Source organism: Zalophus californianus, chromosome 8 (genome assembly GCF_009762305.2).
Source record: "Zalophus californianus isolate mZalCal1 chromosome 8, mZalCal1.pri.v2, whole genome shotgun sequence".
Classification (NCBI taxonomy): domain Eukaryota; kingdom Metazoa; phylum Chordata; class Mammalia; order Carnivora; family Otariidae; genus Zalophus; species Zalophus californianus.
Window position 1 is genome coordinate 23,659,505 of NC_045602.1, and position 60,948 is coordinate 23,720,452.

The 60,948-nt window shown below is 37.8% G+C and overlaps 1 protein-coding gene and 1 long non-coding RNA gene across 3 annotated transcripts in view; one reads left to right on the forward strand and one right to left on the reverse strand.

Annotated features, from left to right (window-relative positions):
- LOC113937140 overlaps window positions 1-3,980 on the reverse strand; it is a 22,939-nt gene extending 18,959 nt beyond the window's left edge. The window contains exons 1-2 of the long non-coding RNA XR_003524513.1: window positions 3,863-3,980; window positions 1,856-1,922 (exon numbers count right to left, since the gene is read on the reverse strand). This is a non-coding gene — a long non-coding RNA (uncharacterized LOC113937140). The remainder of the gene's footprint in view (window positions 1-1,855; window positions 1,923-3,862) is intronic.
- Window positions 3,981-19,130: 15,150 nt separating this feature from the next.
- On the forward strand, window positions 19,131-59,234 carry PPP1CB (protein phosphatase 1 catalytic subunit beta). 2 transcript variants are annotated; one of them, XM_027622078.2, is made up of 9 exons: window positions 19,131-19,247; window positions 19,464-19,603; window positions 40,331-40,462; window positions 42,427-42,657; window positions 44,514-44,618; window positions 46,031-46,102; window positions 51,073-51,224; window positions 54,007-54,141; window positions 57,366-59,234. In XM_027622078.2, exons 2-9 carry the CDS (start codon window positions 19,552-19,554, stop codon window positions 57,468-57,470), a joined length of 984 nt encoding a protein of 327 aa, XP_027477879.1. In that variant the 5' UTR covers window positions 19,131-19,247; window positions 19,464-19,551; the 3' UTR covers window positions 57,471-59,234. The 2 variants fall into 2 exon arrangements, with proteins under 2 accessions (XP_027477879.1, XP_027477881.1); XM_027622080.2 differs by lacking the exon at window positions 19,131-19,247 and adding an exon at window positions 19,298-19,312.
- The last annotated feature ends 1,714 nt before the right edge of the window (window positions 59,235-60,948 follow it).

Consider the following 60,948-nt stretch of genomic DNA (forward strand, 5'->3'; position numbering starts at 1 on the left):
GGCTGAAGTTATGGGTGTTTTCCAGAGTCTTCAGTTACACATGGGTTACCTATCAGTTTACCCCTTCAGTCAACTTATAATCTGTGTGACAGTGTGTGTGTGTGTATGTGTGTGTGTGTGTGTGTGTGTGTGTGTGTGTGTGTGTGTGTCTTACTGATTGAACTCTTAGAAGGCAACCTCATTTCCTATTTCTATGGGAAGATACTTTACTATTACCCCATTGATTGTCAACAAGCTATCTTTGAGCTCTTTGGAAAGAAAGCCTTTTAGTATAACAGTTTTTATTTTACTTTGATGCTAATTCAAGCACCTGATCTCATATTGCAATAACTACTGAGACAGCGCTAATGATGACAAATATCTAGCAAAGACTCTCAGTGTAACTCATGTTTTTTTAACCTCTGTTAAATAGTCTTATGCAATAAATTCAACACATCTTTAAGATCTCTGGTTTGTTTCCAAAAGAGGTGGATAAAAATATTTTACTCTTAAGCAAAGAAGTAGCTAATTGGATGCCTCTGACAACTGGAATCAGCCTCAGATCAGAAATGGCTTTCCCCACTCTCTTCCTTTTTTTTCCTCCCCAAACATCTCTCCTGTGTTAAGCATAGTTTTGGGCACTATAGATACAAGAGTGAAAATATGATCTAATAGAAGATTCTTTTTTAAAAAAAAGATTTTACTTATTTATTTGAGAGAGAGGGAGAGAGAGTAGGGAAAGAAGCAGATGGAGAGGGGCAAGCAGACTCTGCACTGAGCCCAGAGCCTGATGCGGGGCTCGATCCGGTAACCCTGAGATCATGAGCCAAAATCAAGAGTAGGATGCTTAACCGACTGAACCACCCAGGTGCCCCCTAATAGAAGATTCTAGACTCAGTGGGGTTTACATTATAGTTGAGGGAGACAGACTATTAAAAAAACCAAACAAATAAACGAAAAATATTAGCAACTGTTAAGTGCCATACAGAGAATAAGACTGAATAAGGCAATAGTGACTGCTTTAGACAGGCGTCAGTGAAGGCCTCTCTGAAGGGCAACATTTAAGCTAGACCTGAAACACAGAGGAGCCAATCATAGCAAGATGTGGGTAAAGAACATTACAGGTAGAAGAGGCCCCGGGACAAAGGGGTGGAGCAGGTTTGGTGAGTGCAGGAAAAGAAGGGTAATGTAGCTGGAGTGTGGCCAGCAAGGAGGAGGGCGGCAATATGTCTTATCCAGAGCATAGGATGTGGAATGTATGGAGAGGCAAATACCTTGATATTTCCTCATGGAGAGGGACCATGGAAACTATAACTGCTTTACACTGCCTCATGTTTTTGCTCTAAGGAAAAATGGATGTATAATAGGGGTTAGTTCAGTCTCCACAGCATTGTCTCTGGCCAAGCCCATTTGTGTGTCTTTTCCAGATTGACCAGGTGATACTTGTTCCAAATCAGACAAATGCCATTTGAGAAGAGCAAAAGGGCAAAGGATGTAGAAAATTCATCATCACGCCCTTCAACATCTCAGTGGTCAGATGTTTAAAAGCCAAGGATAGAAGGATACGTGAATGTTTTTTGATGAATTGCAAGATGAAAGCCACGTGAATGACTTTCTGTGAATCATTTTATTAAACCTGATAAACTTACCCTTTTGGAGAGATGTGGGTATCAACATTCTCAGTCTCAAAATGTATCTTCCAGCTCAGTGATGTGTGTGTGCTAAGGAAAGGATAAATCAGGCCTCAAAATGTATGTTGGCTCTGAGGTTTGCAGGCTCCTAAACTCATTGTTCTCAGTTCATTCTGGAGAGAATTGATTCACATTAACCAGAGTTATAATAGATTGATTAATAAATCACAGCGCCATTTATTTACCTGTGAGAGCTATAACTACCAGCTGAAATTCATGTCTCATGGCACACACTCTTCCTGGCAGGAAAATCTGTTAAGAAATCAAATTAAAGTCAGAAGGTTAAATGTTAAATATGGAACCTGAACAAATCAAGTTGGTTGTGTCAAAGGGCTATTTTCATTAACCAATGTCAGCCTGATACAGCCTTTTTTTTTTTTCACTATGAGGACATACAGTCCCAGCTGGGCAAATGATCTACTCTTCAGCTGGACAGGGAAGGCTAGTGCTGGAGAAACACTGTAAAAGTCTGACTCCCAGCCTCTCATTTCTCTAAGTCTGGGCCACTGTTTTCCAAAGGGTGGTCAAAAGGCCACCTACAGTAAATTTGCCTTGGGTGTTCATTAGAAATGCATTTTTCTAGGCCCCATCCCACACTTCTGAATCAAAATCTCTGGTCTTGGTCTGGGAACATCAATTTTAACTAGTTTTCTGGGGAACTGTAAGCACACTGATGTTTTGAAAACACTGCTAGCTGCTAAGCTATATAATTCAGGCAAGTTAGTTACTTAACTTCTCCAAGCCTCAGTTTACTTGTCTGTAAAATAGAGATGATAATAGGTCTTATCTTCTAGGGTTATTGCTGGGATCAAGTGAGTCAAGACGTGCAAAGCTCTTAGAACAGTGTCTGGCACCTGGTAAGCCCTCAAATGCATGCTTGCTATTATTATTCCCACCAACGTTATTGTTCCCATCTTCACTGTCATTATTCAGCCCACTACATTCCTGTTTGATCACAGATTTAAATTTTTTTTATCAAGCAAAGCCAAGTTTACTGGCTACTGTAATAAGGAAAAGTGTGCTCTTGACAGAGTCTTAGTAGCCTCTCTTGGATTGTTTTTCTTTTTTATTTTTTTTTTAAGATTTTATTTATTTATTTGAGAGAGAGAAACACAGCGAGAGAGGGAACACAAGCAGGGGGAGAGGGAGAAGCTGGCGTCCCACAGAGCGGGGAGCCCGATGCGGGACTCGATCCCAGGACCCTGGGATCATGACCCGAGCCGAAGGCAGATGCCTACAGACTGAGCCACCCAGGCGCCCCTCGGATTGTTCTTCATAGATGAGATTTCAGGGTGTCTGCTTCCTAAGGATGAGAAAGATAGTATCCTAAGCCATTTCAAATCATGCAGCAGGATGGATTTATTTTGGGGAAGGCTTCTAATGGCATCTACAATGTTTGACTTAAAGCTTCTATGTGATCTCAGAGTTTGACACATCCTAGCCCTGTCTTGAAAGTTCAATTGTGAAAAAAAAAAAAGAAAAGAAAAAAGAAGGAAGGAAGTTTGCTTCTTACTTCAGGTCGGGGCTAAAATTTCTCTGTCTACTGACAACAGCAACATACGAACTTGTTTAAAGTCATCTCCCTAAATGTTGTTACTTGTTATGAATTACCCTCATATTTACACTCTCCTTTAACAAATGAACAAAATGTAGAAATAGAGTCCTCCTGAGTCATATGGGCCAGGTGATAGTGATTCTAATTAAACAAGGTGGAATCGTGGAGACACCATGCTGGCTCACTTGGAAGCACAGTACAACATACCATTTCTGCAACTTGTCAGAGTTTGTAAATGGAACTTAGAACAGCAACATTCCTATCAACTCTCTCTTCATCTGAATACTTTAGAGCGGTTATAAACATTAATTAAGCCTCAAAACATCCCTGTGACACGGATAATTACTAGTCGTTCCTGCATTTGAGATGGGCACATTAAAGGAAGAGGTTAAATGAAGTCAGTTCTTCAGGTTAAGCTGATTCAGCAGCAAAACCACTCAGGGAGCTTTTCTCATCATTGCAATCTAAATAGTTCTGCAACTAATTTCCTCAAACTCAAGCATAACATTTAAAACTGAGTTGTAGGAAAATGAACACAGGTTTGCCCAAACAAAAATTAGAAGTCTAACCTGGTGAAGAGCAAAGGATTAGCTACTGGGTTAGCTACTCCGACTTCCTTTATGTCCAATCTACTTACAGCGCTGGACCTCTCCCCTTCTAATCAGTATGGATTCTTGTTCCTGCCTCTCATTTCCACTTCGCAGTAAGCTGGGAGCCTACGCTCTTGGTCTGCAGTGGAAGAAACAGCCAGTTACTGATGGCAGGTATGACCTAAACAGCCTGCTGAGAGCCACGCCTACCAGACCTACAAGGCTCCGCCTGGCCCCACCCCATTTCACTGGCCTGCTGAGTCTGATAAAGGTAGCCCAGCTCCCAGGTCACAGGCTGGAAAGGCCCTGTGCTATTTTTAGCTGGGTCCAGGGCTCAAGGCACTAAATCTGGAGAGGTAGCTGAGATTGAGTTCCAGCTTTTAAAAATAACTTCTTTTTTCTATTGTCACAATTCATCATGTCTTCATTTTCGATTTTTTTGGAAAATATAGCTGAGAAAAAGGTGATAACATTTAGAACACATAGCAAAAAGAAGAAAGTTAAAATGACCTGTAATACTCTTTATTGAAGTGTAATATATAGAGAGAATGAGGTGTACTAATCTTATATATACATACTGATACACTTTTATTTAAGTATATTCTTGTTTAACCACCACTTCGACATCATAAAGGACACTCCAGCACTCCAGAAAATTCTTACTTGCCACTTCCTGGTCAGTATCCCTGTACCCTGTAGGTAAATTCTATATTGACTTGTACTACTTTTAATTAGTTTTATCTGTTTTTGAATTTCATATAAAAGGAATCATAAACACTTTTCATGTCTTCCTTTTTTCACTCATGATGTCTGTGAGGTTCATCCATATTGTTACGTGTAGTAGTGCATTGACTTTTGTTTGTTTTTGCTGTTTAAAATTCCACAAAGTTAATACTAACTTGTTCCCAAATTTTGATTATTAAAAATAAGGCTGACATGAGCATTTTGTCCGTGTATTTTAGTGATCCTGTGCACTCACTTCTGTTGGGTATACACCTAGGAGTGGAATTGCTAAGTCATAGGGTAGTCAGATCTGGCTTTTGTAGATGGGCCAGTTTTCCAAACTGGCTGTACCATTTTATAGTCCCCATCAGCAATGTGTGAGAGTTCCAATATATACCCTCCCCAGCCCTTGATATTCTTAGTCTTTTCAATTTTAGCCATTCTGAAGAGTACGAGTTGATATCTTATTGTGGTTTTCATTTGCATTTCTCTGGTGACTAATGATGTTAAACACTTTTTCAGACATTAGGGGACATCTTCTTCCATGAAATGCCTGTCCAAGTCTTTTGCCCATTTTTAAATTGGCTTGTTTGTCTTTTTCTTATTGGTTTATAGAATTCAAGTTCTTTTTTGGATACATATATATTTATATATTATATACACGCATACATATATATCTATATATATCTTCTCTCAGTCTGTGACTTACCCTTTCACAAAACTTTTTAATTTTAATGAAGTCCAACTTAATTGATCTTTCCTTTGTTTTTTGTATCCTGTTTAAGGAGTCTTTGCCCTAAGGTCATGAAAATAGTCTCCTATGCTTTCTTCAGAAGCTTTATTGTCTTACCATTTAGGTCTCGATCCATCTCCAGCTAACCATTTGTGTATGGTGTGAAGTAGAGGTCAAAGCTCATTTTTTTCATTGAAATACCTAATTGCTCCATAATCATTTATTGAAAAGACCATTTTCCTCCGCCACATATGTGTGTCTGTTCCTGGGCTCTATATTCTCTTCTACTAGTTTGTCCATTTTCACTCCAATATCACAGTATCTTAATTACTATAATTTTATGTTACATCTTTTAATCTGATAGTAAAACCCACCAGATTTGTTCTTCTCTTCAAGATTTTCTTGTCTATCTTTAATTCTTTGCATTTCCATATACATTTTAGGGGCTTGTCAACCGTGACCACCATGATGCCCCCCACCAAGAAAAAGGTAGTTGAGATATTTATTAGGAGTCCACTGAATCTACAGGTTAATTTGGAGAAGATCGATATCTTTTTTTTTTAAGATTTTATTTATTTATTTGACAGAGAGAGACATAGCGAGAGAGGGAACACAAGCAGGGGGAGTGGGAGAGGGAGAAGCAGGCTTCCCGTGGAGCAGGGAGCCCGATGTGGGGCTTGATATCAGGACCCTGGGATCATGACCTGAGCCGAAGGCAGCTGCTTAATGACTGAGCCACCCAGGCACCCCAGAAGATCGATATCTTAACACAGAATTTTCCAATTCATGAACATGATATATAACTTCATTTATTTAACTTCTTTAATTATTGTTCACTTTCTAAAAACTTAACAATGGATTAGGTATATCTAAGACTGTCACTAAATATTCTTTTACAATATGATTTGTAATGCTCCATAGTATTCTACTCTATGAAAGCACCATAGTTAAACTCTTAACCATTAGGCATTAAGTTATTTCTAATTTTTTACCGTATGAAAAACCCTGTGATAATCATCATTGTAGACATCAGAGCAAATGGACCACTGTTTAGAAGGACTTTTGAGAAGAGTCAAAGGTTCTCTCCTTCTCTCTCTTTTGCTTTTTTCCTTACCACTTGCAGATAGCCATCAACATGTGCGTGCATGCATGCACGCACGCACGCACACACACACACAGTACAATACATAATTGACAGAAGGTGTTAAACAAATGTTTCTTCTCATGCTCTGAGTAGTTTAAACATTACATACATGTTTCTCATGGCTCAAGCAAATCCCATTCTACAGAGGAGTATCTGGGATTTTATTTAAAACTAGAAAACATTCTACTCACCCCAGCTACTGGAGAAAATTTGGTTTCAGCTACTAAAAAAATGACAACTTTGTGGCATTAAGTAAATCAGATTCTTGGGCCCTCAGAACCCTCATCCATAAAAAGAATAAGAACGATGACAGTAAAGTTCCTCCAAGCCCTAACATTCTACTGTTTTACTTAAAGGATGCCATTGCTAGAGACAAACTAGATGAAGTTGAACAAACAAAATACATCAAATCATAAAATATATATTTAAAGGAAAACACAGAATGAAGAAAAATACCTATGCTAAATATAAATGATCTGCCCATCCAAAATATATTGATAGTAATTGATACAAATATATAGATTCAAATATGTATGACCAGTATCTAATTATATTCCATAAATAACCTAGGGGAGTGAATCAAAAATTTGCACATTTGATTACAATTGTAGTAAATCATCATCTGGAAAAATGAAGAGGCTCATTAAAAGTGCAAATTAAAATGACATTAATGTACTACTACCCACCTATTAAACTAGCAAAAATAAATAGAAATGATAAAAACCCAGTGAGGTCAAATTGTGGAGAAACGTATTATTTAATGGCTGCATAATATTCTGTACAGAAAAATAAAACCATTGTTTCACTAGTTTCTTATTTCAGTTGTCACTGAACAAGTCTTGCCAAAGAACACTCTGTAAATACATATAAGAGCTGTAAAACTGTTCCTTTCATTAACTGATAATTCCACTTTGGGAAATATACTACAGGGAAATAATGGAAATGAAAATTAAAAGTTCACAAAAATATTAATAACTGCATTTTTTATTAACAAAGATTTGGACATAGCCCAAATGTTGCAGTCGAGAAACAGCTAAGTAAAGGGGGGAACAAAATCTTTCAAAGAAGATTTGCTTAGGTCTTCGTTCAACAAATATTTGAATGACTATTAAGAGGAGATAGAAGATTTTTGAAAAAGAGAATGACATCTAGTTTCATCCTTCATGGAACTCAAACTCAGGGAGATAGATGTAATAATTATAGGCAATGTGTCTTGAGGGCTTACTAAGTAGGAGGTACTATTTAAGTGCTTTAGATGTATTAACTCTTATAATTCACAACAGCCTGTGAGGTGGGTATTATCATTATCCCTGGAGCGCAATGATGAAATAACTTGCTCAAGTATTCCAGTATAGAAAAATATCATCATCTTTTAAATTAATCCCTACTCATTAGGCCCAGCTGATAAGTAACAGGGCTGGGAATGAAATGGAGATTGGGTGGCTGCAGAGCATGAACTCTGACCCCTGCACAAAATACCATTGTCCTTTTATGCAGAAATAATGGAGAGATAAGTAGCAGTAGGTGCAAATTACCACAAGAGCACTGAGAATGAACTTGTGCACTTGGCAGGGGTGGAGGGTGGAGGGCAGGCCAAAGGCAGGGGCAACTCAGGGAGGACAGAATATGGCAAAGTGGGCAGAGGCAAGTGGATTGTGCAAGGTGCTGCTCAGTGGTTAGCTTTCACCTTGAAGATGATGTGCAGTGCCTGAAAGATGTGAGAGTGTGGGTGGGAGGGTGAGACCAGGGAGGTTTCTGCAGCTGCCCAAGTGAAAAGAAAGGCAGATTTGCACAGGGGCAGTATCAGTGAGGATGAAGAAGAGGGACCAAATGATGACAGGCTGAGCCCCGCAAATACACAGAAATGTGTTTATGGAATAAATGGGCTGGGGAGAGGGGAAGAGGGCAAAGAGCACAAAATGGCTTATAAAATACTGATCACTTCTGAAAGTGGGTAGGCATACATACTCAACTCCAAGGGTGCAAACAAGGTGAGAGAATGAACCCAGATTCAGGGCTCGCCATGTCCTGAATTAGGTTCTTTATGAGTGTGAGCTCATTCAGTGCTCCCAATTAGTTCTGCTAGGGAGGCATCATTATTCCTATTTTGCTGGTGGGGACACTGAGGTCCTCAGAACTTAGATAAGATGCCTGAGGGGTGAGCTTGTCTGTGGCGGAGCTGGGGTGTGAGCCCTGGTCTGTATGATCCCAAGTTCCTGCTCTTGTTACTCTATCATGGAACCTTCCTCATTCTGGAAGAAAAGAGTATAACACGTTCTTTTCTTCCATGAAGTTTTGGATCTGGACAACTGAGGGAGAAATTCAAACCTGGAAAACTAGCATGGGAAAGAGTAGCTAGGAATCATCTTTGATCCACCACTCTCCTTCATCCCCCTGTAAATCCTGCACCACCAGCTTCTGCTAATCCCAACTCCAAGGTAACTCCAGATGCTTCCTCTTCCTCATTCCCAGTGCTGTCACTGTAGGGTAGCTAGGGTCAGCCCAATCCTGCCCAGGCTGGTCTTATGATAGCAGGCTAATTTACTTGAATGGCATTATATCCTGCTCGTTCTCTGATCAAACATTTTGAGAAGGAACTCTTCAAGATTTCTGAATGAAGTTGCTTCCTAAATGCTCCTCCTGTTTCTGCTCTTGTATCCCCACCTTCTGAGTGATTAGGTCATGCCTCTGCTCTCAACCCTCCAGTGGCTCCCAATACATTCAGAATATAATCTTAGGTCCTTAACATGGCTTACTCTATCCGGCCCTTCTCTGCATCTGACACTTCTTCTCAATCCCTCTGCCAAAATTGCTGTTCTTCATCTGTGCCAAGCACGTCTCCACCACAGGGTCCTGACATGGAGCATCCTTCTGCTAGAAATAATCACCCCTCTACAACCCACCCTGAGATGTGTACATGGTTCTCTCTCTCATCCTGTTCAGATCGCTTCTCATTTGTCACATCTAGAGAGATCCTCCCTGACTGCCTTATCTAAAGTACACTCTTCTTTATCCCCAGTCTCTTCCCCTGCTTTGTTGTTCATCCTGAGCCTTACCACCATGTGCACACACCGTCCATCTCCTAGGGAACCAACCATCCCGGTTTGCCCAGGGGATTCCTGGGCCAAGGGACTTTCAGTGCTAAAATCCCGGAAGTCCCACGCAAACTGGGATGGATTGGTCACCCTATACCACCCCTACCAAAATATAAACTTGGTGAGGAAAAGACTATTTTGTTCTCTGTTATATAGCTAACACATAACAGTGCCTGGCACTGAGTAGATACTCAATAGATATTTATTGAACAAGTGAATACATTAATCATTTCCTTTTACAAACAGCTTCAGGTTTAAACTCTCTGGCCCAGCATTCCAGTTCCTTCTCGCTGGGCCATCTTACTAAGATTTTACCCCACGCTGTGTCCTACCACCACCTTGGTATACCTCTCTGCCCCACTCCCTCCACTTTCACAAACTTCACCAGAAATGATCCCTTTGCCTGAAGAGACCTCCCCTGGTTCTTCTGAGTCAGTCTCTTTGATCTTTTTTTTCCCAGAGATCTACACAAATGAAAAGTGGACGAGGTATGCATGGGTTCCTATCAGAATTCCCCAGGGCATTGTTTCAAAATATGTACCCCTCTGCTCCCAATGCTGAGAATGAAATAGGACTTCCTTGGTGGGAAGTGGGGAATCAAACCGTAGTGGTGTTTTGAAAAAGCTTCCCAGATGATCCTGATAATAAGCACATAGCCACTTCATTTGAAAGACACTGAAGTTAACCCCATAATACTTCATACCCTATTCATGTCCTTCAGTTGCATCACTTCTATAAAGGCCTTGCCTGACTTCATTGCCCTCTCCCTCTTCGAAATTCTAAAAGGCTTAGGATCTGGACCACACTCCTGAGCCCTAGGCCTGCAGGCCTGGCATGAGAATATGGACACATAAGGGTTGTTTATGGGAGCACTCTCAGGTGTGTGGGGCAGGCACTCCAACCTTCCCCTGGCTCTGGCTGAGAATGACCCCTCCTTCCTTCTCATCCACGAAGACAACCACCCATTGTGAAATCACCCAGCTTCTGCTCACTCCTAGCCTGCCATGAGCTAACTCACCCTGCCATCAGAGCAGATGGCAGCCACTGGACCCAGCTCACCCCTCCACTCACGTCTTCCCACTTCCTGTCACAACAGTGTCCCAGAGCTGGTCCCTAACTAGCCCAACCTCTAAGTCCCACTGTCTGGTTGTTCAAAGCCTCTGAGCCTTCATCCCCACATCTATAAAGGAAAATACTTATTTCAGAGGATTTTCAGGGGGACTAAATATGATAATGCCAGTAAAAATTCCCAGCACATGGTACACTTAGGAACTGCCAGCCAGAAGTCTTCTTTCTGACAAAGGAGCCATGCCTGTCACCTGGGCATTGGGACCCTGGCTCTCCCAGCCAGGCTGGGTTCTGTCTTAACAGAAGCATCACTATTAGAAGTATCCTAATGTTACCAGAATTTAGGATTTAGGTTTACTCAATCACATTCTCTAGACTGGAGTATTAGGGATCAGAGCAACATTTTTTTTTTTTTTTTTAGCAACTAGAAAGTCATTCTTTGAGCTGGTGGCACTGTTTAAAACACATCTGGGCAAAACAGAAAACTGTTGTGCTGATTGTTGGCCAGGCTGCCCTGGAAGACCAGGGGATGAACACTTAAATGAGAATGGGCATGAAGGTGCAGGGTTCTAGGTGATTCCTGCACAGAAAAGAAGGGATGAAATGAGTAGGTCCCTGCACAATGCCATTGCTTTCAAGTAAAAATGGGGGGGGGAGTAGAGAGAAAGAGAGAGAGAAGGGAGCTGGGGAAAGGGAGAAAGGAAGGGAGGGAGGGAGAGGTAGATAGCTATCTGGGCTAAGAATCATAAGTTTCAGATTCAAGTTTTAGTTTCATTATTACGACAATGCAATTTAACCTTCCCAGATCTCAACTTCCTCACCTACCAAGTGAGTGAGATCAAAAGTAATATTCTTTTTTAAAAAGTTCCCAGCACATATGTTCACTCCCTTTTTCCCTTACAGTCCCTGTCCTTCGGTTTGGAACCAACTCCTTCCTGACAACCAAACCCCTAGACACTATGAACTGTCCTCAGTCCACTCCCCTTATGGGATCAGAGGTATCTCAGGCTCCTTCACTACCCACACTGCCAGTCTCACATTTAGGGCCCAGATCAGCCTGTGAATTACAACTAAAACTGTCTTTATGCCTATTGCACAGGGTAGTGGGAAACACTGATAGATGTTTTCTGCCATCCCAAATTAGAATCCTCAATGGCTTTTCCCCATAAACTTTTATAATCGGTGGTTAGAGTCTGTATTACCATGAATACTTTCCTACAGTTACATTAAAGATTAAATTGATTTTGCAGACCGATCCAGGAATTTAACCACCATTTGTACCACAGTCTCTGTGGGAAAATATATTCTGTGTTCCAAACAATTGACCTTTTGGAGTTGATCCAGTTCCTAATTTGGGGATGGCCTGTACTGTATTATGTTACATTTTCAGTTTCACTTGTGTTTCTTAGAATCAAAGACTTGTTAGAGCTGGAAGAAACATTGTTGGTCATTTATTAATGAACTAATTTTGTAGGTAATAAAGCCAAGATTCAGAAAGAGAAAGATTTGTCTTGGGTTATTCAGCTACTTTGGTCTCCCACCTCTGAGCCAATGCTTTTCCCACTATCCAAATCATTTTGTGGTCATTTCCCCACATAGTAAACTACTTCATAGTTGGGGGGATCATGTCTTCAGCAGAGAATCAAATATACTAAATGTTTCATAAATACTTAATTGGTTCATTATTCACTTTGCTTTAGAGTTCCACTCAGTATAAGATTTGCTTAAATAACAAGTACCATTAGAACATTTTGATTAAGAATTTACAGTATTTATAAGAGACCAGATTTGGTTTCAATCAAGATTTGAATAATAATTCATAAACATTTTATTTAACCAGTATTTCCTACATAACAGGACCTATCAGTGTTGGATTAATAAATATTTTTTATAGCTCACAGACATATTTGGGTTTAGTTTTAAGAGATACATGCCATTAATTTTAACATGGTTCTAGGGGAGAGCTACTCACTTTATAATACATTAGAAAACTTAAAAATGCTTTGTTTTATTTACCAAAACCAAATGAAACAGACTTGTGAAACCATTCAGAAGTAAACCTTCTCCAACTGAAAAGGTGACTCATACATAATTTGGATTTGCTGTATGAGGAGAGCGGCCATCATTAGAAACAAAACATTTAAGTTGTTTCACTTGAAACAAACTTTCATGTTTTGTATATTTTTCTTCATCTACAAGCACATTTAGTTATTTCCTGGGATCTTGAATGAGCAGGACGGGAGAGCACCTAAAGAGAAACAATTTCATACCTGCAGATGACATGGTTTTATTGTAACAAAATAGGAGTGACCTAAATAGACAGCTGGCCCTGTAATCTAAACAAGAGAAAAATAAGGACCACAGATAAACTCTTCAAAAATTAAATAGTCTTCCTTTGTGGTAGCTGCCCATTCAACTCTCTGTCTTATAGTTAACGGTTCTATATAGCCAGTTAACTCCTTCAATTACTAGGCATTTATTTTCAATCATTTTATCATGAATGTTGTACCGGAAACTTAGCTTAAGAGACAATGCTAAACTGAGAGTTTGTATGTGTGTTTTGGGGGTCTGAATTAGGAGGGTGGCAGTTATTGGCCAAGGACAGGGCAAGAGGCGCTTGGTTATATCTGGCTTTATAATTTGAGGGGCTAAAATGACTGAGGACAGGGACGCCTGGGTGGCTCAGTCGGTTAAGCGTCTGCCTTCGGCTCAGGTCATGATCCCAGGGTCCTGGGATCAAGTCCTCACATCAGGCTCCTTGCTGAGCAGGGAGCCTGCTTCTCCCTCTACCTGCCTCTGTCTCTCTCTCTCTGATAAATAAATAAAATCTTTAAAATAAATAAATAAATTAAATAAATAAATAAATAAATAAATAAAATGACTGAGGACATGCCTTATGACTTGGCTGATAAATTTGGTACTTGGTTATTCTCTCATATGTGTATTGAAATGAAACCAAAACTGGGGCGCCTGGGTGGCTCAGTCATTAAGCGTCTGCCTTTGGCTCAGGTCATGATCCCAGGGTCCTGGGATCAAGCCCCGCATCGGGCTCTCTGCTCAGCAGGAAGCCTGCTTCTCCCTCTCCCACTCACCCTGCTTGTGCGCTCTCTCTCTGTCAAATAAATAAATAAAATCTTAAAAAAAAAAAAAAAAGAAATGAAACCAAAACTAAATCTTAAGAAAAAATTTCAGCCCTGACCTGGTGTACCACCTCAGCCTGGCTCTGTATTGCGAGGGTGGCTCCTCTCTGATGCATGTGTCCTTGTACGTTTCTCAATATCCTTGAATTGAGCTGACTACCAAAGCCTATAATATTTGATAGACAGAATGGTTGCCCTCAAGCTACATCTAGTAAAATTTAGAACTTGCTGCCACTTTAGACTTATTAAAGACTTGATTAAGAGGAATCATATTTATGGAAGGACAGCCCAATGAATGTCAATTCATTCATTTATAAAGCTGTTTTGGATTAGTCAGTGCAGCAAAGAGCTGTACATCTCTATCATAGCCTCCACATTTTGCTACCAAAACCTACTTACTTTTACATCGTATTGGCTATTAGCCAATTTTGAAAGGCATATAAAACATTCTTATGAAAGTCTGTGCTGTGTTTACTAAAAGAAATAATGAGGCTGCTGTTCACCATGTTCTTCTTTGAGGACAATCCTTCAGGAACATCTCTCTGGTCTCAACATAGTGATGGTTGGGGTCCTCTGAGCACTGGTCTGCCTTTGTCTAATGGGCACTGATGGGTCCCAGGCATTTTCTGTTAGTAAGCACATATAAGATCATGATGTTGTTAATACCCCAAATTATGATTCCCCAATCCCTTGATATCACGAAGTCTAATATCCCTCCACAGACATTCCTGTAATTACCCAAGGATATTGGCATGTGTAACCCAAATGTCTCCCTAAGCCCAGTGGTGTACTGGCAAATGTTTAACAGCAAGCTATGTGGCAGAAATAGCTATAGATTCACAGCATTTGCTAATTTCCTTGGTGTAAATATTCCTACCATGGCCAATGTGATGTCACTGAACACGGAGTTGGAAAAGAGATATACAGTAGCGTATCATTGTTTAGTATTTCCCCCATATAGATACAATAAATTCAAACAACCACTAGAGAATACATAATAGTAAAATGTAGCAAAATAGGACATTATGAGTTTTGAGTAATCATTACCTTTGTTTTTAGTATAATTTATTTGTAAGTCCATAAAATTTAATTTTTAAATAATGGCTCTGTTTAACTGGCTTGCAGAATTTCTGGAAGTTTAACAATTGACTCTCATGAGCCAGTGTAAGCAGGCTCCAGCACACCGCTATCTAAAGCCCCACTAGGTTGGGAGTCCCAGCTCACAGTTTGCCCTTTGGTCTGTGAGATTAACAATCCTGATCTAACAAGGAGCAGGACCTTACCGTGATCCCTTTTCTGAGTCTTGCCACATGTTCAAAAAGACTGAGAGGCAGTTTCCTATAGGCAATCAGAACCACCAACTGTCAGTCCCGTGCTCTCAAGTCTTCTGATTTCTGGGTGTGGGTGCTCTACAGGGCTGCTGCCCACCACAGTGCCTGGTCCAACCAATGTCTGCTACACCATTGGCAGCCTTCTCATGTCTCTGCTTCCACGTTGCTGGCTTCCCTAACTGATGATCTCCATTCTGCCAACAGGATACTGCTCACATTCAGGCCAAGAGTCTCCTTAGTGTCAATATCTGCCAAGTGGGGTTTCTCTCTACTTGGTACCCACCTCCTCTTGAACCTCATGGTGGCTCCAACTGCCTCTGTGGCTACTGCCTGTAGCATTGTCTCCTCCAGCCTCCAGATCTCCACCTCTTACCTCTTCCTCTGTCCTCAATCTCTTCTTCACATTTTTTAAAGATTTATTTATTTGAAAGAGAGAGAGAGAGAGAGAAAATGGAGGGAGGGCAGAGAGAGAGAGAGAGAGAAAGAATCTCAAGCAGACTCCCCACTGAGCGCAGAGTCCTACATGGGGCTCTATTCCATGACCCCAAAATCATGACCTGAGCCGAAATCAAGAGTCAGGCGCTTAACCACCCACCTAGAAGCCACTCTTATCCACATTTTAAAATCCAAACAAACTAAATAAGTCAATCAGAGAAAGACAATTATCATATAATCTCACTGATATGTGGAATTTGAGAAACAAGGCAGAGGATCATAGGGGAAGAGAAGAAACAATGAAGCAAGACGAAACCAGAGAGGGAGACAAACCATAAGAGACTTTTAATCTCAGGAAACAAACTGAGGGTTGCTGGAGTGGAGGGGGGTGAGAGGGATGGGGTGGCTGGGTGATGGACATTGGGGAGGGTATGTGTTGTGGTGAGTGCTGTGTATTGTGTAAGACTGATGAATCACAGACCTGTACCCCTGACACGAACAATACATATGTTAATAATAATTTTAAAAAATCTATGTTAAAAAAAAGAAAATGCAAACAGGAAAAAAATCCAAATAAACTTTGAAAACTGAGTTCCGCATAAATGTGGGACCAAACCTCATTTAACAAAGTAGGATAAAATGGAAGTGAGGCATGATCCCAATTTTATTTTTCCAATTTTATAAAATAGGATTATATTCAGGTATAAGACAGGAAAGTGGTTATCTATAGCTTGTGAAATTATAGGTGATTTTTACATTTCATCTTTGTCTTCCAAATTTCCTTCAATAAATACGTTTTATTTGGGGGTAGGGGAGCTACTTTAATGGCAAATCTGACCTAGACTGATATGAGACATAATGTAGTTTTATTTATCTTACACGATGTGAATATTCATATGATTTTCTTTTAAAAAAATAATGTTTCAGATTATAGTGAGCTGCCCCAGAAGCTGCTGGGGTGTTAAGTAATATATAGTATATGCACCAGTTAAACTTCAAAATCCGAGGAATTCTGAATCTGAATTCTTATATAATTCTTTTGGAAGGAGATCCCACAGAAAAGTTGGCTGGGCCTCTAGGGATATAGCTTTTCATTTTTATACTCGCCCTTTCCTTCCCAGGATTCCAAAGCACTAGAAAACCTGGAGAAGGGGATGTCTGCAGGCAGTACTCAGGACCACTCTTCAATCCCTTCTGACTCCCACAACTCTGCTGAGACTGGCCTCTCTTTGCCCCACTTGTGGTGATTTCTCTTCAGATGCTTACTTTCTCCTTGCGCAATACAGTTTCCTTTGGGTGTCCTTGTCCATTAAATCTGTGTGTATTTAAACCCTAATTGTGGACAGGTTCAAAGTTCTTTTTCATGGGGTCCATGGGCGCCATGAAAATTGGAAGATAAGCAATCACTTATTTAATTGTTCCCAAGCATCCTGTTACTCTTTAAGAGGTTCATGGAAGAGATCTGGGAAAGTGGCATCCAACTCCACAGCTGGTGTATTCAAGTCCCAGTTCCAGCTCAGCTAGAATACTTACTCCACTTGCAACTGATCTTTTCTCTGGTTGCTAAAAAGCTTAGAATTATATCTGTGGCCTATCCCTAGCAAACCAACAGTACCTTACACCATGCACTTTGCATACAAAACTGCTGGCTTTATTTTATCTTTCCTACTTTGTTTTCTTTTGTCCTATTTTTCTCTGTACTTATTTTTAATTTATTCTACCGCATGTATTTTCATAAGCTAGCCTAAATCCCTTCTTTTGGAATAAAACAGGGAATAAAAAAATGTTCTTTAGTAGAACAAGAATGTGATGAACAATTTCTTCACCCCCAAAAGCCCCCAAATGAACTGGCAATAAGAGTCTGTGAAAACTACTCCAGACAGGATCACCATTATAGTTGTCACCTGTTCCATGCTCACCATTAATGTACAAGCTAAATCCCAAATGGAGAAAAAGTTAGAAGAAAAAAAAAGGCATTAGGAAATCCTAGCTCTGGGGGTGCCCGGGTGGCTCAGTGGTTGGGCATCTGCCTTCGGCTCGGGTCATGGTGCCAGAGTCCTGGGATCAAGCCCGCATCGGGCTCTCTGCTCCGCAGGAAGCCTGCTTTTTTTTTCCCTCTCCCACCCCCAGCCCCCCCACCCCCACTTGTGTTCCCTCTTGCTGTCTCTCTCTCTGCGAAATAAATAAATAAAATCTTAAAAAAAAAAAAAAGGAAATCCTAACTCTGTAAGTCATCCGGGCCATTATAAAGCACTTGATTGGACAATGCTTCCTCTCTGGCCCTCCAAAAAAACAAACAAAAAACAAAAACAAACCAAAAAAACCCCTATGGTTTCTACTTTCCAAGTTTGTGAGATAGCACATGCATATTTAAGCATCTCAGTTTACATATACTGAGAGGGAGTATATCACAATTGTTAAGAGTGCAAACTCTGGCACTAGATGCGTGGGTCTGAATCCCAGATCTGTTAGTTACTTGTGTAATTTGGGGCTACGTATCTAATCATTCTGTACCTCAATTAATCCCGTCTACAGAGTACAGAGAATGGTACTTACCTCATAGGGTTGGTTTAAGGATTAAATAGGATAATGTAGAACACTTAAAACAGTGCCAGAGCACATGCAGGAATCTCAATGTTACCTAGTATTCGTGATGTGTGAGTGGGGAAAAGCACTGCCTTGAGCTTGGGAATGCACCTTGTCGGAGTTTCTGGACAAACACCTGAGGAATGAGTGAAGACCTTTGATTTGACCACCTTCTTAGAACAGGCCAAAAACTCTGACTCCCCTAGATCGTTCGTGTGGCTACTCTTCCTCCTGCCTTTCTAGAGACAGAATTATGTGGTGGAAAGAACAGCTGGGCAACCAACCTTTCTGAACCTCCATGTTTCTTTGTCCTCCTCTTCCGTGTGCCAGATAATTGGTGGGTCTACCTTGTTGAAGCTTACAGTCTCGTGTAGGAGATAAATGCATAAACAATTACAAGGCAGGATGATTAAACAATATAATGGAGGTATGAACAAAAAAGCACTGGGGGAAAATAGTATGCGCAGAGTGGACGGAGATGTAAGATGTGTGGAAGCAGGATACAGAAGGTAGAGAGCAGTACCCACGTAAAATATTATTGCTGACCGTTCCAGAGCCCACTTTAACGTATTTCATCCAGACACTTGGGCAACTAGCTTTGTGGAACAATAGGGTATAAAACCCTTATTTGCAATGTCAAACTTTTCCAGCATAGTAACCCCTTCTGGCTTCCCAAACACGTAAACTTGGGTTTCCAACATGGGTAATGTAGTCCACGTTTCCCGGTTAACGGAAACATGAAGAATTGCTTGCAAAACTAGGGAAGGAAGCCAAGAAAAGAAAAGCGAGGTGGGAAGGGCCCAACAACGCTGCCTGCGGAGAGCCCCGACCCGGGCAGCTGGGCAGCGGGAAGGTCAACGCTGCCTACGCGCGCTCCGCCTAATGGGAACTTCCCCAGCCCAGCGAATCCCGCCAGCCATGGGGCGCCTGCGCCACCGCGGCGATTCGGCGCAGTGGAAGCGGCGCGAGAGGGCAACGCACCTGCGCGAAGGCAGCGACGGCGGGAGCGGCGGGAGAACCGAGCCCAGTGCGATTGCGCGGAAGGCCAGGGCCGTGGCGGGGCGGGGCGGCCGCGGAGGCGTGCGCCGTGCGCCTGCGCGAAGGGCTGCGTGGCGCGGTGGCGGGGAAGGGCGGTGTGCAGTGAGTGGCGCTGCGGGTGGGGCCGTCGGCGGCGCTGGTGAGCTTTGCGGAGTTGGGCGGTGCCGAGGAGGAGGAGGTGGCGGCTGGGTCTGACGCGGCCCGGTTCGTGGGGGCCCCACTTGTTTATTTATTTATTTATCGTGTGTGCCTCCCAGTGTACGCGCGCTCCACTACTTGGTGGGGAGGGGGTGGGGGGAGGGCCCGGGGAAAAGGGGGAGTTGGAACCGGGGTCGAAACGCCGCGTGACTTGTAGGTGAGGGAGCGCCGAGCGGTCGCCGCAGCCTCCGCCGCCGTGAAGCCCTTGTTCCCGCTGCCGGGAAGGAGCGTCTGGTGCCGACAAGATGGCGGACGGGGAGCTGAACGTGGACAGTCTCATCACCCGACTGCTGGAGGGTGAGTGCGGGGCCCGGCCGGCCGCGGGGAGGGGGCGCCCCCTTCAGCCCTTCTTCCCCCTCCGCCGCCGAAACCCGAGGGGACCCCTGTTCCCGCCCCGCGGCGGCCGCGGTGGAGGGAGCGAAGAGGCTGCTTGGCCGGGGGGAGCGGCCTCCGGGAACACGGTCGGTGGGAGGCAATGCGAGAGGTGCCGTCCTCGGCGGGCAGGGTCCCCGTGGACCGTCACGGCGTCGCGCCGGCCGGGGGCTGCGAGGAGCCCAAGGGTGCTGGGTGACCCTTCTCAAGGAGGGTGCGAGGATGCGAGCTTCTGTGCATTGTATGTCCGTGGAACGTGTATTTCTTCTCTGTTCTCTTTGTGCATTGCCCTTGGCTGCCTCCGATTCTTGTTCCGGGAGTGAATTTTATAAAAACCTTCCCGTTGAGACAGTTGTTGGATCTCTTCCGCATTTTTACATGATGCTATGGGACGAACTCTGTTTAAGGAGAGGTTAACATTAGCCGGAGTTAACCTCCAATTTATTGGAAATAAATTTGGAAAAAAAGAGTAAAACACAAGTCTTTGATCGAGCTGAAGATGCACTCAAGAAAAATATGTAGACGCGTTTGCTGACGGGATTAGCTTTCGGGTTGGAGTTTAACAGGTTTGAGCAGGATTTAATTTCTGCACAAACTTAGAAAAAGGTCTGTTGTGAAGCCTCTCTTGTGTTTAAAAGGCATATACAAGTCTGCGGCTTTTGAAGTTTCCGGGTCCTTCTGTTTTTATTGAACAGTATTAGGTTGGGTTGGGGGACTGAGGGAAAGGGAAGAGAGAGAGGGGCCAGGATGATATTCAAAGTTAATCGTAGTCTTCGGCCAGTGAATCCCTTTACCCTAAAATTTGCGTCACCACTAATTGCTTTGTGAATGTGTAGAAAAGAAAATAAGCCTTTAAGAAAATTTAGTCTTCTCTGGTTGGAAACCTCGGAGTGCATATGCACTAACTTAGTTGCTTTCAGATTACCTGAAGGTAACTGTTTACAACAATGAAGTGCAGTATATACTTATATTTGGAAAATAATCAAAGAAGATTGTATGGGGGGGGGTGGTGGGCTAGTTCCTTTTTTCAGTCCATGTGTCGTTATCTTATCAGTTCTGTGTGTCCCCGTTGTGTAACAAACTACAGTTTATTTGCTCCAGATGTGAAAGCCTCCCAGCAGTCTTAAGACTGAATAAGAAGCAAAGTTTTACCAGAAACTCTTACTTACCTTTTCCTTTACTAATATCAAGTTATTCCTGGGAGGCCCCCTGGTGCCTGTAGTCAGTGTTCACTGCTTAAGACTTGGTGGACTTTAACAAATGTGAACATCTTGCTGGGTCTATGAGACATTCATTTTGGAAAAAAATTGTATTTTGTAATTGTGCATTGTTTCAAGAGGGAAATAAAACTACTTAAAAATGTTAATGTCTCATTAACTTTGGGGGGAAATCCAGGCTTGGTTTATAAATTTAAGTATTTTAAAAACCTGATGTTTGTATCTCAACTTCTTCCCTTCTATTTTTCATACAGTTAACATATATGAATACTTTATAGGCATAAAACAGTAGATTTACGTGTTTTTAAATGTTTGATCTTGAATCTTTTAAGTTAGATGCACTTTTTTTTAATGACAGAAACTTACTAGTGGGTTGTTAAGTTTATTGGAAGGAAGATATGGAGGGAAAAAGATAGGCTGAGTGATTCCATTAGTTTTGTGAATTCAGATTAAATGTTTGGTTCTGGCTTTGGATATAATGTCTCTCCCCCCACCCTTTTTTGGGGGGGGTGAGAAACCTAGTTCAGACATTTTCCCCTTTTAGATTAGCAAGCATTTATTGACCTGCTTTATGCTAGTCACCAGGAATCCAAAAAGAAAACAAAAGGAACTGCCAGTCTAAAGTGATTTCTGGGCTTTTCCAGCCTCCTCTTGGTTCATATATTCAGCACACTCCCATCAGTAGAGTTTCATTACTTGCTTCTTAATCCCAGGAAGTATATTTAGTTTGACAGTACCTCCTTGGGTCTACAGGTTCCTTTTATTTTCCCCTTCCAAAATCTGGAGCTATTCAAAGACATCCAGAACAGACTTGGATTTTCTAAAAAGTAATTGTTTTTAGTCTTTAAATAAAAATTGTTTTGTCTGCCTTGGTTTTCAGTGATGTTACTTGCTCATTAAATTTAACTCGGATTCAAATGATGGTATTTTGTAAAGCTGCCTAGCAGAATAGCTACAGTTAGATTTTTTTTTAAGTATTAAATGAACATAAAAGTTAAAATTTGGTCAGAATGTCTCCACATTAGGGGAAAACATCAGCAGGACTTCATCTCATTTTAAAATGTTGATTGTAATTCCAAAACATGCTCTTGACTTTTTTTTATTATATCAAGTTGCCAGTCAGCTGTAACACTTTTAGTAACTGTATTTTATGAGTTGCTTTGTGTTTTTTCTTTTTTGAGTGGGCATGTGGTTGGTGATAATTTCAAAGTGCCTTTAGAACATTTAAAAAATTTTGTTATTTAATGCAAAACACTGTACTGATACATTGTGTGAATAGCGCATGTTCCTCCAGTATATTGGGTTAAGTTTTACTTGGAACTAAAAGCCAAAGACGCCTGCCACGCTATCCCCTGTAGTGACCCTGTTACCACATTCTTGTGGCTTATAATAGTGCTCTTGACTGATTGTATAAATTAAATCTAGTTCCTATGGGTGTTCTGGAAAACCCAGTGAAAGCTTTCTACTTTGATCGCTAGTTCCAAAAGGAGTTAGGATGGCAGTGGGAGTATAGCATTATCACCTTGCAAACTTTATTCAAATTATAAATGTGTTTATTTTGGGAGGAGATGAAATGGAATGAAGATTGATGTGTTTGGGAAGAGGATAGGATGAGAAACTGCTTCCCACTAGCTCTGTTCCCAACCAGACTTGATCCAGGCGTTTAAAAACTCAGCTTTACCAGTTGATAATTAACACATGCCTGTTATATATATATCATGTATTTTAGTATGTATATTTTATGTGTATATATACTGTGTGTGTATTGTGTCTGAATTTGTGGAACTGTGATCATTTCCTTTCTTGTGGATCATGTACTCCAAAAATTCAGTTAGGCTGAGACAGACTAAGCAAATAGGAAGCTTTCTCATATGTCCTTTTGAAGGTTAAAAAAAGGAATGGATTTGAAAAATGAAATAGGTTAATAAAACCACATTAAAGCTCTCTTTAAATAAAAGTTCTATTGAGATATATGTAATTCATCTATTGAAGTGTATAATTAAATGGTTTTTAGTATATTCACAGTTGTGTGGCCATCACCACAATCAATTTTAGAACATTTTCACCACCACCACCCTCAAACAATCCTGTTGCCATTAGCCAACACTCCTTTTTTCCTTTCAGCCCTCTCCCAGCACTAGGCAACCACTATTGTTTCTGTGTCTCTATGGATTCTGCCTGTTCTAGACATTTCATATAAATGAAAACATGTAATATGTGATCTCTTGTGATTGGCTTCTTCTGATGTTTTAAAAACTCATCCATATTGTGTCATGTCTCAGTATTTCATTCCTTTTGTGGATGAATGATATTCCACTGTATGAATATACCACATTTTATTTATTCATCACTTGGTGGATATTAGAGTTGTTTCCCCTTTTTGACTATTGTGAATAATACCGCTGTAAGCATTCATGTACAAGTTTTTGTGTGGGCACTTCTCTGGGTATACAGCTAGGAATGGAATTGTTGGGTCATACAGTGAGTCTGTATGTTTACCTTTTGAGGACCTGCCAGACTGTTCAAAGACTTTTTTCCCCCCAATTTAAATTGTTTAATTATGACCCAAAAGTCTAAAGTCTAGGCGGTTTAAAGGAAGTGCTAGTCTAGCTGCTCCTGGCAACCTCAGCTTCCACAGTTAAGGTGTTGTGTATAGATCCAAGGCCAGGTCTGTTAGAAAAGAGCAGGTTGGGGAGTAGGGAAGATCATCTGAGGGATGCTTTCTCTCTTCTCTTGCCTCTTCCTGGATGAGAAGGTAGAGGACATATAAAGGTGGTACATTTTTTAACTGATTCAGAAATTAGGTTTGCTTTCCTGTTAATTCATTCCAGTAAGTGAGAGAAAAGTGTGAAGTAGTCCAGAAGTGTTTCTGTTTTGTTATATGAATACAGAGCTGGAGCTTTTTTGGTAAATATTTAAATCCGAGATTAGAATTCATTGGGATTTAGAAATCTGTTTACATCTGAATCCAGAGACAAGGTTATATATTAAGATTTAGGATTAATGGGGAAGATGGCAAATTGTATTTAGTAGGCTTTTTTCTCTCTGTTATCTTATTTTCCATGTTTACTGTTTAACGGTGTTCATTCCGGGGGCATGTGTTCTCAGTTTTACCAGAGGTAAAATAATATTGGTATATATGTCGAGATACCTAGAAATAATAACTGAAATCATTAAGTATTTCTGAAACAAAGGTTATCCTGGAAGACTTGGGATATAGGGATGCAAAGAGAAGAAATGGTCTGTAAATGCAGTAGGTTTAGCAGTGGTGTGGTGGTGGGTGATGGGAATTCCCAGTTGAATTTTCTAGAATTTAATTTTGAGTGGATACAAATTTATACCCTCACACAGCAGGCACTGCCCTTCTAGCAGCTGTAAATAGCCATTTCAAGGCTTATTTTTCCTGGAAAAATAGAGGATCAGTGAATACAGGAAGGAGAAAGCGATCTCTTTCCTTGTACAACCTCTACCTTTCTCCAGGATTGAATTGGATTACCTTTGAAGTCTTGGTTATTAGTAGGTGGAATGCAATTTTTTTACACCTCATTCTCTGAAATACACCATACGACAGAGACTTTCCATCTGTTAGATAAAATTAAAAATGCTTTAGTGGAAATAGTCTTTATTCTTCAATTAGAGGTAGAAGACTAAAAATGCAGAAACTCATTCTGAAGTTAAGCAAGTATAAATAACCAGTAGCCAGTCTTTTCCTAGTAATGGAGGAATTCAGTCCCTGGTCTAGGTGGGTACTTTTGTAATGCAGTAGAAAAATTAGTAAAAGGACAGTGACAGTTGTCCTTTATTCTGCCTCTATTCACATGTGTAGCAGAGTGATTTATGAGGGTATATATATGTTTCCTGAAAATCCCTGGCCTCAGGGCTCTTTCTGCCTTCCCACATTTACCTGCATCTGTGCAAGGACAAGTAAGAGGTCTTTATGTAATAGTGGAAACGTTGCCTTTGGATCCTGATATGTGCCAACACTGTGTAATTTAGAGGTTTTGACACGGTTTATTTCACTGTAAAGGAATTTCTTTTTTTTTTTTTAAAGATTTTATTTATTTGACAGAGAGCACAAGTAGACAGAGCAGCAGGTGGAAGCAGGCTCTCCGCTGAATGCAGATCCTGTTGCGGGGCTTGATCCCAGGACCCTGGGATCATGACCTGAGCCGAGGGCAGACACTTAACCGACAGAGCCACCCAGGCGCCCCTCACTGTAAAGGAATTTCATCCCCAGAATGTTTCCATGAGAATATCCTGAAGTTCCCCTCTCATCAGTCAGAGGTTGACCAAAGCATTTTCTTGCTTTGAGTATTTGTCTAACACCACTTTAACTTTTCCCCTAGTTTTACCTCCTATTGATTGAGAAAAATCAAAAGTTAATTTTCATAATAAAATAAGTTTAAGGACGTCTATTATATAGCTTCCTTTAATGTTATATTTCACGGTTATAATGACTTTTATTTCAGTTAGTAAATTGAGAAGGAAACTTCATAGGTATTAGTAGGTTTCAACTATGTTATTTGAATATTTATCAAATAATTGAGCCAAAGTAATCAGAGAAAATGACCAGGCTTCTGAGTGAGAGGAAGATCTAAATAATATAGTGACAGTAAGGAATGTATTTTATGAATATAAGCCTTAACTGCAGTAGCTAATCCTGAATGATAATCAGATGTTTACTGTTAGGTATTTGCTCAAGATACATCAGTATTGATACAGTGGGAGGCCATATTTATACTGGTTTAGGGTACAGGTTCTGCATGTATTTTAATTTCAGCCCTGGCCTAGTTTCTTCTGCATATTGGGGATGATACTAAGTATCTGCTTCATCATGTATCTGTAGAGATTGAACAGATAAAACACTTTGAACAATTCTTGATACATAATAAAAGAAAATGTTAGCTGCTTTTACTGTTTAGTATAAACCTGAACTGAGAAAATAGAGGACTTTTTATGCTGCTGAGCCCTGAACACTCCCCATAGTAATTTTTGAGAAGGTCATTCCTTGTGAGGATCTTAACATATATTGGGTCCTCTACATTGTGTTAATTGCATACAACCACTTTCCTCATATATGTGTATGTATGTGTAAAACATTTCTTTCCTATTTCCATCATCCAGTTTGTAATCTGGTTTGGCATACTAGTGTTGGTGTTGAGGGACAGAGAGATTTCTAGGCAGAACATGGGGAAAGGTAATTTAAGGAGATTTGTTGTATGCCTTCTTTTGGCTAGGGACTAGAGCATTGGGTTTCAAACTTTTTGAGTCCTGGGACCACTTTATACTACTAAAAAGAATGGTGTGCCTGGGTGGCTCAGTCGGTTAAGCATCTGCCTTTGGGTCAGGTCATGATCCCAGGGTCCCCACATGGGACTCCCTGCTCCGCGGGAAGCCTGCTTCTCCCTCTTCCACTCCCCACTGCTTGTGTTCCCTCTCTCGCTGTGTCTCTCTGTCAATAAACAAATAAAATCGTCAATAAATAAATAAAATCTTTAATAGATAAAAAAATAAGAATGGAGGACAAGAGCTTTTATTTATATGTGAGTTGTTAGTACTGTATTAAAAATAAAAATTTTGAAATATCTATTGTTAATTCATTTGAAAATAACCCATATCATGTTAACATAAATAATGCTTTCTAAAACAACAAAAATAGTGATAAGTAAATCTCTCTAACGTCTGGTTTTATGGAAGTTAATCATACAGATATGTAGTTGGAAAATGAAGGAGTATTTTAAGTCTTTTTAGATCATTGTGGGTATTCTTTAATGTTATACCAAAAATCAACAAGTGGTAGTTTCTTAAAGCTTAGTTGTAATGTGGAATCTGAAATATCAGTGAGGTTTTTTTTGTTACTTTACATGAAAATCCATTGATCTTGCACTTTAAATGTATCTTACACATTCTCTGTAACATGCACTGGTCATTTGGAAAACATGAGCTAAACCAACTTATGCCGATGTTCAAATGTTGACACATCTTACACAATATTAAAAAATCATATTTGTTAATTCTACAACAAGGTATCAGAACATGTCAAATTCATGGTGTTAGATACAAGGTTTCCAGAATTTTAATTTTCACTTGAAACCTTGGGTTTTATCATTAGCACAAATGCTGTCACTTGTTTTCCTTGAAATGGCAGACTCACTTTGTTCATTTTCAAGAGTATCTGTTAAATATCTAAGTGTAAATAGTTTGTCAGTTGTGCTTTACAATAAAAAAGATGTTCTGTAAAAAGTGTGGCTAGATCGGCTTGGAACTAAAACAGTCACAGTGCTTTTCTTGAAGACAGCCATTGCACTTCGGTATGCAGCAGAAATGCTTCATGGATACTTTCCATTTCATCATACAAAATATGAAAAAGACATACTCAGTGGTGGAGATTTAATGAAATTGATCGTTTTTACTACTCGAGGGCATTCTTAAGTGAAACTGGACTTTTTTGTGTTTCTCTGTAAGTGCACGGCAGCGAACACCATCAGTGACTACCAGTACGGTTTGGCACCACTGCTTTGGTTTGTGCTGAGGTGCTAGCAGTTTTGCCCACCATTGCTTTTGTACCATGCAGATGTCAACAGAGTGGAAAAGGGGATCACACGTTGGTCCCATAGAGCTAGGACACACTTCCTCTGTTCCTGAAACATCTGGCTCTCACCTATATCTGTTACTTTTCTTCTTTTTTTCATTATTTGTTTACCAGTGTATCTGGAATCACTTTTTAACTTAAAGTTATTCACAGGCCCATTGAGAATTCATGAAAGCCATAGGCCTTCTCAGAAAAATATGTTCATGTATATACACAGTATTACGGTTTGAGGTATTGAACAGAGCTCCTGAAGGCCACATTAATTATTCCTATCAGCAGACTTAAGATAAATTGAAATTATGACAGCTGCCTAATTCGTTCACTTAAAACCCAAATTCCACATTTTAGCCACTTGTAAAAATTTTACCTTTTTTGTGTGTGGCTTAAAGGGAGACTTACGTGATAAATATGGAGAAATTGCCATTTCATCCTACAGGGGAAAAAAATTAGGAAACTTAGTCTGGATTTAAGTTAACTTTGCTACTGATTTATATATAAACGAGTGAATGGGGGGCAGAATAGAGTAAGTGTGAATTAAAATATTAAAGGTTCATGAAGATTACTAAGATTTCATGGGGCAAATATGATAGTAGTGGGGTTGCTTTTTTCTTGGCATCCTTTCTATTTTAGAGAAGGCAGTTAGTAAGAACTTGCTGGAGAAAATAGATGGTTATTGAAACAAAATTTAGTATACACAATACGCATAAAAACCTATATTTCACATACCATTTGTAACTTAAAAGACAAACCTACATTGAAAAGGTTTTTACTTGAATATGAAATTTGAAATATAACAAGTGAGTACAATTTGTTTAATGATAGGAGGAGGGGATTTCTTTTGGGAGAAGATAACATTTTGTTTAATTGAGGTTCGATTGCAAGTGTTCATCTGTTAATGTTGATCTGTAATGAGATCTCCTGTATTTCATCTTGGAAGGTATCTTTTAACACAGATCGGTACTGCCAAATACTGATAACAATCCACAAGCATATGATTTTAGTTAATGATTTTAGTCATTTGGAAAGCATTTATAGAATTCTATTACTCCTCTCTTGATATTTGCCTTTTAGCGTGTCATCACATTGCTCACAAATCAATTCCAGTAGAGGGCTAGGTGGAAGCTCCTCAGCTACACAGTTAAGTAGATTTTGATATATTTTGCACTAGCATTGCGATCTAAAGAATGTCGTGGAACTGTGGTTTGAGCTTAGAAAATATATCCAATGCAAATCTGTGAGGAAATGAAGATCTTGTTTTAACTTTTGACAGCCTTGGGAGTGTATAAAGCAGCTTTGACATTTGCTTGCCATTCAGGCAACATTAGTTATCAGAATGACTTACCACAGTATACCTTTCGTATGTAAGTATTTTTTGCCTTACAATTTTAGATTGAAACATTAAGAAACACTATCAGGTTTGCAGCAAAATCTTAATTCATAAAACTCCCCATAGTAGTGATAGTGATTATTGTCATTCAGAAAAATTTGCCCTGAGCTCAAAAAAAATCACAATAAAACTATCACTAGGGGCGCCTGGGTGGCTCAGTCGTTGGGTGTCTGCCTTTGGCTTGGGTCGTGGTCCCGGGGTCCTGGAATCAGGCCCCGCATCGGGCTCCCTCCTCGGCAGGGGGCCTGCTTCTCCCTCTCCCCCTGCTTGTGTTCCCTCTCTCCCTGTGTCTCTCTCTGTCAAATAAATAAAATAAAAAATAAAAACTATCACTACTAGGCCATCATACTGCTGTGTGGTAGGGCAATTCAAGATATTCAGCTTTTATTTCTGACAAATATCCATGGAACTGACAATGATTAAGTTCATGAACACTAATGACATTCACTAGTGATACCACTGGTTCAACAATACATCATAGATTAAAATATCTTTCTGTTGGGGCATGTGGGTGGCTCATTAAATTAAGTCGATTTTGGCTGAGGTAATGATCTCAGGGTCATGAGACCCCAGCCCTGCGCTGGACTAGGAGCCTGCTTAAGATTCTCTCTCGGCCCTCTGCCCCTCCCCACCCCCAAAAAACAAATAAAAAATAAAATGTCTTTCTGCTGAGCAGTTGCTTCATAGACTATAAACACCTTAAAATTTCATAAACTTTATAAAATTGTCCAACTGGGTTTTTTGTTGTGTTCCATGTGTATTTTTGCCACCATTACTTTTTGTTTTTTTCTCAGCTTCTTGAAAATATTTTTTTAACTTTTTTTTTTAAGATTTTATTTATTTGTTAGCAGGAGAGAGCACAAGCGGGGGGCGGAGGGGGCGGAGGGGAGTGGCAGACAGGGGGAGAAGCAGGTTCTCCACTGAGCAAGGAGCCTGATGTAGGACTCGATCCCAGGACCCTGGAATCATGACCTGAGCCGAAGGCAGACACTTAACTGAATTTTCGCCTGTAGTTCCACATAGACAATTCATAGAGGCTAACCTTTCCAGTCACTTAATTCAGTATTGGCTCCCAAATAAGCAACAGCTGAGTACTGGTAATATCTGTGAACTCACCAAGAGCCAAGGAAAACCACTCAAAATCATTTGTTTGGTTTTTTTTTTTGACTGATTATTGATGTTGCTTTCATTGTCCTCAACACTTCAAGAACTGTTTTTACAGAAAGGTTAATAGTTTTAAACAAGCGTATTGTCTCCGGACATACTTCTTTGGCTTTTCCAATCAAACATGATTTCATTAATTCACCATTAGTAAAATGGCTTTTCTCTCTTGCTAAAAACATGAGCCAGTTAGAAACTTAACTTTGGTTGCAGTCTCATTTTTATTTTTGTGAAGAAATTCTGTGATGAGATTCCATTTAAAATTTTTTAATTTTTCTGACTTGCTTTCTGGTGAAATGGGAATGTGATGAGTGCTTAGTCTGGTAATGTGAATATATATATATATATTTTTTTTAAGCACAGCTGTAATGTTATAAATACAATGCCTAGCCATCTAATTCAATAACAAAATAATCCACACTCCACTGTGTTTAAAAGTGTAACATTTGCATTCTGTTTTTCTGCTTTGACATGATGAGTATGTACTGTAGTAAAAGTAAAATGTTGCAGTACAGCAACAAGCATGACACTCAAGACACTGTTGAGTTATAACTGTATCTGCAATTTGTAGTACCATAAGAAGCAGTGTGAAGTGGGGGCGTGCCCCCTGTCTCCCTTGCAACCAATGTACTCTGCCACTGTATGGTGAAAGTGCCCGTAGATAGTACGTAACGAGGGTGGGAGGAAGAAAAAAAAATAACAAGAGTAGTTGTGTTCCAGTAAAACACTATATATGGACACTGAAATGTTATATAGTTTTAATGTGTCTTTTTTTCCCCCATTTAAAAAAAAATAACAATTCACAAAACCAGGCATTGGGCCAGATTTGATCCTCAGATCTTCATGTTTTCTCCCTTTCCTGATGTAGACATGATTGTGCAGAAAGATTACTTATCAAGAGGAGGAGGCTTTGATGCTCCCACCAAAATTGTGTGACTGATTCATTCAGGACTGGTAAAATACGGGGTTAGGGCCTATAGTGGTGTCTAGGCCTTTGCAAGGTATTCTTCAAATTTCTTTATATGTAATCATCTGAATCTAATGTGTGGCCAATAATCATATTTTATGTCCTTTTCTATATTTACTTGAGCAACCAACACAGGAAATGTTTGAGGGTTTTGATCTTTGAGAAAAGGGAAGCACCAGTAAGCTCACCACTCTGGCTTTTTTCCTGGAGGTATAGGGGAATAGATCCCAAACAAAAAGTGGCAGTTTTACTGGACCAGAGGAGAGATGGACATCTGAGGCCATTAAAGCAGTTGAAACTTAAATCCAGAAGAGGAGAGAACCACATAGACTCTAACCCCAAAATCTGTAGTCAGGTCCGCCTAAAGTCACTGACTTTTAAGGACACACGTGCAAGAGAAGATTCAAAGAAACCCAGAAGAAAACAGTGCCTGGAAAGCTAAAATTCTGAGCAGAGATTCCAGCATCACCCTAGTGCCAGAGAGGCAAAAGTTGAAGACTGCTAAGTTAGAGGGGCTGTATTACACTCTTGAGTTTTCCATTTTTACTCCATCATGGCCACTCCCTAAGATTGAGAGCAAAACTGAAGTAGACCACAGCTCTCAAGAAAATGTAAGTCGTCACTCTACCTACTACTGCTAAAAGGAAGGATGTCATCTAGAACTTACACAATTTTCATTCATGATCCGATAACTTCATTTAGCAAAATGCTACAGGACAATGTAGGCTTAACTGACCAAAAATCAAGAGGAAAAAAGGGAACAAATCCATAGATAATTCAGATATTAAAATTATCACAGAGAGACTGTAACTGATTTAATATGTTCAAGATAAGAACTGATGGAAGGGCACCTGGGTGGCTCAGATGGTTAAGCGTCTGCCTTCGGCTCAGGTCATGATCCCAGGGTCCTGGGATCGAGTCCCGCATCGGGCCCCCTGCTCCTTGGGAGCCTGCTTCTCCCTCTGCCTCTCTCTCTCTCTGTCTCTCATGAATAAATAAATAAAATCTTTAAAAAAAAAAAAAAGAACTGATGGAAAATTTTATCAGAGACCTGAAAACTTTACAACTAAAAAAATAAATTAAAAATGAGAATTTGAGAGTTGAGCTTAGCTAGCACATTAGAAACAGAAAGAGAAGTAAGCTAGAAAAAAAAGTTCTTTAGAAATTACACAGTGCTGAGAAAAATATGGAGGGGAAATAAAGCAGGAGACAGTCAAAAGGCTTAACATACATAATGGGAATCCCAGAAGGAAAGGAGATAGGGGATGGAGGTAGTGTTGACCAAGGATTTTCCAAAACTGAGGAAGATACCAAAACACAGATTAAAGTTCAGTGGATTCCAGGTAGGAAAAATACAAATAAGACCATATTGAGACCCATCATAGACTTAACCGCTAAAAATCAAGAAAAAGAAAATCTTAAAAGCTGCCAGAGGAAATAAGTCATTACCTTCAGGAGAACAGTGATGGTTGATATATCACCTGAACTGTAGATACCAGAAAACAATAGAAAAGCCTCTTAGTCTGCTGAAAGAGAGAATGCTAACCTAGAATTCTAAATCCAGTGAGCATGTCCTTCAGAAATGAAGGCAAAATAAAGACACAAAAGCTGAGAAAACTTAACTGATTTAGACTGGTACTAGAAAATATGAAAGTTCATGTTGAAAGAAAATGATCCCAGAACAGAACTGCAGAAATAAATGAACAACAGTAAGGATAAATATGTGTAAATATAAGCTAATACTATTTAAAATAATAATTATGGCTTGTAGGGTTTCAAATATGTGGAAGCAATATAGGACAACTGTAGAACAAAAAGCTAGAAAGTGATAGTCAAAAATACATTTGTTATCTCTAGAGTAACTGCCAAAAGAAAAAGAATATGTTACTAAAAAGCTAATAGAGGAGAAAATGGAATAAAGATAATTGATTATTCCAAAGAAATGCAAGAAAAGAGAAAGGAATGAAGAACATGTGATAACAAAGCAAATGACAGGATGGTAGAACTTAATTAACTTTGTCCGTAATTACAGTAAATAAGAAAGGAGTAAACAGTCAAGACAAAGCTCAGAAGACCTAACGCTACTATTTACAAGGGACATACTTTAAATTTAAGGGCACAGATGAGTACAAGAATGGGGAAAATACATCATACACATATTAACCAAAAGAAGGCTGGTTGGCTATATATGTAAGAAATAGGTAAGGCAAGAAGTATCACTAAAGATAAAGAAGGGTATTGATTAATGTTAAAAGGATGAATTCAACAGGAAGATGTAACAAATCTTAAATTTTTTAGATATTTAATATTATAGATCTAAAACAGAAAAGGAAAAGTTGAAAAAAACAAAAGGTTAAAATAGACAAAACCACAACCATGTAGATTAATTAATGCACCTTAGTAACAGAAGAAAAAAATCAGCAAGGATCTAGAAGATTTAAACATCACAGTAAACTTGACCTAATTGATACACACAGGACACTTTACCCAACAACTACAGGATGTACACACTTTTCAAATATGTATGGAACATATACTAAAATAGGCCATATGATGTATCATAAAGCAAATCTCAGTAAATTTGAAAGAAATGAGGTCTCGGATTCTCTGATTTCAGTAATGATAATCTAGAAACCAGTAGCAGATAACTGGAAGATTCTCAAATATTTAGAAATAAGCAGTGTATTTTTATATATCTTACTGGCTAACGAAGAAATAGCAGTAAAAATTATAAAATATGTTGACCTGAATAATAATAAAATACATGTCAGGTTTGTGTAATTGCAGCAAAAAGCAATGCTTAGAGGGATATGCATAGCTTTAAATATATATAGGGGGGAGTCTGAACATTAAACTTCTATTTCAGGACAGTGGAAGAATAAGCAAATTATAACCCTCAAAAAAGTAGAAGGAAAGATATAAGATAGAATAAAGATAACAGAAATCAAATAAAAAGCAAATGTATAATTTTTTAAAATAAAGTAGTTGAAAAGATTAATAAAATGAAAAACCCCCTAGAAATACTAATAATGTACAAAATAGAAAACAAATGACCAATATCAAAAAAGATACAGGCGACATGACTAGTAATGGAGACTAAAGAGATGGAACAGATAAAAGCAATAATATAATCCTGGCTTGAATTCTGTATGAGAGCAGAAGAAAATGCTATAAAGGACGTGATTAAGACAACTATTAGGGGTGCCTGGGTGGCTCAGTGGTTAAGCGTCTGCCTTCGGCTCGGGTCATGATCCCAGGGTCCTGGGATCGAGCCCCGCATCGGGCTCCCTGCTCAGCGGGAAGCCTGCTTCTCCCTCTCCCACTACCCCTGCTTGTGTTCCCTCTCTTGCTGTGTCTCCCTCTGTCAAAGAAATAAAATCTTTAAAAAAAAAAGACAATTATTAAAATTGTAGCATATTCTTCACATTAAAGATTTATATCAGTGTTAAATTCTCTGAATCTGATAACTTATACTGTGCTATATATAAGAGAATATTCTTAGGAAATAATATACCGGTAAGTGAGCACGATGTGTACAGTTTATTCTCAGGTGGTTCAGAGAAAAGCTGTACATATGTATTTTGAAGGACAATAAGATTTTGTAAATAATGCTAATAAATTTTATAGTTTAGATGAGAAACTCATTTTGGCAAAACTGACACAAGGAATAGAAAATCTGAATAGTCTTATATATGTTAAAATTAATTTGTACTTGAAATACTTCTCAAAAAGAAAATTCCATGCCCATTTGGTTTCACTGCTGACCTAAACATTTAAAAAAATTAGGCCAATTTTACACAGTTTCTCACAGAAAACAGAAAAAGAGAGAACACTTCCCAACTTTTTTTTTTAAGTTAGCCCAACCCTAATATGCAGATCTGACAGATAGCAAGGAAAGGAAATTACCAGCCAATATCTCTCATAAATATGGCCATGGAAATCATGAGCAAATTATTAGCAAATTGAATCTTACAATAAGAAAGATAATGTCATAATTTGGTGGGGTTTATTCTTGGAATCCAAGGGAAGCTGAATACTCAATATAAATCATATTAACAGAATAAGATGGGATTATATGATTATCTCAATAGAGGAGATATATATATTTGATAAATTTTAGCACCCTTCATGATAAAAAATTCTTAGGAAACTAGGTGAGTATGTACAAAACTGTAGCTATCATAATGCTGAAATATTGAATGCTTTTTTCTATGAGTTCAGGAACAAGACAAGGAAGACCATTAGCACAGTTTTTTCAGCATTGTCATGGAGGTCCTAACCAATTTGGTGAAGAAAAATAAAAGATACAAAAATTGGAAAAGAAGTAAAACTGTCTTCACAGATGATATGATTGTATACTTGGAAAATCCAAAGGGATCTTCAGACTGTTAGAATAGGAAACAAGGGCGCCTGGGTGGCTCAGTCGTTAAGCGTCTGCCTTCAGCTCAGGTCATGGTCCCAGGGTCCCGGGATCGAGCCCCACATCGGGCTCCCCGCTCTGCGGGAGGCCTGCTTTTCCCTCTCCCACTCCCCCTGCTTGTGTTCCCTCTCTTGCTGTGTCTCTCTCTGTCAAATAAATAAATAAAATCTTTAAAAAAAAAAAAAAAAAAAAAAAAAATAGGAAACAAAGTCAGTATTCAAAAATCAATGATATTTTTGTAGACTAACATCAGACAATTGGAAAATGAAATAAAACAGGTTTACAAAGCAGTGCCCCCTCAATTTAATGAAAATGTGCAAGACTGCTGTATAAACTCTACAAAGCATTACTGAGAGAAACAAATGACAACCTAAATAAGAGGAGAAAGATCATATTTATAGATTGGAAAACTCAAAATTGTTAAGATAATTCTTCCTGGACTATACTAATTCCCAATTAAAACTCCCACAAGTTGGGGTGTGGGGAAATAGAAAAGCCAATTTTAAAACATATTTGAAAATGTAAAAGGACCTAGATTAGCAAAGGCAATCTTAACAAAGTTGGAATGCTTGTATTACCAGATACCAAGACTTTATAAAAAGCTACAGCGGGCGCCTGGGTGGCTCAGTTGGTTAAGCAACTGCCTTCAGCTCAGGTCATGATCCTGGAGTCCCGGGATCGAGTCCCACGTCGGGCTCCTTGCTCAGCAGGGAGTCTGCTTCTCTCTCTGACCCTCTTCCCTCTCGTGCTCTCTATCTCTCATTCTCTCTCTCTCTCAAATAAATAAATAAAATCTTTAAAAAAAAAAAGCTACAGTAATTAAGACAGTGTAGTACTGATGTAAAAATAAACAGGTAAATGGGACTATATGGAATTTCCAGAAATAGACCCATTTGTGTATGGTCACCTGATTTTTCTACAACACTACCCCTAGAATTCTGTGGAGAAAAGGTGGCCTTTACAATAAAAGGTGCTAAATCAGTTGGATATCTGTGTGGGTAAAAATGAAACTTGGCCTTTACCTCAAACCAGACACAAAATTAAGATGGATTATCAAATAATATAGGTGAAAACAGTAAAGAACCTAGAAGGAAACATAAGGAAATATCTTTAGAGGCAAAAATTTCTCGAACAAGATGTAAAACAGTGAAGATTCATTTGGGATATATATAAAGAATTTCTACAGATCAGTTTTTTACAAGACAGTCCAAATGAACTTCACAAAAAAAGATTTCCAAGTGGCCTATTAAGCATATGAAAAGATATTCAACATTAGTTATCAGGGTAAAGCAAATTAAAATCTCATTGAATACTACCATTCACCCAATGAAACGGCTAAAATTTAAGACTAATGTAGAGCAACATTGTTGGTGGATTGTAAATTGGCATAACCACTTTGGGAAACTGGTATATCAGCTTCTTAAGCTGAGCTTTCCCCATGACCCAGCAATTCTCCTATGTTTTATATATACCCAAGAGAAACGTATGCAAATATTCATGAGCATTTGTAATAGCGCGAAAGTAGAAGTGACCCAATAGAACGGATAGATACAGTATGGTGTTTGATACAATGCAATACTTCAGGTGGCTGCTGAACACAGTAAATGGATAGATTTCAATGAGCAAAAGAGTATATACTGTATATTTCTATTTATCCAAAATTCAAAAATGGATCAGATTAATCATACTGAGAAGGTAAGAATACTAACCTTGGGCATTATTATTGTATGGTCAAGGGTATAAGGGAAACTTCAGGGCTGCTGGAAGTATTCTGTATCTTGCCAGTGGATGGTGATTACTTTTCTTTTTAAATATATTTTTTAAAGATTTTATTTATTTGTCATAGAGTGCACAAGCAGGGGGAGAAACAGGCTCCCCGCTGAGCAAGGAGCCCCATGCGGGATTCAATCCTAGGACCCTGGGATCATGACCTGAGCTGAAGGCAGACACTTAACCAGCTGAGCCACCCAGGTGTCCCTGCCCTGGATTTATTGAGTAAATGCCCATAATGTTAGTGTACTCTACTGTATATGTGTGATACCTCACAGTATTTTCTAAACAGTATGCTATAATGGTGATTTTACCTGGTGTGCAATATTACCTGCTGAAATTTTTTTCTTGGAAACCTTTGACTAAAAAAATTTTTGTGGTAGTAGAGGAGAAAGAGTTTTGAGTTATGCTAAATTTTTCTCTGCTGCTTTTTACTCCCTCTAGTCCCATAAAACCTGGGCTCCCTGATCTTGTGCAAGGTTTTTAACTCTCTTGTATAGTGTAAATAATGACGACCCTTTCTAATTCTTGGATATCAAAGAGATTAAATGAGATTGATGTGAAATTGCTTTGCACCTACTGAATTAGCAGATTTATAGTATCTTCATAATCCAACTAGATACTTGTATCTAAACTCATATACCCAAATTCTGGAATCTCATGGATATTGTAATGATCTAGTTCCCCTTTGTAACAGCTTGCCTTGATTTATTCCTTTTTTTCAGATGACTGGGAGAAATTTGAAATGCTCTTGGAAATTTGGGTATACTTACTGGTGGGAGTACATAAGGGAACAGGACTTTTGAATTGACAGCTGGGATTGTCCTTAGCTGGCTACCATCTTTTCCCAAATATTTAGCTAATTTATTCCTAAAATTCGGTCGTTTGTCAAATGCCTAACCTTTAGAAAAACCCTTAGCTTCCCTAACTGCATTTCATCAACTCTTAGAAGTGATTTGATTATGAAATGCACTACTATTTTATATGCCACTGAGAGGCAAAAAGTGACTGCCAATTAAAATTGTAAAAAATTATTGATTGTAAAGCATCTCCTAACTCATAGATCTTAATTAGGGAAAAACATGCATCTTAAAATCAATGAAATTTCATGAGGCATGTTTTTGTTTGGGTAAATTTTTAGTTTCTGTGGATTAGCATGACTTATAAGTTGAATTGTTTTTGGCTCCGTAAGAATGTTAAAGTACCCCTTAGTGTAAATAAATTACTTGGGAGGTCAAAATTAAACACACACATAATGTACAGAGAAAATAAAACAAATATGAGATAAAATATTCACCACTGTAATTTAGACACTTTAAATTGACACATCAGAGTGACCCACACTAGTTTTAGTAATGATTGTCATCAAGTTACAACTAAATGTTGGTAACCCAAACAGTGTTTTATTACTACAGAATCATAACAAATTGTGGAAATTTTTCTAGGAGCCAGAAGTATTTTGTCTGTCTTGTCCATTGCTCTTACCTTTAAATAATTATTTTTAGGTGAATATTTGTCATCTGAGATCACAAGAGATCTTTAATCCTTTGAGAAAAACACTATTTAGTATACCAAAAAGTAGATAGGTACTTGATGCACTGATGGTAGGACTGTATTTTTTAACCATCATTTCCCATGCTTTTAAAACTTAATGCCAAGGTTAAAAATTTTACAGAAAATTGAATCTAAGCTAGTATTGTAGACACTTAATGGAAAGTACAAAGTAAGGTGCCCATTTTGGTCTTAGAAAAATCCAGATATCCATGGGAAGTAGATAATTGATATTTGAGAGCTAGTACTCATACAGAAGCTATGCTAAAGTTCTCATAATAAAAGCAGTTCTGCTGATCATGTTTTGAATTTCAGGGATGATCTTATTAACTGTCCTGTTTGCTAGAGAACATTTCAGCAATGTCTCTCTCTCTTCTGTTACTTAGATATTACTGTATTAATGGAATAGATACATGGATGGCTTTTGCATGTGGGGGCCTTTTTTTTTTTTTTAAACCTCTTGACCTGACAAAAGAATCAGCAATTTTTGACAAGAAATGTGTGGACTTAATTGGAAGTGGGAAGTGGTAGGGTTATATAGAGATACAGTTTCTGCTTCCTTTTTTTAAATGCCTTTTTCAGTTAAGATTAAATGGGAGCTAGCAGTCTATTTAGAGAGAGCCAATGGAGAAGATAATGATGAGAGGAAATGATTACAAGTTCAGTTCAGTAGGGCAAATAAGGAACTTCTCATGTACCATTCCTCCCCACTCCGTTCCGGAAGTTACTTATTCATGGATTTTATTGCTCATTCATTTGACAAATGGCTTTCCTCCATCTGAATAGCTTTTAGAGTTTTTTATATAATGCCCTACTGTGAACATAATAATGCATTAAAATTTAATAACTATCTGGTACCTTTAAAATTTTAATTTTAAATTTGTTTTGATCAGAAAATGGAGGTGGGGGTGGTTAATTCTTAGGACTGCTCCTGATATTCCAGGGAAGTGTGTGGAACTAAATCATCTGCCGACAGCTACTTTTTGTTTAATTTTCCTTTCTTCATAACCACTGGTTCTTTTTTGTTAAGATTTTATTTATTTATTTGACAGAGAGACAGCGAGAGAGGGAACACAAGCAGGGGGAGTGGGAGAGGGAGAAGCAGGCTTCCTGCTGAGCAGAGAGCCCGATGCCTGGCTCAATCCCAGGACCCTGGGATCATGACCCGAGCGGAAGGCAGATGCTTAATGACTGAGCCACCCAGGCACCCCAACCACTGGTTCTTAATGATGGTATTTTGGCCTTTTCCTAAGTGTTTGCTGAGAGAGTGGGCTCTCCTCAGAGGTGCTGTCCCTGCAACTGTTTGGGTCTCTTGGGCTATGAGGTTGGCCCCTGGAGAGCAAAGAGGACTGCGTTTCTGTGGCAGCAGCCTTGAGGAGCATCACTAGGAACCAGCAACAATAGAGATGAAAGCCAGAGATCACTGGAATAATCTTACTGTCAGCCATAGGACATAACAGGGTGTCTGGTAGTTTACTTCCTCTGTGACTCTCCTGATCTTCAAAATATGGGCATGACTTTTTTTTAAGGATTATTATTTTATAGATAAATTTTTTTAAACTGACCATTTTACTTATTGTTTAACAGTACGAGGATGTCGTCCAGGAAAGATTGTGCAGATGACTGAAGCAGAAGTTCGGGGCTTATGTATCAAGTCTCGGGAGATCTTTCTCAGCCAGCCTATTCTTTTGGAGTTGGAAGCGCCGCTGAAAATTTGTGGTATGTAAATAGGTAGAGTTGGAAACAGTCTATTTTGAATACCAGTTTTTCTGTCTATTTACACTGAAGGTGATCTAGAGAGAACATTTTAAAATTTATGTTTAAGAGAGATTGATAGGTTTGATTACATAAAATATAAAAATTGAAACTTTCATAAAATGATGTTAGAGACAAGAAGAAAATGATTGTTACATATACATCACATAAAAAGATTGTTATGAAAGATTGTTTCTTAGAAACAAGAAAGACGATACAAGAGAAAGATTTTTTTTTTAAAGGTAGATTTTAGAAGAAATTCAAATGGCCAATAAACATGAGATCCTCAGCCTCACTAGTAATCAGTGAAATGCAATTTAAAAACAAATCCCAAACTGTAGTCACATTGAAAAAAAAAGTCAAAAACTGGTAATCCAGTGTTGTCAAGGATGTGGAAAAATAGGCATTCTGATACACCAGTTAGAAAAAAATAAGAATAGAGTTTTGGGGGTCAGAATGGCAGTATCCATGGTGTTCTACTTTTGTTGTGATTTTATTTTGAAGATTATATAACATTACAGATTATATTTGTTTTTTTAAGTCTTACAGTGGCTTCTGGCCAAAAACAAAAACTTACAACCATAGGTTGAGTGATCACATTGTTATAGCCAGAAAAATTGTTGTACAGAAAGTATTTTTCTGTAGTTCACATAACAGTGGGAAGTGGGGTAAGTATTGTATCATACTGGCTTTTGGTTTGATAACTTGTAGTGGCTATTAGTGTTTATGACATAGCTTTTATGGACTTAATTGTCATCTTTACTCAGTCAAGAATTATTTCTATATGTAAAAATTTTCATTGTCCTGCATGTTTCTTCGTGATCCACATTCATACCTTGTAAACTGCAGCTTGGTGCGCTCTTTAAATACTTTTTTTCTCTTTCTTCTTGTGTTTAAGTCATGTGCTTGGTGCTCCTTGGTACAGTACCTAGCTAATAAAAGATACTAGCTAAGGAGATGTTTGTTGAATACATTAATTAGCTTAGTGTATCACCTTTAAGTAAGAGGTAGCATGAAATTTTGTGGATGGGAGCCTGGCTAGCTCAGTCATTAGAGCACCCGACTCTTGATCTAGGGTTGTGAGTTCAAGTCCCATGTTGGGTATAGAGATTACTTAAAATCTTTTTAAAAAAAAGAAATTTTGTGGAAATGATCAGTCTCTTCTGTGATCTAAATGAAGCAAGTGTAGTTATTTATAACATCTTAAAATGATTCAAATTCTCTCTAAGGTACTCTTTAAAGTGCTTTGATATAGATAGAAATAATTTGAGGGTAATAGGAGTTAGTTATACTAAATATTTCTAATTTCTGGCTATTTTTCTCACTTTTTGGTATAACAGAGTAACCTTTGTTAAACTACCAGCTAATAAGGGTAACTGTATTAGTTATCTGTTGTATAACATTACTCCATAACTTTATGCCTTAAGATAGCATGAATTTATCACCTCACAGTTTCTGTGCGTCAGGAATTCAGGCACAGCTTAGCTGTGTCCTCTGGTTCTGGGTCTCTCACGAGGCTGTGATCTAGGCGTCATCTGGAACTGCAGTCATTTCAAGGCTCAATGGTGAAAGGGTTCCTTTCGTTATGGACCGATGAACTGAGGGCTTGGTTCCTAATGAGCTGTTGGCCAGAGGCCTCCTTCAGTTCTTTGCCATGTGTACTTCTCCGTGAGGCAGCTGGCTTCAGCGTCAAGAATGAGAGAAGGCAAGAGAGTACAAGCAGAATGGAAGTCATGATCTTTTGTAACCTAATCTCAGAAGTGACAGCCCATCCCTCTTTTGCTGTATCCTGTTTGTTAGAAGCGAGTCAGCATCTCCAGCCCACATTCAAAGGGAGAGGATTGCACAGGGGTGTAAACATTGGGAATCATTTGAAGCTGCTTCCCACAGTAACCAGGTGTTCTAAAATCGGCTTTTTCTATTTTCAGGAGATATTCATGGACAGTATACAGATTTACTGCGATTATTTGAATATGGAGGTTTCCCCCCAGAAGCCAACTATCTTTTCTTAGGAGATTATGTGGACAGAGGAAAGCAGTCTTTGGAAACCATTTGTTTGCTATTGGCTTATAAAATTAAATATCCAGAGAACTTCTTTCTGTTAAGAGGAAACCATGAGTGTGCTAGCATCAATCGCATTTATGGGTTCTATGATGAATGTAAGTAAAAATAAAAATTTATTTTTTATTAATGGGAAAATTCCCTAATATTCCCTAAGATAATCTTCTGGTTCAAAAGAGTTCCTTTGGTTCAGTTTTTTTAAAAATACAATTTATCAAGTATTGGACCAAGAAGAGTCTTTCGTGGAAGAGGGCCTTGAAGCTGGGAAACATGTTACTAATTAAACTGGTTCTGTGGGATCTCCTTGGTCATGTTATTTCAGGTTGACTGCAGCTTATTACTCAACTGAAAGGCCCTCTTGTAATTAGTTTACAGAATAAAATATCCACATGAAACAGAGGTCACTATAGATAATAACCTCTAGTTTTCTAGTGTCTATTAAGATTTTCGTTCTCAGCGTTCTTAATAATATGACGGAAATTCTCATTGGCCCTGTGTCATAAGAAGTATTGAAAAGTTGTATGAAATTATTTAAAAGTTGAAGTTTAGTATTAGAATTTTAATCTGTGCTTATAAACCTACAGAGATAAGGATACTAACAACTCTCTTGTATCTTACTGTACTCTCTTTCATCAGTAAGAAATCCCTGATTTGTGTTTTGTAGTAGTGTTTTCCAAGTATTATTACTAAATTACTACATTCGAATTTGCTCTTGTTAGACCATGGGAAAGAATATATGTTTGGTTAATTATAATTTAGAACCAGTTTACAGTGGTTTTCAAATTGAATTTATTGTTTTTTGGTGCCGAATTCTCCATTAGAATCTATTTTTGCTTTTTTCCATCCTTAAATATAGTAGAGTCCTATTCAAACTCCTGTCTCCTTGGTTTATATAATCATTTATTTGACTAATGTTTGAGGAAGTTATATATCAGGCACTATTTTAAACACTAAGAATGTAGCAGTGCAGAAGACAGATAATCTCTGTTCTCATGGAGCTCTGTTCTAATAGGAATGGTGCCACATTTGATTTTACATTGCATTTTTATCTCTCAGGTGTAGTGTGTGGTTTCACCTGTTTAAATCAGACCAGTAGACAAGAAGTGGATTATAGTACATCTAACTATAACCACTTTTCTAAAGCTATATCAGGAATAGAGGTGCATTCTTAAGGATAAAATACGGGCTTGAATATCGTCAAGGATAGAAATGACATCAAATGAAATAATGTATGTTAAACACTGCTTTGAGTTACACTTTTTCATTGAGAGGCAAGTTATGGCATAAAAACATAGGAAATTAGTGCTTGTGTGTTTCCTTCCTCCCCTGGGTTAGTTGTTGCAACTTATTGCCCAGTTCAGGAAAATCAAGTAACTCTAAAAAGGTGAACAACACTTGAGATTGTCTTTGTTGTAGCTCTTTATTCTAGACTAAGGAAAATTATAGCCTTTGTCTCTATTTATACTTGCTGTAGTGCCAAGTTGTAATTCACTCAGAAGTGGATACCAGTCAGGCCCTTGGAAATTGTCCTTTCTTGGCAGTAAATTTATGCTGTGTTACTGAGTGCCTGAGAGTCAAAATGGACAGTCTCTAGAGGCACCCCTTTCACTTCAGCTTATTTGGCTAGTATTTAATGTGCATGTTAAATGGAAAAGATAAACTAATAGTCTATTAGACTGTTTCAAAATTGCTTTATTATAGTGATCTTAAAAGACAAAAGTGTCTGATATATTTGTTCCATAAAATACATAGCACAGTCTTTGAGGTTTTTTTTTAACTTTTACGGGAAAGTGCTGAATGTTACATTTTTAAAAGTATACAAGAAGTACTTATTCATTACAGAAAAAAGAAAGTGCTGTATAAAGAATAAAATTGAAATTATTCATAATCCTGTAGCTATGAGATAACAAAATAGGTTTAATTTATTTATTCTATTTGCTTATTCTTTTCATAGGCAAACGAAGGTTTAATATTAAATTGTGGAAGACCTTCACTGATTGTTTTAATTGTCTGCCTATAGCTGCCATTGTGGATGAGAAGATTTTTTGTTGTCATGGAGGTAAACTATTAGATTTGCTTTATGGATTTTTTTTTTACTGTCCTTCATTGTTTAGAAAAAAAAAAAACAAAAACCTATTGATAAAATGTGTATTTCCAAAAAAGTAAGAAAAAGTATATTTCAGGGGCACCTGGGTGGCTCAGTTGGTTGAGCATCTGACTCGGTTTGGGCTTAGGTTGTGATCTCGGGGTCATTGGATCTAGCCCTTTGTGGGGCTCCGTGCTCAGCAGGGAATCTGCTTCTCTCCCTCTCCCACCCCCCATGCACTCTCTCTCTCTGAAATAAATAAAATAAATCTTTAAAAGAAAAAGATAAAATGTATTTCAAAACAGATACTGTGTAATGAAAGGAATTTAATTATGTCAAAGTACTTGTAGAGACAGTAATTTTTGTGAAGTCTGGAAAGGGAGAGAATTGTTAGGCAAATGTTTATGGAAATGTGGGTTTTAGAGGATTTTGGAGAGGCAAAGAGAATTTTAGAGAGTCTTTTATGTTGTCTAGTTCAAGGAATGTGTGAGGACTGGCCTAACTAGAATGTCAAGTACATGTTGGGGAATGATACATATCAGATTATAGAGATTTGAATACTGAGCAAAGGAGTTCGTTGAATCGTTTAATTACCATATTGGGTTTTTGTACATGGAAATAATTTAATAAAAATACTGTAAGAAAATTATTTTATTAATATGCAGGAAGAATTAAGTGGGGAGATGTTGAAAAGGTAGGTGTACTTGTCTAGGCCTGAGGTAAAAAATGATTTATTCTCTGATAGAACATAAATCACTATATTAATTGAAACGTATTTTATAGTAAATACTAAACATTTAGGAAATTGTAGCTCTTGCACATTGGTATGGCTAAAAATAGAAATTAGAAGTATGTGATGGCACTTGGATTTATCTATAAAAGAGAAATACTAGCTTATATTTATGTACTACTCTAAAGATTGCAGGGTATTTTCTTGCTTATCCTTCTGATCAACAGTTAGGCTTTTATGAAAATGAGCATATTGGAGTGGGATGTAGGAAGGTCTTATGGGCTAGAATGAGGCATTTAAACTTGGAAGTAAATATGACAGGGAAGTGGTAGGAAGTATTGAAATTGGGTATGTTCCTGTAGAAAGGCAGGGAATGGTTGGAAAAAAAAGAGTGGTAAGATTTCTTTCCTTGAGAAATCTTTTGTAATGAAAGGGAATTCCATTACCCTGGTAGGGAAAAGTGGAGAATACTTAATCATATTGTTCGATTACATCAAAGTGGGATTCTATTTAATAACTCAGTATATTAAAGATAACATTAAAAAGAACACCTTAAGTGTGTTTAATTTCACATAGTGAATCTACTTTGATTAAATGTTTCTTTATTTGAGTGAAAATTGTTTAGATGTCAGCATGACTCATCTTTTATTTATAGGACTATCACCAGACCTGCAATCTATGGAGCAGATTCGGAGAATTATGAGACCCACTGATGTCCCTGATACAGGTTGGGTGTATATAGAGAACTTTAATTAGTTGTCTTTCCTAAAATGTTTACATATTTGAACTTAATTATATTATATATTTAGTGGAATTAGGATTGGTTTGTGTAATAAATAATAGAGCTTTTTTAATCATCAATAAGCTAATTAGAGGTTACTTGCAGTAATATATTTCACCTCCCACTAATTATTTCCTGAGGTGCAGTACTTTTAAATTTCATATATAACTGTAGTATGGTTCTGTTAAACTTATATATCACAAAAGATCTTGTTATTGATTCCCCTTACCTTCCTATCATGGCCTCATTCATGTCAGCATTGCTTATGTCCTTCAAAGACTTGTTAAAAAATTAGTCAAAAGGACGGGCGCCTGGGTGGCTCAGTTGGTTAAGCCACTGCCTTCGGCTCAGGTCATGATCCTGGAGTCCCGGGATCGAGTCCCGCATCAGGCTCCCTGCTCGGCAGGGAGTCTGCTTCTCCCTCTGACCCTCTCCCCTCTCATGTGCTCTCTCTCTCTCTCTCTCATTCTTTCTCTCAAATAAATAAATAAAAATCTTTAAAAAAAAAAAAAATTAGTCAAAAGGAGGACACCTGGCTGGCTCAGTTGTTAGAGCATGTGACTCTTGATCTCAGGGCCAAGAATTCAAACCCCAAGTTGGGTGTGGAGCCTACTTAAAAAGAATAAATTTTAAAAAAATGTTTTTAAGGATTTTTTAAAAATTTAATCATAAGTTTTTTAATTAAAATAATCTTTCTTAGCTGAAGATACAGTTGCCTTTTTAAAAATTATCTAGTAGTTTTCTGTTATTTTTTGCATCTTTTATATTTCAAATTTGTAGAGTTCAGAAAACCGTAGAGGTACATGGTGAGTTTTGTGAAAAATTTGTGAAAGAATAATGAAAATTAACTCTTCAGAGATTCAAAATAACTCTTGGGTAAGTGAAGCAAGTCAGAACAAAAGCAGATAAGTTCCAGTTGAGGATAAATTGCTGTGTTGATCAACAAATGAGCCTAATGTAATTTTATAAATAAATTCTGGCCACAGTTGCCTAACTTGTCTTTTGGCTTTTAAATGGTAATTATTCATAGTTGAGTGCAAGTGTATGTACTAAGATGTGTACTAATCATGGCATTCATATCATAAAGTGCTATGATAACCTATGAATTGAATGCAGTAAGGTTGTTCTGCTTTTCATTTCACCTTTTGCTAAAAATATCAGTACCTTTCTTTGTGCCATTTTCTGACACTCAGTGTATGTGGTTTTTCCATTTTTCCACAACACACCCCATTCTCCAACTCTTAAGTGAGTGTCTAACAATTTAATTCAGTTCTGACACTAACTCCTGGAGTTAACCAGGACTCCACAGAGTAAGGACTCCATTCCACAAGACTGCCCCCGCTTAGGTTGTCAGCCTCAAGTGATATTCTCTGGAGACCCAAACTGCTGCCCAGCCAAAATTCTGGAATTCCCACAACTACCTCCTCAGATGCTTTACTTATATTTATCAGCTTATCATAAAGGGATGTACAACTCAGGACCCACCAAATGGAAGAGATTTCATGGGGCAAGGTATGGCAAGGGGACATTGGTTGGTGAATAGCTTCCACACTCTTTGGCATCAGTATGTTCAACAACCGGAAGCTCCCCAAGTCTAGTTCAAGAGTTTTCATAGAGCTCAGTTTCCAGCCCTCCTCTCCAGAGGGAGGGGACAGCTGAAAGTTCCAACCCTCTAATCATGTGTTTGGTCTTCCTGTTGACTGGCCCCATCCTGAAGGGCTCTAGGGGCTCCTGAACCACTTCATTAGCATAAACTCAGATGTGGTGGAAAGGGGCTCTTTATAAATAACAAAAGATATCCCTGTCACTCAGGAAATTCCAAAGGCTTTAGGAGCTCTGTGCCAGGAATGGGAACAAAGACCAAATGTATTTTTATTATATCACACTGTCTCACCATTAAAAGCATTAATAGGGGCACCTGGGTGGCTCAGTCAGTTAAGCAGCCAGCTCTTGATCTCAGCATCCTAGTTCAAGCCACGAGTAGGGCTCCACTCTGGGCATGGTGCCTACTTTAAAAAGGGGGGGCGGGGGGCATTAACATAAGCAAAACTGTCCTTTCAGTTTGTACCAGACCTTTTTTTTTTAATAAATTACATCATTGGATTAATTGTCCCATTATTATTTGTGTAATCAGACTCACCCTGTATGTATCATACTCATCAGTTCTCAGCAAACTTGAACATCTTCAAAATGAGGATTGCTTAGACTGCCATAGGGTCTAGAAATCCTTTATATATTAAGACCATATAAATGAAAAACCAAAGGTCTTGTAGCTTACTGAAAAGAGGATTGTTTATGGGTAATTTTGTAAAGGGGAGTTGATTACTCATAAGTAGGGCTGGACTAGATGGTTACTAAGTACATCTACTCTTTTTTTTTTCTTTCCATTTTCTACTCATAAGATCCAAACAGTCTATAAAAAAAGTAGTCATTAAAAAATATTCATGAACCAATACCTAAGCAAAACATGGCTAAACCTTTAAATTGAACTGTTAAGAACATGCATTTGGCTATTTGATTTCAAGTATGATTGGATCGTTTTGCTCAGTGTACTGAAAGCCTGATAATATCACTCAAAATGCTACTCATGATTAAACATCAACCATTTGAGCAGGTGTATAGATCCTCTTGTCAGTAAGCCACTGACATTGCATATTATAGTAACTTGCCTCAACTTACTTGTGCAAGTAACAATTTGTGTTGAGTACAAAAGGTAAAAAAGCATGCATTTAATCAGATTTTGATTATAATTATAGAATATATTTGACTAAACCTAATAGAAACTAGTTATTTAAATAATAGGGCATATTGTATTACTATATCGTACACTTGAAACTAATATAACGCTGTAAGTTAACTATAATGGAATTTAGAAATAAAATAAATAATGGGCCATTTATTTAAAATCTTTTAAATAAGGTACAATATAAATACATATTTCATGTCATTACATCTTCAGATTCTGTTAACATAGTTCAGACATAAGTCACTTTCAAGGGTGAAGCAAATTTTTGAAATGCTGAAAATCGACATTTTAAGCCTGGGTGTTCTCTGTAATCTTCAGAAGTTTAATTTATAAATTAATACATTTTTAAGAACAGCCAAATGATTATGATGCTTGTTCATTAGGAATTTAATTATAAAATGTGGAACCTTGACTCTTGAGATTCTTGTCTTGATTCCATTAAGGTTGAAAAATGCCACATTGTTGTTATCATTATTTGATTTTATATGCATCCAGACTGTCATATTTGCCAAATAATTCCAAAAGCAACTACATTCTAGTTTTATTGTCACCTTAAAATTAAAGATTAACATCTTGGCCTCCTGCTCATTGCTTCACCTGTGGGAACAAACTGGAAAAAGTACCATTATAGAGCACTGGTGGTGTGTTGGGGTTGGTGTTTTTGTGTGTTCTAAAGAATCAGTTTGTGATTCTTTGAAAATCAGAAAAAACTTGCAAATTGAGACTATCCCAGTGGGTTTTGTATGCTGATGGACTTCTTCAGGCATCATAGCTGGAGCTTAGAAAATAGTAATAGAAATTAAGAGTACATTGCCACCAATTTTACAAGGTATTTTAGATAATTCCCCTATTAAGACAAACTATATCATTCAAAAAGAAGTTCTCCTTTCCTGTTAGAACCTGTATTATGAAGTTTATGAATTATAAAAAAAAAAAGTCTTGAAACTGGCTTATTTTAAAAATAAATCATCCCTTAGCACTGGTTTTTCCTTCCCTTAGCACTATAACTCTTACAAAAGTACTTAATATCACCATCTCAACATCCACCCCCTCTTCATCTCACTATAGTTTGACTTTTAACCATTTTCTTCCCATCCATCAAGAAACTGCTTTCGTTAAGGTCTGCTGGTGTAATTGTAAGTGGCACAGTTTTTGGTTTTTTGTCCTGTTCCACTTACTCATGGTACTTGAATCTTAACCATTTCCTACTTCTGGATAATTCTTACCCCTTTCAGGAGATCTCTACTGTTCTAATCTCTTCCTTTTGTTTTGATTATTCCTTCCCAGTATTTTTTGCTCATTCCCCTTTCTCCTTCCTCTGCCTGCATTTTAATGTTTGCTTCCTTAGAGTTCATTTACTGGTCTTCTCACTTGACATTCCCAAGGTAGTCTGAGTCCCTCGTAAGATTATACAATAATGAGCATGACGAAGATACTCAGATAAGTATTTTTAGCTCTGACCTCTTTTCTTATATGCCCAGAACTAAAGCCAGGGATCTGTTCTGATTTTGTTCATCCATATTTCATTTAAATCCTCCAAACTTTTACAGAAAATGTTTTCTTCCTTCAAATTGATCATTAGGTCAAATACAATTCCAGTGAAATCTCAGTTGGATTCACGGAATTACACAATCTGATTCAGAAGTATATATATGAAAGAACAAAGGATTTAAAGTAACCAAGACAATCCTGAAGAAAAATACTAAGTGGAAATACTACCCCTACCAAATATATAGATGTATTTAAAAACTTCGGTGTCTTATTGGCTTAGGAATAAATAAAATAGATTAATTGAATAGGTTGGCACCCAGAAATAGTCTAAGTTTCCTCAATTCAGGAAATGCTGCTGGGTCAATTGCTTATCCATGTGGAGAAACTATGTACAAAAGATGAATAGCCTTTTCCATACATTGTGTGCTTAGAGTGTGCCATACACACATTTCCTATATGTGGAAAGAGTTGGAAAGTGCTACTTTCAGCCAGGCAAAATTACATTTATATGGTTGGGCTAGCAAACGTGGCTAAATTTGGTAGGCTGGGATACTAGGGAGCAAGTGATTATTACTATTTATTAAAGGGTAAGAGGGCACGAGAAGAAATGTGATACAGATATACTTTATTTTATAAACTTTGTTTTGTTTTTTCATTGCCATGTTTTCATTCTTTAAAGGTTTGCTCTGTGATTTGCTGTGGTCTGACCCAGATAAGGATGTGCAAGGCTGGGGAGAAAATGATCGTGGTGTTTCCTTCACTTTTGGAGCTGATGTAGTCAGTAAATTTCTGAATCGTCATGATTTAGACTTGATTTGTCGAGCTCATCAGGTATGATATAAAACTTTTGAATATTTTGATATTAACCACACAAATCTGCTTTTTTTATTTTTGAGGAAACTGAGATCCAAGAAGATTAATTATACAAGGAAAGTAGGAGAGGTGAAGCCTATACCTTAATCTCATAGTTAACAATCTAATAAATTGTTAACCCTTTTTCACCCTCTTGGGAGGAAATGTTTCAAACTAATTTTTTTTTTTTTTTTGGTGTTTGAAGCTTTCTAGAAACATTTGATCCCATTTTTAATATGATGTTTATGTGTTTTAGATAAAAATCCAATGATAATAGTATTAAAGGACATTTTTGAGACAGTTGGGAAAATTCAGTTATAGACTGGGTCTTAGATATTAAGGAGTTGTTGTTTTAGCTTTGTGATAATAGCATTATTATGTAAGAAAGATGTCCATTCTTTTAGAAATGCATACTCAAGTATAGAGAGGTAAGATGACATGTCTAGGATTTGCTTTAAAACATATCAGCAGAAGGGCCCCTGGCTGGCTCCGTCAGTAGAGCATGCAACTCTTGATCTCAGCCTGGTGAGCTCGAGCCCCACGTTTGGTGTAGAGATTACTTAAAAAAAAAATCAGAAAGAAAAGGGATAAATGGAACATATGTAGCAGAATCCTGGTAATTATTGAACCAGGGTAGTGAGTAAAGAGAGTTTATTGAATTCTACTCTATATATACAGTTTAGGTTTACTTGTGGTTGTTTTTTTTCTTAATGTCTACCTCCACTACTATAATGTATACTCTTTAGGGAGGAAATTGTGACTTGTTGACTTCTAAAAATCCGTGCCTTGTAAACTTAGATACTGCATGCATTTAGTGTTTGAATAAATGAATTAACAAACGCTTATTTTAATGATTTAATATATCAAGTTTTCATGCTCTCTAAAACGTAACTGGTATGAAATACATTCACTGACAGGTATTTTTATAACTTTTTCATGCTACTTTTGAAAGTACTAAAAATATTTGAAATTTTAAGTATAATACTTTTAAAGATTCCTTATTTTTTCTTTGTTAAAGCAGAGTTTATTAAATATATGCTATTCCACAATACTTCCCTTTGGGGGGGTTTACTCCCCATGACCCTTGACTACATTATGTGATCCTGTGGATAAGCAAAGATGACTGGCTTTTCATTTTCTGTGCATGTTGTGTGTCACGTGCCTTTTTTCTAGCAGAATTCCCTAGTTCCATTGAAATGAAGTCACATCCCCAAATCCTTTGCTTTTGGCAGTTTTGGTAAATATTGTATTTATGATTTAACTAATTAATATAAGCCTACTACCAGGGAACAGTGCAGAGTTGCTAAGTTTCCTAATAAGATGCCCACTGATAAAAAATCTTTCAGCTATAGATTTCCATTCACTGATCTTTTCAAAAATGGATGATGTTTTTGTTTTTGTTTTTAAAAAGCCAAGTTACTGAGCTACGTTGGTTTGGACAGTCTTTTTTCCAGACCCTTCCAAAATCCTATTCTGCTTATTTTCAAACATACTATCTCTAAAATTAAGAGACTTATGCTGGGAAACACCACAAACTACAAATACATCCTTTTACAATAAACCTGTTCACTTAGTAAATGTGTGAATGAACAAGTGAACAAGCAAACTAAGAACTAAAATGATATGGGACACCTGGGTGCCTCAGTCATTGAGCATCTGCCTTTGGTTTGGGTCATGATCCCAGGGTCCTGGAATTGAGCCCCACGTCGGGCTCCCTGCTCAGCGGGGAGTTTACTTCTCCCTCTGCCCTTCCCCCTGCTTATGCTCTCTCTCTCAAAATAGATAAAATCTGGGAAAAAAAATAAATAAATAAAAGGATATACTGAGTGCCAAACACTATGTATGGCTGAGCTGGAGTAGATAAACGTGACCAAGATCTTGACAGAAAAGGTTAATACCTAAATTCTACCGTGATGTGATTACAGTAGGAGCGTGTACCAGATATTAGGGTAGGAATTATTTTAAAATGTAAGTTATTTTGGGGGAGCCTGGGTGGCTCAGTCGGTTAAGTGTCCAACTCTTGATTTCAGCTCAGGTCATGATCTCAGGGTCCTGAGATCAAGCCCCACATCGGGCTCTGCGCAGAGTCTGCTTGTCCCTCTCCCTCTGCTCCTTCCCCTTTATGCATGCGTGCTTAATCTCTCCCTCCCCCCCTTCTCGTAAATAAAATCTTTAAATAAATAAAAAATAAATTATTTTGGAGGTGCTTTCTTATTAGCAAGTATTGTAGGATAATTTTGCTTAAAAGATGCCTAAAAGACTTCAAAAATTATTCTTGCCTACCATAAATAAATATAAAATATTTACGTGTCATTGCCTCTACTTCTCAGATTTGTAGAGCTGAGAAACCTGAGTTGTTTAAATCATTCAGAAATTGGCAACAGATTCTAGAAATCATGTTAAATCATTAAAGAATTAAGGATTCCATAGTTGTGATATAATGCCATCATCTAAGAAGTACGTGGTGTCCCAAGTTCCTATAGATACTGTACTTATTAGCATATGGAGAGCCTTAGAATGGTGTAATTTTTAAACATTTTAGTTATCACAAATGTATTATTTCATTTAAGCTAAATCCTTGCCATTATAGAAGAGGCATACCAATTTTAATATTCTAAGGCAAGTTTAAAAATAAAAATCAAGCTCCCAAAACAAAATAGTGTTAAATTTTAGGTCTTTGTCACATTAATCTCAATTATATAGACAGTTGAGAATTAGCTATAAATAAGTGTGTTTTTTCTTCTGACCTTTCCTTTGACAGGTGGTGGAAGATGGATATGAATTTTTTGCTAAACGACAATTGGTAACCCTATTTTCAGCTCCAAATTACTGTGGCGAGTTTGATAATGCTGGTGGAATGATGAGTGTGGATGAAACTTTGATGTGTTCGTTTCAGGTATGATATAAATACATATAAATCAGTTTTATTCAAAAGTGATTATCTGGGACGCCTGGGTGGCTCAGTCAGTTGGTCGTCTGCCTTTAGCTCTGGTCATGGTCCCGGGGTCCTAGGATTAAACCCCGGGTGGGGCTCCCTGCTCTGTGGGGAGTCTGTTTCCCCTCTTCTCTGCCCCTCCCCCTCTGCTCATGATCTGTCTCTCACTTTCTCTCTCTCTCAAATAAAGACTTTTTTTAAAAAAAAGTGATTATCACAGATTTGTTAGATTTCTGTTTTCATTCACAAAGGTTCCAGACTTTTTGGTATATATCAAATATTAGAGTTTTGGAGAACCTAAGTTAATCATTCTTGATGCAGATGTTTAAATTGTTAAATTCCTGTATCATTTCTTGGAATAGGGTCTTAACCTACTAAAAGAATGTGAATTCAATTAATAACTTAGCTTTTGTTTCCTTTTGCAAGAAATAGACCAGCTCTGGCTTTATAGTGTGCTACTTTTTTTTTTTTTTATGTTATGTTAATCACCATACATTACATCATTAGTTTTTGATGTAGTGTTCCATGATTCATTGTTTGCATATAACACCCAGTGCTCCATGCAGTGTGTGCCCTCTTTAATACCCATCACCAGGTTAACCCATCCCCCCACCCCCCTCCCCTCTAGAACCCTCAGTTTGTTTCTCAGAGTCCAGTCTCTCTGTAGTGTGCTACTTTAAAATCATTCTTGTTCACAGACAAAACAACTTCAATGCTTTGTTTTTGCAAAGGGTTTTATGTTCCTCTCGTGCATGTACTATATTCCTCTTTCTCTAAATGTAAAGGGGCTTTCCTATCCTTCTTTCCTTTTATTATATTATACTGTTTCTATCAGCTAGTACAATTGAATGGTAAATATGTGACTTCTTATTTATAATTTAAGCATAGGAACTAGACCTTATCCTTCAACATTTAGCATAGTGGAATTGGATTAATTTCTTTTTCACTGAGACACTAGAACACTTTGAATAGTTCTAAGAAATGCTTTATATATCTTTTCTACACAATTTTTTGTGTAAATACTGAAATTTTCTGTCTATAATGTAGGTTAAAGCTTTATTTACACCCACTAGAATAAATACAATAAAAAAGTCAGACAATAACAAGTATTGGTGAGGATGTGGAGAAGTTGGAACCTTCATACATTGATGGTGGGAATGTAAAATGGTGCAACTGCTTTTGGAAACTGTGGCAGTTCCTCAAAAAGTTAAACATAGAGTTTCTATATGGCCCAGCAATTCTACCCATAGGTATACCCAAAAGAATTGAAGGGAGGTACTCAAATACAAGTATATGCATATTCATAGGAGCATTATTTATAATTGCCAAAATGTGGAGACCTAAAGAATGAAAACAAAATGTGGAATATCCATTAAATGACATATTGTTTGACAGTTAAAAGTAATGAAGTACTGATACATGCTACAACATGAATGAACCTCAAAAACATCTCCGTGAGAGGAGCCAGTCACAAAAGACCACATACTGTATGACTTCATTTATGTGAAATAGCCAGAAAAGACAAATCAATAGAGAAAGATTAGTGTTTCCTTGGAGTTGAAGGGAGTTACTCGGGTAGTAGAGAATGGAAATGTGGAGTGATTGCTTATGGGAGCAGGATTTCTTTTGGGGTGATAAAAACTCTAAAATTAGATTATAGCAGTGGTCGTACAACTCTGTATTTTAAAAATCATTGACTTGTACATTGGACTTTATGATATGTAAAATACATAAATATATATTTTTTAAGATCTACACATAAAGTAAGATTAAAGAGTTTGTGACTAATTACCGTCTAAATAAATAGTGGTAGGGTCCATTAACATACAGCATGATACTAGTTTCAGGAGTAGAATTTAGTGACTCATCACTTACATACAACACCCAGTGCTCATCACAGCAAGTGCCCTCCTTATCCCCATCACCCAGTTAACCCATCCCCCTGCAAACCTCCCCCAGTCAACCCTCAGTTTGTTCTCTATAATTAAGAGTCTATTTTATGGTTTATGGTTTGCTTGTCTCCCTTTTGTTTTTCTTGCCCTTGTGTTCCTCTGTTCTGTCATACGGTACTGGTCTTTCTCAGACTGACTTATTTTGCTTGGCGTAATGCACTGTAGTTCCATGCCTTTGCAACGGCAAGATTTCATTCTTTTCTGTGGCTAATACTCCACTGTAGATCTGTACCACATCTTTATCCATTCCTCAGTCGATGGACATTTGTCTCTTTCCATAATTTGGCTATTGTTGATAATGCTGCTGTAAATATCAGGATGCATGTATCCCTTTGAATCAGTATTTCTTTGTATCCTTTGGGTAAATATTTAGTAGTGCAGTTGCTGAATTGTAGAGTAGTTCTATTTTTAACCTTTTGAGGAACCTCCAGAGTCGCTGCACCAGTTTGCATTCCACCAGCAGTGTAAGAGGGATCCCCTTTCTCCACACCCTCGCCAACATCTGTTGTTTCCTGTGTTAAATTTAGCCGTTCTGACAGGTGTGAGATGATACAGTGTAGTTTTGATTTGTATTTCCCTGATGATGAGCATTTTTTCATGTGTGTAGCCAACTCGATCTTTGACTCATAAACTAAGTGTTTTTTGCCCACCCTAGAGATATGGTAATTCACTTCTTTCTCTTTTTCTTTTCTTTCTTTTTTTTTTCCACTTGAGGTGCCTGGGTGGCTCAGTTGTTTAAGTATCCGACTCTTGATTTTGCCTCAGTTCATGATCTCAGGGTCATGAGATTGAGCCCTGCATTGGCTCCATGGTGATACGCTGGGAGTGGAGCGTATCACTCCCTTTACCCACTCCGCCAACTCCCCCCATGTGCACACCTTCTCTTTCTCTCTCTCAAAATAAAGTAATTAATTAAAGTAAAAATTTTTTTTTTTTTACGTGAAGGATTGGGTAGTTGATAGGATTTGTGTGCTTGAGCTTTTGTTATTAAATTATTAATGGAATGACAAATAATAGCAATATTCAGATATTTAGTTATCTATGCACACTTTAAATGTGAGAAATGTTCATGAAACTTTTCTGGTTTTTTCTGTATTTTTATTGCAATTTGTGTAATTATGTAAATACTTTATTTACAATTTGTTATTTCTTGAAAAGTCCATTTTTATAACAGTTTTCCTTAACTTATTGCACTTGAAAGAATAACACTGTTAATAAATTATTTACTTTAAGATATTGAAACCATCTGAAAAGAAAGCTAAGTACCAGTATGGTGGACTGAATTCAGGACGTCCTGTCACTCCACCTCGAACAGCTAATCCACCGAAGAAAAGGTGAAGAAAGGAATTCTGTAAAGAATCCATCAGATTTGTTAAGGACATACTTCATAATATATAAGTGTGCACTGTAAAACCATCCAGCCATTTGACACCCTTTATGATGTCACACCTTTAACTTAAGGAGACGGGTAAAGGATCTTAAATTTTTTCTAATAGAAAGATGTGCTACACTGTATTGTAATAAGTATACTCTGTTATAATATTCAGCAAAGTTAAATCCAAATTCAAAATTACCCATTAAAGTTACATCTTCACGTATCACAGTTTTTAAAGTTGAGAAGCATCCCAGTTAAACTAGATGTGATAGTTAAACCAGATGAAAGCATGATGATCCATCTGTGTAATGTGGTTTTAGTGTTGCTTGGTTGTTTAATTATTTTGGGCTTGTTTTGTTTTGTTTTGTTCTGTTTTTGCTAGAATAATGGCAAATATTTTAAATTTTTTTTCCCTGAACATTTTTACAAGTGAAATGTGGGAAGAGCTTTAAAGACATTCACCAACTATCATTTTCCCTTGCTTATTTACTTATGTACCTGTTTGATCTTACTAAGAAAACTTACGCCTTATTACAGTAAAAAGGAATTTTAGAGATTGATATTTTTTAAAAAATAGGCAAACTATCCAATCCAGTGATTGAATCAAACAGTTTGACTGGGCAAACTTTACAGCTGATAGTGAATATTTTGCTTTATACAGAAATTGCCACTGATTTGGATTTGTGCACTCTAATTTTTAACTTATTGATGCTCTATTGTGCAGTAGCATTTCATTTAACTTTAAGATAAGGCTCATATAGTGTTACCCAACTAGTTGGTAATGTGATTATGTGGTACCTTGGCTTTAGGTTTTAATTCGCACGAAACACCTTTTGGCATGCTTAACTTTCTGGTAACACCCTCACCTGCATTGGTTTTGGTTTTTTTTTGGGGGGGGGGGGGTGGTTTTTTTTTTTTTTTTGGGTTTTTTGTTGTTGTTCTTGTTGCTATTTGTTTTTAGATCCACAGAACATGAGAATCCTTTTTTGACAAGCCTTGGAAAGCTGACACTATCTGTTTTTTCCTCCCTCTGTACGAAGGATGTATTTAAATGAATGCTGGTCAGTGGGACATTTTGTCAACTATGGTTATTGGGTGCTTAACTGTCTAATATTGCCATGTGAATGTTGTATACGATTGTAAGGCTTATGTCACTAAAGATTTTTATTCTGATTTTTCATGATCAAAGTTCATACAATATTGTATAGACATGCTTTGTAGTGAACTATAGTAGCAATAATTTCTGTACATGATCAAGGGTTTATTGCAGCATTTCTTTTCCTGTTCTCTTTTTTTAAAGGGTTAGTATTAACAAATGACAAGGAGTAGAAAAGTCAACATAAAGATTTTAGAAGGAGAACTTAACAGGACACAGATTTGTGATTCTTTGGATGCGACCCTTTTGGATGTGATTCTAAAAGCTTTTATTGAGTATTGTCAAATTTGTAAGCTTCATAGGGATGGACATCATATTTATAATGCCCTTCTTCTGTATGTGCTACCATTGATGTGAAATTCTTGACCTTAATATTGTCTTTGAAAATGTTCAATTGAGAATTCTGTTAACTTACATTTTATGAATTGGCGTATTGTATTACTGCAAGAGATTTGATTTTCAGCACAGTGCAAAGTTCTTTCAAATGCATATGTCTTTTTTTCTAATTCCATTTTGTTTTAAAGCACATTTTAAATGTAGTTTTCTCATTTAGTAAAAGTTGTCTAATTGATATGAAGCCTGCCTGGTCATTTTATTCCTTTTTTTCCCCCCTTTATAATGAGACATTTAAACACACATTCTGTTCAAACAGATTTTAACATCTTTGACATATATTGAGTTGATTCTTTTCTGGAGGTGTTCATATACTACATATGATGTATTAGGTTAGGTTACACAGGCTTTTATGTAATGTGATTTAAATATCTTCCTAATTGGAGTGTAAGTTGAGCAATTTCTAATAGAATTTTAGATGTACTCTTGTAGTCATAGTGAAGCAGATCTAGAAAAATAAATCTTTGGCAGGAGACAGGGCAGCCTTTTATTAATCTCAGTGTTGTCAAAACATATTAATTTGGATTTGACTTACTGTGGTTTGTTTTTTTTTTATTATGTTAATCACCATGCATTACATCATTAGTTTTTGATGTAGTGTTCCATGATTCATTGTTTGCATATAACACCCAGTGACTTACTGTGTCTTTATAATAATTCATCCAGGTCAGTATTGAATATGAAAAAATAGTCACTAAGCGTATTAGTATTGGTCACTAAATTTAAAGGATAGAAATTTATGTTTAAAAATTATTCAAGCCACAGGGCTCCTGGCTGGCTCAGTTGGAGGAGCATTATGACTCTCGATCCTCAAGGTTGTGAGTTTGAGCCCCACGTTGGGTATAGAGATTACTAAAAAATAATAATAGAGGCACCTAGGTGGCTCAGATGGTTAAGCGTCTGCCTTTGGCTCGGGTCCTGATCCTGGGGTCCTGGGATCGAGCCCCACATCGGGCTCCTGGCTCAGCGGGAAGCCTGCTTCTCCCTCTCTCTCTGCCTCTCCCCATGCTCATGCTCTCTCTCTCTCTCTCTATCTGTGTCTCAAATGAATAAATAAAATCTTTAAAAATAATATAATAAATATTACTCAGGCAGTCTTAAAACCACTTTAAAAGTTTCATATAATGTGTTACAAATATTACTTAGTTGATAACACTGCTACTTCAAATAAATAAAACTTCATTTCTTAGGAGAAAAATATCCTGTGATTCTAGTGTCACTAATTTATATCATTCTTCCTCTCTTGATTTTTAATTTCTGTATTCAAATTTATCTTTAATCCAGATGTCATGGCTTTTAAAATTAAACATGCTGATGTGAGGGATCACAGATTATTAGGTTACATTTTTGTTAGTTCCTAAATGGAAAAAATCAACTACAATGTGTGCTACCCCTTGTGTTTGAAACTTTAACATTCGTCATTTTAATTTTGCCTAGGGACAAATTTAATCATGATTGTCAAGACTGGTTTCTGCAAAATGTTGAGTCAGAATACCAGCAAGAAGAATTTAAAGCTTTAAAACATGGTTAGTTAATTGGAAGTGTTAAGAGTGTTCAAGGGATATATATGCCTTTCAAAAAAAATTCATCTGAGGGAAAGCCAGGAACATCTTGAGATGTGTCCCTTAAGAACATAAAAGTGTATTCATTGAGCCAAAGAACTGAAATAGTATCTTCATTTATAAGTTCAGGTATGTTCATTCCTTTGTCTCCTTGGCAACCATAACTCTTGAACCAAAAGAACAGTTACTTTCTTTCACATCTATATACTAAAAATGTGTTTAGAGAAGAAAACTGGTCAGGTTTGCTCTGCTCTATGTACATTGACCTAATCCACCTCCTCATTTCCTTATGATCCATCCCTGAATCAAAGCTGTGCCTGAGAAGACACT

Coding starts and splice junctions, on each gene's coding strand:
- PPP1CB (XM_027622078.2), top strand. CDS start 19,552: ATGGCGGACGGGGAGCTGAACGTGGACAGTCTCATCACCCGACTGCTG. Junction 46,103..51,072: donor CACTGATGTCCCTGATACAG/GTTGGGTGTATA, acceptor CATTCTTTAAAG/GTTTGCTCTGTGATTTGCTG. Junction 54,142..57,365: donor CTTTGATGTGTTCGTTTCAG/GTATGATATAAA, acceptor ATTTACTTTAAG/ATATTGAAACCATCTGAAAA.